Consider the following 58,615-nt stretch of genomic DNA (forward strand, 5'->3'; position numbering starts at 1 on the left):
CAGGTGTCTCTCACCTGTCCCCCCTCACCTGTGCCCAGGTGTCTCTCACCTGTCCCCCCTCACCTGTGCCCACCCATCCCACCTTGTACCAGCTGTACTGGTGTCTCTCACCTGTCCCTCACCTGTCCCCCCTTATCTCACCTTGTACCGGCTGTACCGGTGTCTGTCCCTCACCTGTCCCTCACCTGTCCCAGGTGTCTCTCACCTGTCCCCCCTCACCTGTCCCCCCCCATCTCACCTTGTACCGGCTGTACCGGTGTCCCTCACCTGTCCCTCACCTGTCCCTCACCTGTCTCTCACCTGTCCCCCTCACCTGTCCCAGGTGAGTCTCACCTTGAACCGGCTGTACCGGCCATTCCCAGCCCCCACCTGTCTCAGGTGAGTCTCACCTGTCCCCCCCCATCTCACCTTGTACCGGCTGTACAGGTGTCTCTCACCTGTCCCTCACCTGTCCCTCACCTGTCCCCCTTCACCTGTCCCAGGTGAGTCTCACCTTGTACCGGCTGTACCGGTGTCTCTCACCCGTCTCTCACCTGTCCCTCACCTGTCCCCCTTCACCTGTCCCAGGTGAGTCTCACCTTGAACTGGCTGTACCGGCCATTTCCAGCCCCCACCTGTCCCAGGTGAGTCTCACCTGTCCCAGCTGTCTCTCACCTGTCCCCCCTCACCCGTCCCAGGTGAGTCTCACCTGTCCCCTCACCTGTCCCAGCTGTCTCTCACCTGTCCCTCACCTGTCCCAGGTGTCTCTCACCTGTCCCCCCTCACCTGTCCCCCCTTATCTCACCTTGTACTGGCTGTACCGGTGTCTCTCACCTGTCCCCAGGTGTCCCCAGGTGAGCCTCACCTGTCCCTCACCCGTCCCAGGTGTCTCTCACCTGTCCCCCCTCACCTGTCCCACCTGTCTCTCACCTGTCCCAGGTGAGTCTCACCTGTCCCCCCCATCTCACCTTGTACCGGCTGTACCGGTGTCTCTCACCTGTCCCCCCCACCTGTCCCAGGTGTCCCTCACCTGTCCCCCCTCACCTGTCCCCCCTTATCTCACCTTATACCGGCTGTACCGGCCATTCCCACCCCTCACCTGTCCCCCCCCACCTGTCCCCCCCATCTCACCTTGTACCGGCTGTACCGGTGTCTGTCCCTCACCTGTCCCCCCTCACCTGTCCCCCCCCAATCTCACCTTGTACCGGCTGTACTGGTGTCTCTCACCTGTCCCTCACCTGTCCCTCACCTGTCTCTCACCTGTCCCCCCTTATCTCACCTTGTACCGGCTGCACCGGCCATTCCCAGCCCCCACCTGTCCCAGGTGAGTCTCACCTGTCCCCCCAATCTCACCTTGTACCGGCTGTACCGGTGTCTGTCCCTCACCTGTCCCTCACCTGTCCCTCACCTGTCCCAGGTGAGTCTCACCTGTCCCCCCCCATCTCACCTTGTACCGGCTGTACAGATCCTCCAGGTCCTCGGGCTCCGGCACCAGGAAGGAGAGGCCGGGCGGCTGCCGGGGGGCGGCCGAGGCCGGGACATCGTCCTGGGGGGGACAGGTGAGGGACAGGTGAGGGGCAGGTGAGGGGCAGGTGGGGGACAGGTGAGGGACAGGTGAGACCCCAAAAATCCCCCCAAAAATTCCTGTTAAAAATGAGCAAAATCGGCCCCAAAATGCTCCAAATCCGCCCCAAAATCACTGGAAAGTGACACAGCGCCCCCTGCTGGATGCACCTGGGGCTGGGACAGGTGAGACCCCAAAAAACCCCCCCAAAAAACCCCCAAAAAACCCAAAATCCACCCAAAAAATCCCCGTTAAAAATGAACAAAACCGGCCCCAAAATGCTCCAAATTCGCCCCAAAATCACCGGGAAACAGCAGAGCGCCCCCTGCTGGACGAAGCCGGGACAGGTAAGACTCCAAAAAACCCCAAAATCCACCCCAAAAAATCCCCTCAAAAATGAACAAAAACGGCCCCAAAATGCTCCAAATCCACCCCAAAATCACTGAAAAGTGACACAGCGCCCCCTGCTGGATGCACCTGGGGCTGGGACAGGTGAGACCCCAAAAAACCCCCCCAAAAAAAACCCCCAAAAAAACCCAAAATCCACCCAAAAAATTCCCATTAAAAATGAACAAAACCGGCCCCAAAATGCTCCAAATTCGCCCCAAAATCACTGGGAAACAGCAGAGCGCCCCCTGCTGGACGGTGCCGGGACAGGTGGGGAGGGAGCACCCAAAAACGGGGGGAGGGGGGACCCAAAAATGAGAGGGAGGGACGGAACCACCCAAAAAAGGCGGGGGGGGGGAGCACCCAAAAATTGGGGTCCGGACCCAAAACCGAAGTGGGGGAGGGGCACCCGAGCGCGCCCTGGGCGGGGCCACGCCCCCCTTTTTAGGGGGGGGGAGGTGGGCGCCGCTCCCCCCTCCCCCCCCACCCAGTGGTGGCTCCCAAAAGGGGGGCGGAGCCAAAACCCGGAAGTGGGCGGGGCCTGAAGGGGGGAGCTCCCCAAAAGCCCGCGCGGGCCCCTCCCCCCCCCCCCGCCCCCGGGGGGTCCTTTGGGTGCCCCCCCCCATTCCCGACCCCCCCCCGAGGGTTTTGGGGACCCCCGGGGGGGTTTTGGGGACCCCCCGGGGCTTTGGGGACCCCCCGGGCCCCTCCCCCCGCACCTGCGGCTTCTCCCCGAGCAGCCCCAGCTCCTCCATCGTGACGGCGCGCTCCGCCGGTGACGTCACACGCAGCGCCACGGCGCGCCGCGATGACGTCAGGACGTAGCCCCGCCCACGCGGCGGCTGCCGGGGCCTGCGCGGCGCTCCCAGTTCGGCCCAGTTCGGCCCAGTCCGGCCCAGTTCGGCCCAGTGCCCCCAGTGCCCCTCCCAGTCCGGCCCAGTTTGGCCCAGTGCTCCCAGTTCGGCCCAGTTCGGCCCCGTTCGGCCCAGTGCCCCTCCCAGTTCATCCCAGTTCGGCCCCGTTTGGCCCAGTGCCCCTCCCAGTTCGGCCCAGTTTGGCCCAGTCCGGCCCAGTTCGACCCAGTGCCCCTCCCAGTTCGGCCCAGTCCGGCCCAGTCCGGCCCAGTTCGGCCCAGTGCCCCTCCCAGTCCGGCCCAGTTCGGCCCAGTCCGGCCCAGTTCGGCCCAGTGCCCCTCCCAGTCCGGCCCAGTTCGGCCCAGTCCGGCCCAGTTCGGCCCAGTGCCCCCAGTGCCCCTCCCAGTCCGGCCCAGTCCGGCCCAGTTTGGCCCAGTTCGGCCCAGTGCTCCCAGTTCGGCCCAGTTCGGCCCAGTGCCCCCTCCCAGTGCCCCTCCCAGTTCGGCCCAGTCTGGCCCAGTTCGGCCCAGTTTGGCCCAGTGCCCCTCCCAGTGCTCCCAGTTCATCCTAATCCCCCTCCCAGTGCTCCCAGTTTGCCCAGTTCGGCCCAGTGCCCCTCCCAGTGCTCCCAGTTCATCCTAATCCCCCTCCCAGTGCTCCCAGTTCGGCCCAGTTCGGCCCAGTGCCGCTCCCAGTTCATCCCAGTGCCCCCCAATCCCCCTCCCAGTGCTCCCAGTTCGGCCCAGTTCATCCCAGTGCCTCCCAGTTCATCCCAGTGCCCCCCAATCCCCCTCCCAGTGCTCCCAGTTCGGCCCAGTTCATCCCAGTGCCTCCCAGTGCCCCTCCTGGCGCACCCAGTTCAGCCCAGTCTGGCCCAGTTCGGCGCTGTCCTCCCTCCCAGTAGCTCCCAGTTCATCCCAGAGCCCTCCCAGTTCATCCCAGTGTCCCCCAGTCCCCTCCCAGTGCTCCCAGTTCATCCCAGTGCCCTCTCAGTGCTCCCAGTTTGGCCCAGTTTGGCCCAGTTCAGCCCAGTGCCCCCCAGTCCCCCTCCCAGTGCTCCCAGTTCATCCCAGGGCCTTCTCAGAGCCCTCCCAGGGCCCCCCCAGTGCTCCCAGTTCAGCCCAGTTCATCCCAGTGCCCTCCCAGTGCTCGGCAAGTGCTCCCAGTTCATCCCAGTCCCTCCCAGTTTGTCCCAGTCCCTTCCCAGTCCCTCCCAGTCCCTCCCAATGCCCTCCCAATGCCCTCCCAGTCCCTCCCAGTGCCCCCCAGTCCCCTCCCAGTCCCTCCCAGTGCCCCCCAGTCGCCCCCAGTCCCTCCCAGTCCCCCCCAATCCCCTCCCAGTCCATCCCAGTCCCCTCCAGTCCCCTCCCAGTCCCTCCCAGTCCATCCCAGTCCCTCCCAGTCCCTCCCAATCCCCTCCCAATCCCCTCCCAGTCCCTCCCAGTCCCTCCCAATCCCCTCCCAGTCCCTCCCAGTCCCTCCCAGTCCCTCCCAATGCCCTCCCAATCCCCTCCCAGTCCCTCCCAGTCCCTCCCAATCCCCTCCCAGTCCCTCCCAGTCCCTCCCAGTTCCATTTTTAACCAAATTCTTTTTTATTTCCCCTCACGCCGGCCCCGCTTTGGCGCCCCCTGGCGGCGCGCCGTTAATGCTGCCCTGGCCCCGCCCCTCGCGTGGGCGGAGCCTCTGAGGAGCGACGGGGCGGGGCCTCCCCAACGCCGCCTCTGATTGGTCCCTGCTCTGCCGGGGGGCGGGGCCTCGCTGGGCGCCCACCAATGGGAGCGGCCCCTGCGGAAGCCCCGCCCCTTGCGCCCCATTGGCTGCGGACCCGGAAGTGGGCGGGGGTTCCGAGGCGAGGCCTGAAAGGGGCGGGGTCAGGGGAGCCAAAATTGGGGAATTTTTTCCATCCCGGAGCCCCAAAATTGGGGAATTTTCACCTCCTGGGGACCCCCCCAAATTCGAGACCCCCCAAATTTTCCCCAGGACCCCCCAAAACCCTCCCAGGGACCCTCAAAATTGGGGAATTTTCCCTCTCCAGGAACCCAAATTTGGGAATTTCCACCCCGGGACCCCCCAAAATCCCCCCGGAACCCCCCAAAATTCCCGCCAGGACCCCCCAGAATTCCCGCCAGGACCCCCCAAAACCGCCCCAGGAGCCCCAAAATTCGGCAATTTCTCCTCAGGACCCCCCAAAACCCTCCCAGGGACCCTCAAAATTGGGGAATTTCTCTCCACAGGACCCCCAAATTTGGGAATTTTCCCTCCCCAGGACCCCAAATTTGGGAATTTTCCCTCCCCGGGAACCCAAATTTGGGAATTTCCACCCCAGGACCCCCCAAAATCCCCCCGGGACCCCCCAAAATTCCCGCCAGGACCCCCCAAAACCGCCCCAGGAGCCCCAAAATTTGGCAATTTCTCCTCAGGATCCCCCAACCCCCCCCAGGGACCCTCAAAATTGGGGAATTTCCCTCCCCGGGACCCCGAAATTTGGGAATTTTCCCTCCCCAGGACCCCCAAATTTGGGAATTTTCCCTCCCCGGGACCCCAAATTTGGGAATTTCCACCCCAAGACCCCCCACAATCCCCCCGGGACCCCCCAAAATTCCCGCCAGGAGCCCCAAAATTTGGCAATTTCTCCCCAGGACCCCCCAACCCCCCCCAGGGACCCTCAAAATTGGGGGAATTTCCCTCCCCGGGACCCCGAAATTTGGGAATTTTCCCTCCCCGGGACCCCCAAATTTGGGAATTTTCCCTCCCAGGGACACCCAAATTTGGGAATTTTCCCCCCCCGGGACCCCAAATTTGGGAATTTCCACCCCAAGACCCCCCAAAATCCCCCCGGGACCCCCCAAAATCGGGGCCTCACCGTCGGGGGGGTCCCGGGAGGGGCTGGGGGGGTTCTGGGGGGGTCTCGAGGCTTTTCCCCGCAGGATGTCGATCACCTGGGGGGGGGAGGGGCGGCCTCAGAGAGCCCCGAAATCCCCAAAATCCGCCCCAAAAAAAAAATCACCCGAACCCCCAAAAACGTCAACGGAAACCCAAAACCTCCCCAAAGTTCTCCAAAATGCCCCAAAAATTCCCTTCCCAAGACCCAGAATCCCCCCAAAGCCTCCCCAAATCCACTCCAAATCCCCCCAAATCCCCAAATCCCCAAAAAATCCCCCAAATCCCCCCCAAAAAACACCAAAATTCCCCCCAAAACCCCCCAAATTCCCCCAAATCTCTCCAAATCCCCCCAAAACCCCCCAAAAACCCCCAAAAACCCCCAAAATTCCCCCAAATCCCCAAAAATCCCCCCCAAAATTCCCCCAAATCCCCCAAAATTCCCCCAAATCCCCTCAAAATCCTCCCAAACCCCCAAATCCCCCCAAAAACCCCCAAAATCCCCCCAAATCCCCCCCAAATCACCCCAAAATCCCCCCAAACTCACCTGAACCCCCTTAAATTCCCCCCAAATTCACCTGAATTCCTCCCGGACCCCCCCAAATGCCCCAAAATCCCCCCAAATCCCTCCAAATCCCCCCAAACCCCCAAAATTCCCCAAAATTCCCCGAAAATCCCCACAAAACTCACCTGAATTCCCTCCTCGCCACCCCAAATCCCCCAAAATGCCCCCAAAAACCCCCAAAATCCCCTCAAAACTCACCTGGAACTCCTTCCCGCCACCCCAAATCCCCCAAAACCCCCAAATTCCCCCAAATTCCCCCAAAACCCCCAAAATCCCCCCAAATCCCCCCCAAACCGCTCCAAATCCCCCCCAAATCCCCCCAAATCCCCTTTAAATCCCCCAAATCCCCCCCAAATCCCCTCACCTGCCCCACCTGAGCCCCGCCCTCACCTGGGCGCTGGCGGCCACGCCCGCGGGGGGGTCCTTGTGCAGGTTTGGGACCCCAAATCCCCTTTAAATCCCCTTTAAAAGCCCCAAATTCCCCCCAAACCGCTCCAAATCCCCCCAAATCCCCCCAAATCCCCCCCAAATCCCCTCGCCTGCCCCACCTGAGCCCCGCCCTCACCTGGGCGCTGGCGGCCACGCCCGCGGGGGTGTCGTTGTGCAGGTTGCGGACCCCGCAGTCGGCGCCGCAGCGCAGCAGCAGCCGCAGCAGCCCCAGGAGCCCCCGGCCCGCGGCCGCGTGCAGCGCCGTGCACCCCGCGTACGACTGCGCGTTCACGCTGGCCCCGCGCTGCAAACCCCCCCCAAAATCCGGGGTCAGGGGAGCCCCAAAACGCGCCGGGAGCCCCAAAATCCGAGCCGGGACACCCCAAAACCCCCCGGGACCCGCACATGTCCCAAAAAAACCGCCCAGAATCACCCCAAAATCGCCGCCAGAATGGACCCAAAATCACCCCAAAATCACCCCAAAATCGCCTCCAGAATCGACCCAAAATCCCCCCAAAATCACCCCAAAGTCGCCTCCAGAATCGACCCAAAATCACCCCAAAATCGCCTCCAGAATCGACCCAAAATCCCCCCAAAATCCCCCCAAAATCGCCTCCAGAATCAACCCAAAATCCCCCCCAAATCACCCCAAAATCGCCTCCAAAACCAACCCAAAATCCCCCCCAAATCACCCCAAAATCGCCTCCAGAATCGACCCAAAATCAACCCAGAATCCCCCAAAATCTCCCGGATCTCCCGATCCCGCTAAACCCACGCGGGAAACCCCAAAATCCGGGGTCAGGGGAGCCCCAAAACGCGCCGGGAGCCCCAAAATCCGAGCCGGGACACCCCAAAACCCCCCGGGACCCGCACATGTCCCAAAAAAACCCCAGAATCACCCCAAAATCGCCGCCAGAATCGACCCAAAATCACCCCAAAATCCCCCCAAAATCGCCGCCAGAATCGACCCAAAATCCCCCCAAAATCACCCCAAAGTCGCCTCCAGAATCGACCCAAAATCACCCCAAAATCCCCCCAAAATCGCCTCCAGAATCGACCCAAAATCACCCCAAAATCGCCTCCAAAACCAACCCAAAATCCTCCCAAAATCCCCCCAAAATCGCCTCCAGAATCGACCCAAAATCACCCCAAAGTCGCCTCCAGAATCAACCCAAAATCCCCCCAAAATCCCCCCAAAATCGCCTCCAAAACCAACCCAAAATCCCCCCAAAATCCCCCCAAAATCGCCTCCAAAACCAACCCAAAATCCCCCCCAAATCACCCCAAAATCGCCTCCAAAACCAACGCAAAATCCTCCCAAAATCCCCCCAAAATCGCCTCCAGAATCAACCCAAAATCCCCCCCAAATCACCCCAAAATCGCCTCCAGAATCAACCCAAAATCCCCCCCAAATCACCCCAAAATCGCCTCCAAAACCAACCCAAAATCCCCCCAAAATCGCCTCCAAAACCAACCCAAAATCCCCCCCAAATCACCCCAAAATCGCCTCCAGAATCGACCCAAAATCAACCCAGAACCCCCCAAAATCTCCCGGATCTCCCGATCCCGCTAAACCCACGCGGGAAACCCCAAAATCCGGGGTCAGGGGAGCCCCAAAACGCGCCGGGAGCCCCAAAATCCGAGCCAGGACACCCCAAAACCCCCCGGGACCCGCACATGTCCCCAAAAACCCCCAAAATCCTCCCAAAATCGCCTCCAGAATCGACCCAAAATCCCCCCAAAATCACCCCAAAGTCGCCTCCAGAATCGACCCAAAATCACCCCAAAATCACCCCAAAATCGCCTCCAGAATCCCCCCAAAATCACCCCAAAATCCTCCCAAAATCCCCCCAAAATCGCCTCCAGAATCGACCCAAAATCACCCCAAAATCGCCTCAAGAATCAACCCAAAATCCCCCCAAATCACCCCAAAATCGCCTCCAAAACCAACCCAAAATCCCCCCCAAATCACCCCAAAATCGCCTCCAGAATCGACCCAAAATCACCCCAAATCCCCCCAAAATCGCCTCCCAAACCAATCCAAAATCCCCCCAAAATCACCCCAAAATCGCCTCCAGAATCGACCCAAAATCAACCCAGAATCCCCCAAAATCTCCCGGATCTCCCGATCCCGCTAAACCCACGAGGGAAACCCCAAAATTCGGGGTCAGGGGAGCCCCAAAACGCGCCGGGAGCCCCAAAATCCGAGCCGGGACACCCCAAAACCCCCCGGAACCCCAAAAATTCCCCAAATCCACCCAAAACTCTCCAGCTCCCCCCCAAAATTCCCCAAATCTCCCCCAAAATTCGCCAAATTCACCCCAAAATCGCCCTGAAATCCCCCAAATCCTCCCCAAATGCCCCGAAATTCCCCAAATTCCTCCCAAATCCCCGCAGTTTTCCCGCGATTTTCCCCAAACCCCCTCAAATCCCCAAATCCCCCCAAATTCCCCCAAACCTCCCCCAAATCCACCCCAAATCCACCCCAAATCCCCCCGAAATTCCAAAATTCCCCCCTAAATCCCCCAAATTCGCCCCAAATCCCGCCCAATCCCTCCTAAATCCCCCCAAACCCCTCCCAAAAATTAAAAAAATCCCTCGAAATCCCTTAAAATTTCCCAAACCCCCCCCAAATTCCCCAAATCCCCCCCAAAATTCCCCAAATCCCCCCAAAATTCCCCAAAATTCCCCAAATCCCCCCCAAATCCCTCCCTAAACCTCCCCAAAATCTCCCCCAAATCCCTCCCGAACCCCTCCAAATATTTCCAAAATCCCCCGAAATTCCCCAAAATCCCCCATAATCTCCGAAAATCCCCCCAAATCCCCCAAAATTGCCCAAAATCGCCCAAAATCGCCCCAAATCCGCGCACCTGCAGCAGCAGCTCCGCCATCTCCAGGCTGTTGTTCTCCACCGCGTGCAGCAGCGGCGACCGCCCGCTCTTGATGTCCTGAACCCCAAAACCGGGGTCAGGGACCCCCAAAATCCCCCTCGAGACCCTTCCCAAAATTCCCGGCACCCCCAAAAACCCCCGGGAGCCCCAAAATTCCCCAAAATTCGCCCCAAAATCCCCCGGATCTCCCCCCAAATCCATCCCCGGAGCGACCTCAACGACGACCCGAAAAAATCCCCAAAATCGCCCCAAAATCGGGGTCAGGGGACCCCAAAATCGCCCTCGGGACCTTTCCCAAAATTCCAGGACCCCCCCAAAAATTCCCAAAATCCCCGAAATCGCCCCAAAATCCATCGGGGACTCCCCAAAAATCCCCAAATTCTCCTCAAGTCCCCTAAACTGCCCCAAACCGCCTCAAATCCCCCCCGAATCCTCCCAAATCCCCCCCCAAAAATCCCCAAATTCCCCCCAAAAAATTCCGGGACCCCTCCCAAAATTCCGGGACCCCTCCCAAAATTCCAGCACCCCCCAAAATTTCCCAAAATTCCCCAAAATTCCCCAAATCCCCCCCAAAAATTCCCCTCAAATCCCTTAAACTCTCCAAACCGCCTCAAATCCCCCCAAAAAACCCCCAAATTCCCCCCAAAAATTCCGGGAACCCCTCCCAAAATTCCGGGGACCCCTCCCAGAATTCCAGGACCCCCCCAAAATTCAGGGGACCCCCCAAACCTCCCCAAAATTTCCCAAATCCCCCCAAAAAATTCCCCTTAAATCCCCTTAAACTCCCCCCAAACCGCCTCAAATCCCCCCTGAATCCTCCCAAATCCCCCCCAAAAATCCCCAAATTCCCCCCAGAAAATTCCAGGACCCCTCCCAAAATTCCGGGGACCCCTCCCAAAATTCCGGGGACCCCTCCCAGAATTCCAGGACCCGCCAAAATTCCCCAAACCCCCCCCAAAATTCCCACCACGGCATCCACGTCGGCGCCGTGCTCCAGCAGCACCAGGACGCTCTCCCGGGACCCCGAGCCCACGGCCACGTGCAGGGGGGTCAGCCCTGGGGGGGGAGGGGCGGCGTCAGAGACCCCTCCCCAAATTCCTCACCCCCCCCTCCCCAAAATTCCCGCTCAATTTTCCCCAAATTCCCTCGAAATTCCCCTCGAAATTCCCCCAAATTCCCTCAAAATTCCCTCATTTTGGAGCCCCCAAATGAGGGAGGGGGAGGGGAATTTGGGGAGGGGCCCCCAGGGGGATCGGGGGGGGTGGAGACCCCTCCCCAAATTCCTGACCCCCCTCCCCAATTCCCCCCAAAATTCCCGCTCAATTTTCCCCAAATTCCCTCAAAATTCCCCCAAAATTCCCTCATTTTGGAGCCCTCAAATGAGGGAGGGGAGGGGAATTTGGGGAGGGGTCCCCAGAGGGATCGGAGGGGTGGAGACCCCTCCCCAAATTCCTCACCCTCCCTCCCCAATTCCCCCCAAAATTCCCGCTCAATTTTCCCCAAAATCCCTCGAAATTCCCTCGAAATTCCCCCAAAATTCCCTCGAAATTCTCTCAAAATTCCCCCATTTTGGAGCCCCCAAATGAGGGGGGGGAGGGGAATTTGGGGAGGGGTCCCCAGGGGGATCGGGGGGGGCGGGGACCCCTCCCCAAATTCCCGACGCCCCCCCCACACCAGCGAGCCCCTCCTCAATTTGGGGGGGTCCGGACCCCAAAATTCCTGCCCAGTTTCCCAAAATTCCCCCATTTTTAGGAGGCCCCTCCCCAAATTTCGGGAGGTTTTGCCCCAATTTCGAGGCTTTTCCCCCCAAATTCCAGGACTTGTTTTTCCCAAATTTCAGGACTTTTTTCCCATTTTTTTTCCCCAATTTCCGGGACTTTCCCCCCAATTTTCCCTAAAATCTCAAAACATTTTTCCCCAATTTTCGGGAGTTTTCCCCCAATTTTTTTCCCAATTTTCGCCACTTTTTCCCTAAATTTCAGGGCTTTTCTGCCCAATTTTCCCCCCAAATTTCGAGGCTTTTCCCCCCAATTTTCGTTATTTTTTTCTCATTTTTTTTCTCCAATTTTTGGGACTTTTCCCCCCAATTTTCCCTAAAATTTCAAAACATTTTTCCCCAATTTCAGGGAGTTTTTCCTCCAGTTTTCGCCACTTTGTTCCCTAAATTTCAGGATTTTTCTGCCCAATTTTCCCCCCAAATTTCGGGACTTTCCCCCCAAATTTCGAGGCTTTTGCCCCCAATTTTCGTGATTTTTTTTCTCATTTTTTTACCCCAATTTCCGGGACTTTTCCCCCCAATTTTCCCTAAAATTTTGAAACTTTTTTCTCCAATTTTTGGGAATTTTCCCCCCAATTTTTCCCCCAATTTTCGCCACTTTGTTTCCTAAATTTCAGGACTTTTCTGCCCAATTTTCCCCCCAATTTTCGGCACTTTGTCCCCCAAATTTCGAGGCTTTTCTCCCCATTTTCCCCCCAATTTTCGGCCCCTTTTTCCCTCATTTTTCCCCAATTTTCGTCCCCTTTTCCCCCCATTTTTGGGCCCTTTTTTCCCCCCATTTCCCCCCAATTTTCGGGCCTTTTTCCCCCAAATTTCGGCCCCTTTTTCCCCCATTTCCCCCCAGTTTTGGCCCCTTTTTCCCCCATTTTCCCCCCAATTTTCAGCCCCTTTTTCCCCAATTTTCGGCCCCTTTTTCCCCCATTCCCCCCCAATTTTCGGGCTCTTTTTCCCCCATCCCCCAATTTTCGGCCCCATTTTCCCCCCAGTTTTCGGGCCCTTTTTTCCTCATTTTTCCCCCAATTTTCAGCACATTTTTCCTTCTTTTCCCCCCAAATTTCGCCACTTTCCGCCCCAATTTTCGGGCTCTTTTTCCTCCATTTTCCCCCCAATTTTCGGCCCCTTTTTCCCTCATTTCCCCCCAAATTTCGGCCCCCTTTTTCCCCCATTTCCCCCCAATTTTCAGCCCCTTTTTCCCCCATCTTTGGGCCCTTTTTCCCCCATTTCCCCCCAATTTTCGGCCCCTTTTTCCCCCATTTTTGGGCCCTTTTTTCCCCCATTCTCCCCCAATTTTCGGCCCCTTTTTCCCCCATTTCCCCCCAATTTTCGGGCCTTTTCCCCCCAAATTTCGGCCCCTTTTTCCCCCATTTCCCCCCAATTTTGGCCCCTTTTTCCCCCATTTACCCCCAATTTTCAGCCCCTTTTTCCCCAATTTTCGGCCCCTTTTTCCCCCATTCCCCCCCCAATTTTCGGCCCCTTTTTCCCCCATTCCCCCCCAATTTTCGGGCTCTTTTTCCCCCATTTCCCCCAATTTTCGGCCCCATTTTCCCCCCAATTTTCGGGCCCTTTTTTCCTCATTTTTCCCCCAATTTTCAGCACATTTTTCCTTCTTTTCCCCCCAAATTTCGCCACTTTCCGCCCCAATTTTCGGGCTCTTTTTCCTCCATTTTCCCCCCAATTTTCGGCCCCTTTTTCCCCCATTTCCCCCCAATTTTCGGCCCCTTTTCCCCCCATTCCCCCCCAATTTTCGGCCCCTTTTTCCCCCATTTTCCCCCCAATTTTCGGCCCATTTTTCCTTCATTTTCCCCCCAATTTTCGGCCCCTTTCCCCCAATTTTCAGCCCCTTTTCCCCCAATTTTCGGCCCCTTTTCCCCCCCATTTTCCCCCCCAATTTTCGGCCCCTTTTTCCCTTATTTCCCCCCCAATTTCCGGCCCCTTTTTCCTCATTTTCCCCCCAATTTTCGGCCCCTTTTCCCCCCATTTCCCCCCAATTTTCAGCCCCTTTTTCCTCATTTTCCCCCCAATTTTCGGCCCCTTTTTCCCCAATTTTCGGCCCCTTTTTCCCCAATTTTCGGCCCCTTTTTCCCCCATTTCCCCCCAATTTTCGGCCCCTTTTTCCCCCATTTTCGGCCCCTTTTTCCCCCATTTTCCCCCCAATTTTCGCCCCCTTTTTCCCCATCCCCCCCCCCCTTTCCAAGCCCCCTCCCCGTTTATTTTGGGGGGGGGTCTCACCCACCCTCGTAGTCCCGCGCCTGCAGGTCCGGGGGGGGCCCGGGGGTCCTGAGGAGCTCGCGCAGGACTCGGGGGCGCGGTCCCGCCGTGGCCCCGCCCCCGGCCCCGCCCCCCGGCAGGTGAGAGCCGCAGGCCAGGTGAGCGCAGGTGCGGCCCAGCCGGTCCGGGGCCATCGGCGACGCCCCGTGGGCCACCAGGAGCCGCACCAGGGCCACCTGGCCCGTGATGACCGCCAGGTGCAGCGGGGTCTGAGGGGACAGGTGGGGGACAGGTGAGGGACAGGTGAGGGCCACCTGGGGCCACCTGGGCCACCCCGTGGGCCACCAGGAGCCGCACCAGGGCCACCTGGCCCGTGATGACCGCCAGGTGCCGCGGGGTCTGAGGAGCCACCTGGGGCCACCTGGGGCCACCTGGGGCCACCTGGGGCAGGTGAGGGTGGGGGCGTGGCCAAGGTGTGGGAAAGGGGCGGGGCTAAACGACCCCTCCCCCCCCAATGTCCCCAAACCCCCCCAATTCGCCCCAAAGTCCCCTCAATGTCCCCGATGTCCCCAACCCCCATTTTTCCCCATTTTTCCCCATTTTTCCCATTTTTCCCCATTTTTCCCCATTTTCCTCCATTTCTCCCCATTTTTCCCCATTTTCCCCATTTTCCCCCATTTTTCCCATTTTTCCCCATTTTCCCCCATTTCTCCCCATTTTTCCCCATTTTCCTCCATTTTTCCCCATTTTCCCCCCATTTTTCCCCATTTTCCCCCATTTTTCCCCATTTTCCCCCCATTTTCCCCCATTTCTCCCCATTTTTCCCCATTTTCCTCCATTTTTCCCCATTTCCCCCCCATTTTTCCCCATTTCTCCCCATTTTTCCCCAGTGTCCCCAACCTCCCCGATGTCCTCTCAATGTCCCCAAATTCCCCAATTTTCCCCCATTTTTTCCCACCCCCCCCCCGATGTCCCCAATCCCATTTTACCCCATTTTTCCCATTTTCCACCGTTTCCCCCCTTTTTTCCCCCATTTCCCCCGTTTTTGCCCAATTTCCCCCATTTTCACCCCAATTCCCCCATTTTCCCCAATCCCCCCAATGTCCCCAATTCAATTTTCCCCAATTTCCCCCATTTTTCCCAATTTCCCCCGTTTTTGCCCGATTTCCCATTTTCGCCCCATTTTTGCCCGATTTCCCCCACTTCCCCCCATTTTTTGCCCCATTTTCCCCCGTTTTTGCCCGATTTCCCCCATTTTCCCCCATTTTTGCCCGATTTCCCCCGGTTTTGCCCCATTTTTGTCCCAATTTCCCGATTCCCCCGTTTTCCCCCATTTTTGCCCCCGTTTTCCCCCATTTTTCCCCCGTTTTTCCCCTATTTCCCCCGTTTTTGATCCCTTTTTGCCCCAATTTCCCCCGTTTTTCCCCATCCCCCCATTTTTGCCCGATTTCCCCCGTTTTCGCCCCATTTCCCCTGTTTTTCCCCGTTTTCCCCCCATTTTTTTCCCCATTTTTTCCCCATTCCCCCCATTTTTCCTGGTTTTTCCCCCATTTTTTGCCTGTTTTCCCCCATTTTCCCCCCCATTTTTGCCCGATTTTGCCCCATTTTCCCCCATTTTTGCCCGTTTTTTCCCCCGTTTTGCCCGATTTCACCCCCTTTTATTGCCTGTTTTTCCCGTTTTCGCCCCATTTTTGCCCGATTTCCCCCGATTTTGCCCCAATTTCCCCCGTTTCCCCCCCCCGTTTTTGCCCGATTTCCCCCAATTTCGCCCCAATTTCCCCCAATTTCCCCCCCATTTTTGCCCGATTTCGCCCCCAATTTCCCCCAATTTCCCCCCCATTTTTGCCCGATTTCTCCCCAATTTCCCCCGTTCCCCCGTTTCCCCCCGTTTTTGCCCGATTTCGCCCCAATTTCCCCCAATTTCCCCCGGTTTTGCCCCGTTTTTGCCCGATTTCCCCCAATTTCCCCCGTTTCCCCCCCGTTTTTGCCCGATTTCCGCTGATTTCACCCCAATTTCCCCCAGTTTTTTCCCCATTTTCCCGGTTTTTCCCCCAATTTCCCCCAATTCCGCCCCCGTTTTTGCCCGATTTCCCCCAATTTCCCCCATTTTTGCCCGATTTCCCCGATTTCGCCCCAATTTCCCCCAATTTCCCCCAATTTCGCCCCCGTTTTTGCCCGATTTCTCCCCAATTTCCCCCAATTTCCCCCGTTTCCCCCATTTTTTCCCCATTTCCCCCCGATTTCGCCCCAATTTCCCCCAGTTTTCCCCGTTTCCCCCCCGTTTTTTTTCCCGTTTTTGCCCGATTTCGCCCCAATTTCCCCCGGTTTTGCCCCCTTTTTTGCCCGATTTCCGCCGATTTCTCCCATTTTCCCCCGTTTCCCCCCCCCGTTTTCTCCCCATTTTCCCCGTTTTTCCCCCAATTTCCCCCGTTTCCCCCCCGTTTTTGCCCGATTTCCCCCGATTTCGCCCGATTTCCCCCGTTCCCCCCCCGTTTTTGCCCGATTTCCGCCGATTTCTCCCCAATTTCTCCCATTTCCTCCCTTTTTTGCCCCGATTTCCCCCATCCCCCCCCCCCGTTTTTGCCCGATTTCCGCCGATTTCGCCCCAATTTCCCCCGTTTTTTTCCCCCATTTTCCTTGTTTTCCCCCAATTTCCCCCAATTTCGCCCCCGTTTTTGCCCGATTTCCCCCAATTTCCCCCATTTTTGCCCGATTTCCCCCGATTTCGCCCCAATTTCCCCCGTTTCCCCCCCTTCCCCCGGTTTTCCCCCGTTCCCCCCCCCCGTTTTTGCCCGATTTCGCCCCAATTTCCCCTGTTTCTCCCCCGTTTCCCCCCCGTTTTTGCCCGATTTCCCCCGTTTCCGCCCCGTTTTTGCCCGATTTCCGCCGATTTCGCCCCAATTCCGCACCTGCCGCAGGTGGTTGTACACGTCCAGCTCGCGCCCCCCCCGCAGGAACAGCGCCACCAAGCGGCGGGCGACCGGCAGCGCGCCCTGGGCCACCGCGATGTGCAGCGGCCTGCGCGGCGTTTTGGGGAGAATTGGGGCGAAATCGGGAAAAAAGGGGGAAAAAGGGGGGGAAATGGGATTGGGGGAACCGGGGGGGGTGGGGAAATTGGGGGGAAATTGGGGAAAAATGGGGAAATTGGGGAAAATGGGGAAATTGGGGAAAATGGGGAAAATTGGGGAAAAATGGGGAAATTGGGGAAATTGGGGAAAATGGGGGAAATTGGGAAAAATGGGGGAAAAATAGGGGAAAATGGGAAAAATGGGAAAAATGGGGAAAATGGGGAAATTGGGGAAATTGGGGAAATTGGGGGAAATGGGGAAATTGGGGAAATTGGGGGGAAAATGGGGGAAAATGGGGGGAAATGGGGAAAAAAATGGGAAAAAATGGGGGAAATCGGGGAAATTGGGGAAAAATGGGATTGTGGACATTGGGGGGTGGGAAAATGGGGGGAAAATGGGGGAAAATGGGGGAAATTGGGAAAAAAAATGGGGAAAATGGGGAAAAAATGGGATCGGGGGCATCAGGGGGATTGGGGAAAAACGGGGGAAATCGGGAAAAAATGGGGGAAAATGGGGAAAAATGGGATTGGGGGAATTGGGGGGGTGGGGAAAATGAGGGGAAAATGGGGGAAATTGGGAAAAAAATGGGAAAAATGGGATTGGGGACATAGGGGGTGGGGGGAAATTGGGGAAAAATGAAGGAAATTGGGGAAAAATGGGAAAAAATGGGGGAAATTGGGGAAAATGGGATTGGGGACATTGAGGGGAATTGGGGAAAAATGGGGGAGATTGGGAAAAAAATGGGGAAATTGGGAAAAAAAAGTGGGAAATTGGGGAAATAGGGAAAAATGGGATTGGGGGACATTGAGGGGGATTGGGGAAAAATGGGGGAAATTGGGGGAAAATTGGGGAAATTGGGCAAAAAATGGGATTGGGGAGATTGGGGGGGTGGGGGGAAATTGGGGGGGAAATGGGGGAGATGGGGAAAATGGGGGAAAATTGGGAAAAATGGGGGAAAATTGGGAAAAAATGGGGAAAATGGGGAAAATGGGGAAAAATGGGGGGAAATGGGGAAAATGGGGAAAAAATGGGATTGGGGACATCGGGGGGGTTGGGGAAATTGGGGAAAAAATGGGAAAAAATGGGGGGAATTGGGGAAATTGGAAAAAATGGGAAAATGGGATTGGGGACATGGGGGGTGGGGGAAATGGGGGAAAATGGGGGAAATTGGGGAAAAATGGGATTGGGGACATCGGGGCGTCAGGGAAAATTGGGGGAAATTGGGGAAAAAGGGGGGAAAAATGGGATTGGGGACATTTGGGGACTTTTGGGGGACATTTAGGGGTTGGAGACAGTGGGGGAAATTGGGAAAAAATGGGGAAAATGGGGGGAAATTGGGGGAAATGGGGGGAAATTGGAGGGAAGTGGGGGAAAATTGGGGGCAAATGGGGGGAAAATGGGGGAAAAATTGGGGGAAAACTGGGGGATTTGGGGACATTTGGGGACATTTGGGGACACCCGGGGGGTCGCGGGGGGAGGGGGGGTCACAGAGGGGACATTTGGGGGGGGGGTCCCAAAGGTCACTGCGGGGTCAGAGGGTCCCGGGGGGGGTCCCGGGGGGTCCCCGAATGTCCCCAAAAGTCCCACAAAAGTCCCCAAAAGTCCCCAAACCCCCGCGGGGGGGGGGGGGGGAGGGGAAGAGCCGTTCCCGCCCCTCCCCCCCCGGAGCTGTTCCCGTAAAGGGGCGTGGCCGGGGCGGTGGGCGGGGCCTCTCCGGTGACGTCACCGGCGGCCCGGGGATTCCCCGCGGTGGGGGAGGGGCAGCCCGGGGGTTCCCACGGCCCTGGGGGGGTCCCAGGGGGGTCCCCGAGGGTGGGGGGGGGTCCTTAAAGGGGGGGAGGGGGAAAAGGGGGGGGGTCCCCAGAGGGGGGGAGGGGACTTGGGGGGGTTCCAAGAGATTTTTGGGGGGGGGGTCAGGAGGGGTTTGGGGGGGTTCCGGGTGATTTTGGGGGGGTCCCGAGTGGTTTTTGGGGGGTCAGGAGGGGTTTGGGGGGGGTCCCGGGTGATTTTGGGGGGGGTCAGGAGGGGTTTGGGGGGGTCCCGGGTGATTTTGGGGGGGGGGTCAGGAGGGGTTTGGGGGGGTCCCGGGTGATTTTGGGGGGGGTCTCACGGAGTTTTGGGGAGGTTTTGGGGGGGTCCCGGCAGATTTTGGGATGGTCCCGGGTGGTTTGGGGGGTTTGGGGGGGTCCCGGGTGATTTTGGGGGGGTCCCGGGTGGTCTTGGGGGGTCTGGAGTGGTTTTGGGGGGGTCCCACGGAGTTTTAGGGGGGGGTTTTAGGGGGGTCCCGGGTGATTTTTGGGGGGGGTCCCAGGTGGTCATGCGGGGTCAGGAGTGGTTTTGGGGGGGGTCCCACGGAGGTTTGGGGGAGTTTGGGGGGGTCCCGGGTGATTTGGGGGGGTCTGGAGGGGGTTTTGGGGGGGGGTTTGGGATGGTCCTGGGTGGTTTTGGGGGGTCAGGAGTGGTTTTGGGGGGGTCCCCACGGAGTTTTGGAGGAGTTTGGGGGGGGGGTCCCCGGGTGATTTGGGGGGGTCGCACGGAGTTTTGGGGGGGTTTTGGGGGGGTCCCGGGTGGTTTGGGGGGGGGTCAGGAGGGGTTTTGGAGAGGCCCCGGGTGGTTTTTGGGGGGTCCCAGGAGGTTTTGGGGGGGGGGTCCCTCGGATTTAAGGGGGGGGTCCCAGGAGGTTTTGGGGGGGGTCCCTCGGATTTAAGGGGGGGTCCCAGGAGGTTTTGGGGGGGGGGTCCCTCGGATTTAAGGGGGGGGGTCCCACGAGGTTTGGGGGGTCCCACGGAGTTTTGGGGGGGGGTCCCAGGAGGTTTGGGGGGTCCCACGGAGTTTTGGGGGGGGTTCCCGGAGGGTTTTTTTTTTTTTGGGGGGGGGGTCCCTCACTCACGTGTCCCCATCCTCGTCCTGCCGGGTGGCGGCGGCGATGGCGGCGGCCAAGGGGGGCTCGGGGGGGGGGGGGGCCCCCCCCCCCAAATTTGAAGCTCGGGGTCCCAAAATCGGGGGGGGGAGGGGCAACCCCCAAAACTGCCCCCAAAGCCGCCCCTCCCCCCAAAAGCGGCAGCGGCAGCCCTGGAACTGCGGGGGGGGGGATGAATTTTAGGGGGGGGGTCACCCCCCAAAAAAAGGGAGGGGGGGGAAATTGGGGAGGGGGGGGAGATGGGGGGGAAATGGGGGAGGGGTCTCACCTGTGCAAAAGGCGGGGGGGGCCGCCGAGTTTGGGGGTTTTCCCCGGGGGGGGGCCCAGGAATTTGGGGGTTTCGGGGGGGGGTCCCCGCTGCCCCCCGCCCCCCCAAAGCCCCTCATGGCCGAGCGGCGCTTCCGCAGCGGCAGCGAAGCCTCGGGGGGGGGTCTGGGGGGCGATTTTGGGGCTGGGGGGGGGTCTGGGGGGGTTCGGGGCCCCCCCCCCGGCGCGTGCGGAGGTCCACGGGCAGCTCCTCGGCCATCGGCGGGGGAGGGGTCCAGGGTGCTGCTCACCCCCCCACCCGCCCCCCCTCCCCCCAAAATTCGGGATCCCCCCCCCCCCCCCGCCCCCCCCCCGGGCTCCGTCGGAGCCGCCGCGGGAGCGGAAGCGAGCGGGGAATCCCCGTCGGGGGGGGGGGAGGGGAGGGGAGGGGGCGGCCCCTCCCCCTCCTCCCACCCTCTTCGGGGCCACCCCCGAAGTGAGCCCCGCCCCCCCCCAAAAAAAAACCAAAAAAAAACCCAAAAAAAGCCCCCCTCAACCCCACAAAACCAAAAACAATGGAGATTTCACCCCAAAATCGCCCCCTAAAAGATCCCCAAAGCTCCCCCGCCAGCCCCTCCCCCCAAAATATTCTTGGCCCAGACCCCAAGCCCCCCCAAAAAATCGACCCTCCCCCCTCCCCCCTCCTCCCACCCTCTTCGGGGCCCCCCCCCCGAAGTGAGCCCCGCCCCCCCCCTCCAAAAAACCAAAAAAAACCCCAAAAAAAAACCCAAAAAAAAACCCCTCAACCCCACAAAACCAAAACAACGGAGATTTCACCCCAAAATCGCCCCCTAAAAGATCCCCAAAACTCCCCCGACAGCCCCTCCCCCCAAAATATTCTTGCCCAGACCCCCCAAAAAATCGACCCAAACCTCCCTAAAATCGGACCTTAAAAAAGCTCCCCCCCGTCACCCCCCAAAAAAAGGGGGAGTCCCCCCCCCTCGAAATCGCCCCCCCCTCAGATCCCCCCCAAAATCGCCCGCCAAAACCTCCCAAAAATCACCCAAAACCTCCCAAAATGCCCCCAAATCCCCCCCCCCCCCAAAAACCCCTGGACCCCCCCAAATCACCCCAAAATCCATGCTCCCCCCCCAAAAAATCCCCCCCTAAAAACCCCGGGACATCCCCCCCCCAAAAAAACCCCAAATCTGCCCCAAAATCGCCCCTCAAAGCCCCCCTTGAAACCCCCCCCCCCAAAATCCACCCCCCCTCAAATTTTGGGGGTTCCCCGGGGGGGGTTCTCCACCCTTTCCCCCACCTCCCAAATTTTGGGGGTTGGGGGGGGGGGGGGGTCCCCGATGTCTCACGACTCCCCCCACCCCCCAAAATCAATTCCAGGAATTTCCATCATTTCCTTTATTCCAAATTTTAGGGGAAAACCCCAAAATTTTGGGACCGGGATTAGGGTGGGGATAAATTTGGGGTGGGGGGTCCCTAAATTGGGAGGGGACACAGAGGTCGGGAGTCCCCCCCAGCCCCCCCCCACCCCTCCAATGTCACCATCGCTGTCCCCACGTCCCCAAATTGTCCCCAAGTCTGTCCCTCCAGGGTCCCCGTGTCCGTCCCAGTGTCCCCATGTCCGTCCCAGTATCCCCCACATTGTCCCCATGTCCATCCCAGTGTCCCCATGTCCGTCCCAGTGTCCCCCACATTGTCCCCATGTCCATCCCAGTGTCCCCATGTCCGTCCCAGTGTCCCCCACATTGTCCCCATGTCCATCCCAGTGTCCCCATGTCCGTCCCAGTGTCCCCCACATTGTCCCCATGTCCATCCCAGTGTCCCCATGTCCGTCCCAGTATCCCCCACATTGTCCCCGTGTCCATCCCAGGGTCCCCATGTCTGTCCCAGTGTCCCCATCCCTGTCCCCATGTCCATCCCAGTGTCCCCATGTCCGTCCCAGTGTCCCTCACATTGTCCCCATGTCCAGCCCAGTGTCCCCGTGTCCATCCCAGTGTCCCTCACAATGTCCCCATGTCCATCCCAATGTCCCCCACAGGGTCCCCATGTCTGTCCCAGTGTCCCCATCCCTGTCTCCATGTCCATCCCCCTGTCCCCATATCCATCCCAGTATCCCCCACACTGTCCCTGTGTCCATCCCAGTGTCCCCATGTCCATCCCAGTGTCCCCGTGTCCGTCCCAGTGTCCCCCAAATTGTCCCCGTGTCCCTCCAGGGTCCCCGTGTCCGTCCCAGTGTCCCCATCCCTGTTCCCATGTCCGTCCCAGTGTCCCCATGTCCGTCCCAGTGTCCCCCACATTGTCCCCGTGTCCATCCCAGTGTCCCCATGTCCGTCCCAGTGTCCCCCACATTGTCCCCGTGTCCATCCCAGTGTCCCCATGTCCGTCCCAGTGTCCCCCACATTGTCCCCATGTCCATCCCAGTGTCCCCATGTCCGTCCCAGTGTCCCCATCCCTGTCCCCGTGTCCATCCCAGTGTCCCCCAAATTGTCCCCATGCCCATCCCAGTGTCCCCGTGTCCATCCCAATGTCCCCATGTCTGTCCCAGTGTCCCCATGTCCATCCCAGTGTCCCCATGTCCATCCCCATGTCCCCATGTCCATCCCAGTGTCCCTCCCAGTGTCCATCCCAGTGTCCCCATGTCCATCCCAGTGTCCCCATCCCAGTCCCCGTGTCCATCCCAATGTCCCCATGTCCGTCCCAGTGTCCATCCCAATGTCCCCACACCCATCCCCATGTCCCCATCCCTGTCCCCATGTCCTCACGCTGTCCCCGTGTCCATCCCAATGTCCCCATGTCCATCCCCATGTCCTCACATTGTCCCCGTGTCCATCCCAATGTCCCCATGTCCATCCCCATGTCCTCACATTGTCCCCGTGTCCATCCCAATGTCCCCATGTCCATCCCCATGTCCTCACATTGTCCCCGTGTCCATCCCAGTGTCCCCATGTCCGTCCCAGTGCTCCCATCCCTGTCCCCATGTCCATCCCAGTGTCCCCATGTCCGTCCCAGTGTCCCCATCCCTGTCCCCATGTCCATCCCAGTGTCCCCATCCCCGTCCCCATGTCCATCCCCCTGTCCCTGTGTCCATCCCCATGTCCCCATCCCTGTCCCCATGTCCTCACACTGTCCCCAGGTCCATCCCAGTGTCCCCATGTCCATCCCAGTGTCCCCCACATTGTCCCCGTGTCCATCCCAGTGTCCCCTGTGCTGTCCCTGTGTCCCCTGTGCTGTCCCTGTGTCCATCCCCCTGTCCTCACACCGTCCCCATGTCTGTCCCAGTGTCCCCCACACTGTCCTTGTGTCCATCCCAGTGTCCCCGTGTCCATCCCCGTGTCCCCATCCCTGTCCCCATGGGGGACAACGGGGTTAATGTGGGGATATGGGGATGGACACGGGGACAGCACAGGGAACACTGGGATGGACATGGGGACAGTGGGGGGGACACTGGGATGGACAGGGGGACAGTGGGGGGGACTCGGGGATGGGTGTGGGGACATTGGGACGGACACGGGGACATTGGGAGGGACATGGGGACAATGTGAGGACGTGGGGACAGGGATGGGGACACTGGGATGGGTGTGGGGACATTGGGACGGACATGGGGACAGGGATGGGGAGAACTGGGATGGACACAGGGACAGGATAGGGACACGGGGACAGGGATGGGGACAGGGTGAGGACACGGGGATGGACACAGGGACAGCACAGGGGACACGGGGACAGTGTGGGGGACACTGGGATGGGTGTGGGGACATTGGGATGGACACGGGGACAGCACAGGGGACACTGGGATGGACACGGGGACGGACACGGGGACAGTGTGAGGACATGGGGACAAAGATGGGGACATGGGGACGGATACGGGGACAGTGTGAGGGACACTGGGATGGACACGGGGGCAGTGTGGGGACACTGGGATGGGTGTGGGGACATTGTGATGGACATGGGGACAGGGATGGGGACAGGGGGATGGGTGTGGGGACATCGGGATGGACACGGGGACATTGGGATGGACATGGGGACAACACAGGGGACACTGGGATGGACACGGGGACAACGTGGGGACACTGGGATGGACATGGGGACGATGTGAGGGACACGGGGACAGTGTGAGGACACGGGGACAGGGATGGGGACACGGGGATGGACATGGGGACGTGGGATGGGGGCACTGGGATGGACATGGGGACATTGGGATGGACATGGGGACAGGGATGGGGACAAGGGGATGGGTGTGGGGACATCGGGATGGACATGGGGACACTGGGATGGACATGGGGACATTGTGGGGACACTGGGATGGAGATGGGGACAACACAGGGGACACTGGGATGGACACGGGGACAACGTGGTGACACTGGGATGGACACGGGGACAGTGTGGGGACAGGGGGATGGGTGTGGGGACATTGGGATGGACATGGGGACACTGGGATGGACATGGGGACAACACAGGGGACACTGGGATGGACACGAGGACATTGGGATGGACACGGGGACAGGGATGGGGACACTGGGATGGACACGGGGACAATGTGAGGGACATGGGGACAGTGAGGGGACACCGGGATGGACACTGGGATGGGTGTGGGGACATTGGGATGGGCACGGGGACAGCACAGGGGACACTGGGACGGACACGGGGATGGACACGGGGACAGCGTGGGGACACGGGGATGGACACGGGGACAGTGGGATGGACACGGGGACAGCACAGGGGACACCGGGACCTTTTTGGGGACACTTTTTGGAAGGAGGGGGCGCGGCCTCTGCAAACCACGCCCATTTCTGACATCATTCCGTCGGTCCCGCCCCCGCCTCGGGCGCCGCAGTGCGCCGGGACCGAGCGAAGCCGAAAAGAGTCGGAAAGAACCGAACCGGACCCGAAAACTACCGGAAAGATCCGAACCGGGAGCCGAAGCTCAGACGAGTGCAGCCGAACGGGGAGACGGAAACACCCGAACGCCGCGGCCGGACCGGGAGCCGAAAAGAGCCGAAGCGGAACCGAAGCGGAACCGAAGCGGAGCCCCCCGGACCCCCGTGAGGGTCCGGCCATGCCTTGAAGCGGCTCCTCCGACCCGTCCCGGGCTCTTCCTCCTCGTCCTCCTCCTCCTCGTCCTCCTCCTGCGGCGGGGGAGGGGCCCATGGGCCGGGCAGGGGGCTGAGGGGGGGTCGGAGACGCCGGACTGGGCCCAAACTGGGCTGAACTGGGCTGAACTGGGAGGGAGAAACGAGAATTGAGCCAAAGAGGGCACGGAATAGCCGAAGGAGGACGGAGCTGTCCGGAAAGAACCGAACTGGGCCGGAAAGAACCGAACCGGGCCGGAAAGAACCGAACCGGGCCGGAAAGAACCGAACAGGGCCCGAAATAAGAGGAGCGGACCGGAAATAGGCGAACGGAGCCCGGAGAGGGTCGGAAAGAGCCGAACCGGGCCCGAACCGTGTCGGAAAGATCCGAAGGTATCCGGAAATAGCCGAAGTGCCGCCATGTTGCTGTCGCTGCTCCTCGGGCTCCTCGAGGGTGAGTTCGGGACCCCCCCCCCCCGAAATTCACCTGGGACCCCCAAAATGTCCCAAAATGTCCCCAAAAATTCACCTGGGACCCCCAAAAATCACCTGGGAGCCCCAAAATGTCCCCAAAAATTCACCTGGGACCCCCAAAATTCACCTGGGACCCCCAAAGTGTCCCCGAATGTCACCTGGGACCCCCAAAATGTCCCAAAAATTCACCTGGGACCCCCAAAATGTTCCAAAAATTCACCTGGGACCCCCCAAAATGTCCCAAAATGTCACCTGGGACCCCCCAAAATGTCCCCAAAATTTGCCTGGGACCCCCAAATTGTCCCCAAATGTCCCCAAATGTCACCTGAGACCCCCAAATGTCACCTGGGACCCCCAAAATGTCCCCAAAATTCGCTTGGGACCCCCAAAATGTCCCCAAATATCACCTGGGACCACCAAAATGTTCCAAAAATTCACCTGGGAACCCCAAAATTCACCTGGGACCCCCAAAATGTCCCCAAATATCACCTGGGACCACCAAAAATCACCTGGGACCCCCAAAGTGTCCCCGAATGTCACCTGGGACCCCCAAAATGTCCCAAAAATTCACCTGGGACCCCCAAAATTCACCTGAGACCTCCAAAATGTCCCCAAAATGTCACCTGGGACCCCCCAAAATGTCCCCAAAATTTGCTTGGGACCCCCAAATTGTCCCAAAATGTCCCCAAATGTCACCTGAGACCCCCAAAATTCACCTGGGACCCCCAAAATGTCCCCAAAAATCACCCGGGACCCCCCAAAATGTCCCCAAATATCACCTGGGACCACCAAAAATCACCTGGGACCCCCAAAATTCACCGGGGACCCCCCAAATGGTCCCAAAATTCGCCTGGGACCCCCAAAATGTCCCCGAATTTCACCTGGGACCCCCAAAATTTACCTGGGATCCCCAAAATTCACCTGGGACCCCCCAAAATGTCCCCAAAATTCACCTGGGACCCCCAAAATGTCCCCAAAAATTCGCCTGGGATCCCCAAAATTCACCTGAGACCCCCAAAATGTCCCCAAAATTCGCTTGGGACCCCCAAATTGTCCCCAAATGTCCCCAAATGTCACCTGAGACCCCCAAATGTCACCTGGGACCCTCAAAATGTCCCCAAAATTCGCTTGGGACCCCCAAAATGTCCCCAAATATCACCTGGGACCACCAAAATGTTCCAAAAATTCACCTGGGAACCCCAAAATGTCCCAAAATGTCCCCAAAATGTCACCTGGGACCCCCAAAAATCACCTGGGACCCCCAAAATGTCCCAAAAATTCACCTGGGACCCCCAAAATTCACCTGGGACCCCCAAAATGTCCCCAAAAATCACCTGGGACCCCCAAAGTGTCCCCGAATGTCACCTGGGACACCCAAAATTCACCTGAGACCCCCAAAATGTCCCCAAAATGTCACCTGGAACCCCCCAAAATGTCCCCAAAATTTGCCTGGGACCCCCAAATTGTCCCCAAATGTCCCCAAATGTCACCTGAGACCCCCAAATGTCACCTGGGACCCCCAAAATGTCCCCAAAATTCACCTGGGACCCCCCAAAATGTCCCAAAATTCACCTGGGACCCCCAAAATTCACCTGAGACCCCCAAAATGTCCCCAAAAATTCGCCTGGGATCCCCAAAATTCACCTGGGACCCCCCAAAATGTCCCAAAATGTCCCCAAAAATAACCTGGGACCCCCCAAAATGTCTCCAAAATTCACCTGAGACCCCCAAATTTCACCTGGGACCCCCAAATTTCACCTGGGACCCCCAAAATGTCCCCAAAAATCACCTGGGACCCCCAAAATGTCCCCAAATGTCCCCAAAATGTCACCTGGGACCCCTAAAATTTGCCTGGGAGCCCCAAAATGTCACCTGGGACCCCCAAAATGTCCCCAAATTTCACCTGGGACCCCCAAAATTTACCTGGGACCCCCAAAATGTCCCCAAAATTCACCTGGGACCCCCAAAATTCACCTGGGACCCCCAAAATGTCACCTGGGACCCCCAAAATGTCCCCAAAAATCACCTGGGACCCCCAAAATGTCCCCAGATGTCCCCAAAATGTCACCTGGGACCCCCAAAATGTTCCAAAAATTCACCTGGGAACCCCAAAATTCACCTGGAACCCCCCCAAATATCCCCAAAATTCACCTGGGACCCCCAAATTCACCTGGGACCCCCCAAAATGTCCCCAAAATGTCACCTGGGACCCCCCAAAATGTCCCCAAATTTTACCTGGGACCCCAAAATGTCCCCAAATGTCACCTGGGACCCCCAAAATTCGCCTGGGAGCCCCAAAATGTCACCTGGGACCCCCAAAATGTCCCAAATTTTCACCTGGGACCCCCAAAATTCACCTGGAATCCCAAAAATGTCTCCAAATGTCACCTGAGACCCCCAAAATGTCCCCAAAAATCACCTGGGACCCCCCAAAATGTCCCCAAAATTCAACTGAGACCCCCAAAAATCACCTGGGCCCCCCAAAATGTCCCCAAATGTCACCTGGGACCCCCAAAATGTTCCAAAAATTCACCTGGGAACCCCAAAATTCACCTGGGACCCCCAAAATGTCCCCAAATTTCACCTGGGACCCCCAAAATTCACCTGGGACCCCCATAATGTCCCCAAAATGTCACCTGGGACCCCCCAAAATGTCCCCAAATTTTACCTGGGACCCCAAAATGTCCCCAAATGTCACCTGGGACCCCCAAAATTCGCCTGGGAGCCCCAAAATGTCCCAAATTTTCACCTGGGACCCCCAAAATTCACCTGGAATCCCAAAAATGTCTCCAAATGTCACCTGAGACCCCCAAAATGTCCCCAAAAATCACCTGGGACCCCCCAAAATGTCCCCAAAATTCAACTGAGACCCCCAAAATGTCCCCAAAAATTCACCTGGGGCCCCCAAAATGTCCCCAAATTTTACCTGGGACCCCCAAAATGTCCCCAAAAATCACCTGGGACCCCCAAAATTCACCTGGGACCCCCAAAATGTCCCCAAATTTCACCTGGGGGAGGATTTTGGGCTCTTTTGGGGCCATTTTGGGCTGGATTTTGATGGATTTGGGGCAATTTCGGGGCAAATTTTTGGTGGGAATTTAAGGATTTTTTGGGAATTCCGGGATCCCTGAACCCCCTGAACCCCCTCCCCATTTTTGGGATCCTGAGGATGAATTTTGGGTCAGTTTTGGGTCCATTTTGGGAAACTTTGGGCTGGATTTCGATGAATTTCAGACAAATTTTGACCGAATTTTGCTGAAATTCCAGGATTTTTCCCGGGAATCCCGGGATTTTTTGGGAATTCCGAGATCCCTGAACCCCTGAACCCCCTCCCCATATTTGGGATCCTGAAGGTGAATTTTGGCTCCGTTTTGGGTCCTTTTTGGGCAACTTTGGGCTGGATTTGGATGGATTTTGGGTGTTTTGGGGTCGATTTTGGCTGGGATTTTGAGTTTTTTTTGCGGGGAATTCCAGGATTTTTTGGGAATTCCGGGATCCCTGAATCCCCTGAACCCCCTCCCCATATTTGGGATCCTGAGGGTGAATTTTGGCTCCGTTTTGGGTCAATTTTGAGCAACTTTGGGCTGGATTTGGTGCAAATCTCGGTCCATTTTTGCTGGATTTTTTTTGGGGAATTCCGGGTTTTTTTGCTGGGAATTCCGGGATTTTTTGGGAATTCCGGGATCCCTGAATCCCTTTCTCCCCCTCCCCATATTTGGGGTCCTGAAGGTGAATTTTGGCTCCGTTTTCGATCCATTTTGGGCTGAATTTGGTCAAATTTGGTGCAAATCTCGGTCCATTTTTGCTGGATTTTTTTGGGGGGGGGGAATTCCTCATTTTTTTTTTCTGGGAATCCCGGGATTTTTTTGGGAATTCCGGGATCCCTGAACCCCTGAACCCCCTCCCCATATTTGGGGTCCTGAAGGTGAATTTTGGCTCCGTTTTAGGTCCTTTTTGGGCAACCTTGGCCTGGATTTGGATGGATTTTGGGTGTTTTGGGGTCGATTTTGGCTGGGATTTTGGTTTTTTTTTGCTGGGAATTCCGGGATTTTTTGGGAATTCCGGGATCCCTGAACCCCTGAACCCCCTCCCCATATTTGGGATCCTGAGGGTGAATTTTGACTCCGTTTTCGATCCATTTTGGGCTGGATTTGGTGCAAATCTCGGTTCATTTTTGCCGGATTTTTTTGGGGGGGAATTCCAGGATTTTTCCCGGGAATCCCGGGATTTTTTGGGAATTCCGGGATCCCTGAACCCCCTTTCTCCCCCTCCCCATATTTGGGATCCTGAAGGTGAATTTTGGCTCCGTTTTAGGTCCATTTTGGGCAACCTTGGCCTGGATTTGGATGGATTTTGGGTGTTTTGGGGTCGATTTTGGCTGGGATTTTGGTTTTTTTTTGCTGGGAATTCCGGGATTTTTTGGGAATTCCGGGATCCCTGAACCCCCTGAACCCCCTCCCCATATTTGGGATCCTGAGGGTGAATTTTGGCTCCGTTTTGGGTCCATTTTGGGCAACTTTGGGCTGGATTTGGGACAAATCTCGGTCCATTTTTGCCGGATTTTTTTTGGGAAATTCCTCATTTTTTGGTGATAATCCCGGGATTTTTTGGGAATTCCGGGATCCCTGAACCTCCCCCTCCCCCTCCCCGCAGTCTCGGGGGTCCTGGGGGGCTGCGTGGAGGTGGCTTCGGGCACCGAGGCCGTGCTGGGCTCGCCCTTCCGGCTGCTCTGCATCGCCTGCAAGCGGCGCAGCGAGACCCCGGCCGAGGCCGAGAGCGAGTGGTTCTTCCAGGCCGAGGGGGCCCCCCAGTTCCAGAAGGTCACTGGGAGCACTGGGAGGGGACTGGGAGGGGGATTGGGAGGGGTTTGGGAGGGGTTTGGGGGGAGTGGGAGGGGATTGGGGGGAGTGGGAGGGGATTGGGAGGGGATTGGGAGGGGATTGGGAGGGACTGGGAGGGGATTGGGAGGGATTGGGATGGACTGGGAGGGGATTGGGAGGGACTGGGAGGGACTGGGAGGGGATTGGGAGGGACTGGGAGAGACTGGGAGGGGATTGGGAGGGAGTGAAATGCACTGGGAGGGACTGGGAGGGAACTGGGAGGGGATTGGGAGGGGATTGGGAGGGACTGGGAGGAACTGGGAGGGGATTGGGAGGGATTGTGATGGACTGGGAGGGGATTGGGAGGGACTGGGAGAGACTGGGAGGGGATTGGGAGGGGACTGGGAGGGACTGGGAGCCACTGGGAGGGGATTGGGAGGGACTGGGAGAGACCCCGGCCGAGGCCGAGAGCGAGTGGTTCTTCCAGGCCGAGGGGGCCCCCCAGTTCCAGAAGGTCACTGGGAGCACTGGGAGGGGACTGGGAGGGGCTTTGGGAGGGGATTGGAGGGAGTGGGAGGGGTTTGGGGGGAGTGGGAGGGGATTGGAGGGGATTGGGAGGGGACTGGGAGGGGATTGGGAGGGGATTGGGATGGACTGGGAGGGACTGGGAGGGGATTGGGAGGGATTGGGATGGACTGGGAGGGGATTGGGAGGGACTGGGAGAGACTGGGAGGGGATTGCGAGGGAGTGAAATGCACTGGGAGGGACTGGGAGGGAACTGGGAGGGGATTGGGAGGGGATTGGGAGGGACTGGGAGGAACTGGGAGGGGATTGGGAGGGATTGGGATGGACTGGGAGGGGATTGGGAGGGACTGGGAGAGACTGGGAGGGGATTGGGAGGGGACTGGGAGGGACTGGGAGCCACTGGGAGGGGATTGGGAGGGACTGGGAGAGACCCCGGCCGAGGCCGAGAGCGAGTGGTTCTTCCAGGCCGAGGGGGCCCCCCAGTTCCAGAAGGTCACTGGGAGCACTGGGAGGGGACTGGGAGGGGGTTTGGGAGGGGTTTGGGAGGGGTTTGGGGGGAGTGGGAGGGGATTGGGGGGGATTGGGAGGGACTGGGAGGGACTGGGAAGCGATTTGGAGGGGATTGGGAGGGAGTGAAATGCACTGGGAGGGAACTGGGAGGGGATTGGGAGGGGATTGGGAGGGACTGGGAGGAACTGGGAGGGGATTGGGGGGAGTGGGAGGGGATTGGGAGGGGATTGGAGGGAGTGGGAGGGGATTGGGAGGAACTGGGAGGGGATTGGGAGGGACTGGGAGGGACTGGGAGGGGATTGGGAGGGATTGGGAGGGACTGGGAAGCGATTTGGAGGGGATTGGGAGGGAGTGAAATGCACTGGGAGGGGACTGGGAGAGAGTGGGAGGGATTGGGAGGGGATTGGAGGGACTGGGAGAGACTGGGATGAACTGGGAGGAACTGGGAGGGGATTTGGAGGGGATTGGGAGGGAGTGAAATGCACTGGGAGGGGACTGGGAGGGGATTGGGAGGGGATTGGGAGGGACTGGGAGGAACTGGGAGGGGATTGGGGGAGTGGGAGGGGATTGGGAGGGGATTGGAGGGAGTGGGAGGGGATTGGGAGGGACTGGGAGGGACTGGGAGGGGATTGGGAGGGACTGGGAGAGACTGGGAGGGGATTGGGAGGGACTGGGAGGAACTGGGAGGGGATTTGAAGAGAATGGCAGGGACTGGGATGAACTGGGAGGGGACTGGGAGGGGACTGGGAGGGGACTGGGAGGGGACTGGGAGGGACTGGGAAGCGATTTGGAGGGGATTGGGAGGGAGTGAAATGCACTGGGAGGGGACTGGGAGGGACTGGGAGAGACTGGGAGGGGACTGGGAGGGACTGGGAGAGACTGGGAGGGGATTGGGAGGGACTGGGAGGGGATTGGGAGGGACTGGGATGGGATTGGGAGGGACTGGGAGAGACTGGGATGAACTGGGAGGAACTGGGAGGGGATTTGGAGGGGATTGGGAGGGAGTGAAATGCACTGGGAGGGGACTGGGAGGGACTGGGAGAGACTGGGAGGGGATTGGGAGGGACTGGGAGGGGGTTGGGAGGGACTGGGAGAGACTGGGATGAACTGGGAGGAACTGGGAGGGGATTTGGAGGGGATTGGGACGGAGTGAAATGCACTGGGAGGGAACTGGGAGGGACTGGGAGGGACTGGGATGAACTAGGAGTCACTGGGATGAACTGGGAGCTACTGTGATGAACTGGGAGCTACTGGGAGTTACTGGGAGTGAACTGGGAGCGACTGGGGAGACATCAGGGAGACGCAGGTGGGAAGGGAGTGGGGGCTACTGGTTGGAACTGGGAGTTACTGGGAGTCACTGGAATGAACTGGGAGCTACTGGGAGCTACTGGGATGAACTGGGAGTTACTGGGATGAACTGGGAGCGCAATCAGGGACAACCGACGGGCGCTGCAATCCCAAGCGCCGCCACCAGAGGGCGCCGCTGAGACAGCGCCGTTTCCAACTGGTTTCAACCCATTTTCACTGGTTCCTACTGGTTCCTACTGGTTGTTACTGGTTGCTACTGGTTTCTACCGGTTGTTACTGGTTGTTACTGGTTGTTACTGGTTGTTACTGGTGCAGATCCTGCACTACAGCCCCGACGAGGGCCAGTGGGTGGCCCCGGGCCCGTTCCAGGGGGTGCTGGCCTGGAAGGGCTGGCGGGGCACGCGGGACCTGCAGGGGCCTGAGAGGGGGCACTGGGGGGGATACTGGGAGGCACTGGGACGTACTGGGGAGACGCTGGAGTGCTCCTGGGGGATACTGGGAGTCACTGGGAGTTACTGGGATGAACTGGAAGCGACTGGGACTTACTGGGAGTGAACTGGGAGCGACTGGGGAGACATCAGGGAGAGGCAGGTGGGAAAGGAGTGGGGGCTGCTGGTTGGAACTGGGAGCTACTGGGATGGACTGGGAGTCACTGGTTGGAACTGGGATGAACTGGGAGATACTGGGATGAACCGGGAGTTACTGGGATGAACCGGGAGTTACTGGGATGAACTGGGAGCCACTGGGAGCACAATCAGGGACAACTGACGGGCGCCGCAATCCCAAGCGCCGCCACCAGAGGGCGCCGCTGAGACAGCGCCGTTTCCAACTGGTTTCAACCCATTTTCACTGGTTCCTACTGGTTGTTACTGGTTGTTACTGGTTGTTACTGGTTCCTACTGGTTCCTACTGGTTCCTACTGGTGCAGATCCTGCACTACAGCCCCGACGAGGGCCAGTGGGTGGCCCCGGGCCCATTCCAGGGGGTGCTGGCCTGGAAGGGCTGGCGGGGCACGCGGGACCTGCAGGGGCCTGAGAGGGGGCACTGGGGGATACTGGGAGGCACTGGGACGTACTGGGGAGACACTGGAGTGCTCCTGGGGGCTACTGGGATGAACTGGGAGTTACTGGGATGAACTGGGAGCTACTGGGAGTTACTGGGAGTGAACTGGGAGCGACTGGGGAGACATCAGGGAGACGCAGGTGGGAAAGGAGTGGGGGCTGCTGGTTGGAACTGGGAGCTACTGGGAGTCACTGGAATGAACTGGGAGCTACTGGGATGAACTGGGAGTCACTGGGATGAACTGGGAGCGACTGGGAGTTACTGGGATGAACTGGGAGTTACTGGGAGTGAACTGGGAGGGACTGGGGAGACATCAGGGAGACGCAGGTGGGAAAGGAGTGGGGGCTACTGGTTGGAACTGGGAGTCACTGGAATGAACTGGGAGCTACTGGGAGCTACTGGGAGTTACTGGGAGTTACTGGGAGCTACTGGGATGAACTGGGAGCCACTGGGATGAACTGGGAGCACAATCAGGGACAACCGACGGGCGCCGCAATCCCAAGCGCCGCCAGCAGAGGGCGCCGCTGAGACAGCGCCGTTTCCAACTGGTTTCAACCCATTTTCACTGGTTGCTACTGGTTGCTACTGGTTGCTACTGGTTTCTACCGGTTGTTACTGGTTGTTACTGGTTGTTACTGGTTGTTACTGGTGCAGATCCTGCACTACAGCCCCGACGAGGGCCAGTGGGTGGCCCCGGGCCCGTTCCAGGGGGTGCTGGCCTGGAAGGGCTGGCGGGGCACGCGGGACCTGCAGGGGCCTGAGAGGGGGCACTGGGGGATACTGGGAGGGACTGGGACGTACTGGGGAGACGCTGGAGTGCTCCTGGGGGCTACTGGGATGAACTGGGAGTTACTGGGATGAACTGGGAGCTACTGGGAGTTACTGGGAGTGAACTGGGAGCGACTGGGGAGACATCAGGGAGAGGCAGGTGGGAAAGGAGTGGGGGCTGCTGGTTGGAACTGGGAGCTACTGGGAGTCACTGGAATGAACTGGGAGCTACTGGGATGAACTGGGAGTCACTGGGATGAACTGGGAGCGACTGGGAGTTACTGGGATGAACTGGGAGTTACTGGGAGTGAACTGGGAGGGACTGGGGAGACATCAGGGAGACGCAGGTGGGAAAGGAGTGGGGGCTACTGGTTGGAACTGGGAGTCACTGGAATGAACTGGGAGCTACTGGGAGTTACCGGGATGAACTGGGAGTTACTGGGAGCTACTGGGAGTTACTGGGATGAACCGGGAGTTACTGGGATGAACTGGGAGCCACTGGGATGAACTGGGAGCACAATCAGGGACAACCGACGGGCGCCGCAATCCCAAGCGCCGCCACCAGAGGGCGCCGCTGAGACAGCGCCGTTTCCAACTGGTTTCAACCCCTTTTCACTGGTTCCTACTGGTTCCTACTGGTGCAGATCCTGCACTACAGCCCCGACGAGGGCCAGTGGGTGGCCCCGGGCCCGTTCCAGGGGGTGCTGGCCTGGAAGGGCTGGCGGGGCAGGCGGGACCTGCAGGGGCCTGAGAGGGGGCACTGGGGGATACTGGGAGGGACTGGGACGTACTGGGGAGACACTGGAGTGCTCCTGGGGGCTACAGGGATGAACTGGGAGTTACTGGGAGGTACTGGGAGCGACTGGGAGTTACTGGGAGTGAACTGGGAGGGACTGGGGAGACATCAGGGAGACGCAGGTGGGAAAGGAGTGGGGGCTGCTGGTTGGAACTGGGAGCTACTGGGAGTCACTGGAATGAACTGGGAGCTACTGGGATGAACTGGGAGTCACTGGGATGAACTGGGCGCTACTGGGGGATACTGGGAGCTACTGGGATGAACTGGGAGTGAACTGGGAGCGACTGGGGAGACATCAGGGAGACGCAGGTGGGAAGGGAGTGGGGGCTACTGGTTGGAACTGGGAGTTACTGGGAGTCACTGGAATGAACAAAGAGCTACTGGGAGCTACTGGGATGAACTGGGAGTTACTGGGAGCTACTGGGATGAACTGGGAGCCACTGGGATGAACTGGGAGCGCAATCAGGGACAACCGACGGGCGCTGCAATCCCAAGCACCGCCACCAGAGGGCGCCGCTGAGACAGCGCCGTTTCCAACTGGTTTCAACCCATTTTCACTGGTTCCTACTGGTTTCTACTGGTTGTTAGTGGTTGTTACTGGTTGTTACTGGTTGTTACTGGTTCCTACTGGTTCCTACTGGTGCAGATCCTGCACTACAGCCCCGACGAGGGCCAGTGGGTGGCCCCGGGCCCGTTCCAGGGGGTGCTGGCCTGGAAGGGCTGGCGGGGCAGGCGGGACCTGCAGGGGCCTGAGAGGGGGCACTGGGGGATACTGGGAGGCACTGGGACGTACTGGGGAGACGCTGGAGTGCTCCTGGGGGCTACTGGGATGAACTGGGAGTTACTGGGATGAACTGGGAGCTACTGGGAGTTACTAGGAGTGAACTGGGAGCGACTGGGGAGACATCAGGGAGACGCAGGTGGGAAAGGAGTGGGGGCTGCTGGTTGGAACTGGGAGGTACTGTGAGTCACTGGAATGAACTGGGATCTACTGGGAGTTTCTGGGAGTTACTGGGATGAACTGGGAGTCACTGGGATGAACTGGGAGCGACTGGGAGTTACTGGGAGTGAACTGGGAGGGACTGGGGAGACATCATGGAGACGCAGGTGTCAAAGGAGTGGGGGCTACTGGTTGGAACTGGGAGGTACTGGGAGTCACTGGTTGGAACTGGGATGAACTGGGAGATACTGGGATGAACTGGGAGCCACTGGGATGAACTGGGAGCCACTGGGATGAACTGGGAGCACAATCAGGAACAACCGACGGGCGCTGCAATCCCAAGCGCCGCCACCAGAGGGCGCCGCTGAGACAGCGCCGTTTCCAACTGGTTTCAACCCATTTTCACTGGTTCCTACTGGTTCCTACTGGTTGTTAGTGGTTGTTACTGGTTGTTACTGGTTCCTACTGGTTCCTACTGGTGCAGATCCTGCACTACAGCCCCGACGAGGGCCAGTGGGTGGCCCCGGGCCCGTTCCAGGGGGTGCTGGCCTGGAAGGGCTGGCGGGGCAGGCGGGACCTGCAGGGGCCTGAGAGGGGGCACTGGGGGATACTGGGAGGGACTGGGACGTACTGGGGAGACACTGGAGTGCTCCTGGGGGCTACTGGGATGAACTGGGAGTTACTGGGATGAACTGGGAGCTACTGGGAGTTACTAGGAGTGAACTGGGAGCGACTGGGGAGACATCAGGGAGACGCAGGTGGGAAAGGAGTGGGGGCTGCTGGTTGGAACTGGGAGGTACTGTGAGTCACTGGAATGAACTGGGATCTACTGGGAGTTTCTGGGAGTTACTGGGATGAACTGGGAGTCACTGGGATGAACTGGGAGCGACTGGGAGTTACTGGGAGTGAACTGGGAGGGACTGGGGAGACATCAGGGAGACGCAGGTGGGAAAGGAGTGGGGGCTACTGGTTGGAACTGGGAGGTACTGGGAGTCACTGGTTGGAACTGGGATGAACTGGGAGATACTGGGATGAACTGGGAGCCACTGGGATGAACTGGGAGCCACTGGGATGAACTGGGAGCACAATCAGGGACAACCGACGGGCGCTGCAATCCCAAGCGCCGCCACCAGAGGGCGCCGCTGAGACAGCGCCGTTTCCAACTGGTTTCAACCCATTTTCACTGGTTCCTACTGGTTGTTACTGGTTGTTACTGGTTGTTACTGGTTGTTACTGGTTCCTACTGGTTTCTACTGGTGCAGATCCTGCACTACAGCCCCGACGAGGGCCAGTGGGTGGCCCCGGGCCCGTTCCAGGGGGTGCTGGCCTGGAAGGGCTGGCGGGGCACGCGGGACCTGCAGGGGCCTGAGAGGGGGCACTGGGGGATACTGGGAGGCACTGGGACGTACTGGGGAGACACTGGAGTGCTCCTGGGGGCTACTGGGATGAACTGGGAGTTACTGGGATGAACTGGGAGCTACTGGGAGTTACTGGGAGTGAACTGGGAGGGACTGGGGAGACATCAGGGAGAGGCAGGTGGGAAAGGAGTGGGGGCTGCTGGTTGGAACTGGGAGCTACTGGGAGTCACTGGAATGAACTGGGAGCTACTGGGATGAACTGGGAGTCACTGGGATGAACTGGGAGCGACTGGGAGTTACTGGGATGAACTGGGAGTTACTGGGAGTGAACTGGGAGCGACTGGGGAGACATCAGGGAGACGCAGGTGGGAAAGGAGTGGGGGCTACTGGTTGGAACTGGGAGTCACTGGAATGAACTGGGAGCTACTGGGAGTTACTGGGATGAACTGGGAGTTACTGGGAGCTACTGGGATGAACTGGGAGCGACTGGGACTTACTGGGAGTGAACTGGGAGCGACTGGGGAGACATCAGGGAGAGGCAGGTGGGAAAGGAGTGGGGGCTACTGGTTGGAACTGGGAGTCACTGGAATGAACTGGGAGCTACTGGGAGCTACTGGGAGTTACTGGTTCCTACTGGGATGAACTGGGAGCCACTGGGATGAACTGGGAGCACAATCAGGGACACAACTGACTGGCGCTGCAATCCCAAGCGCCGCCACCAGAGGGCGCCGCTGAGACAGCGCCGTTTCCAACTGGTTTCAACCCATTTTCACTGGTTCCTACTGGTTCCTACTGGTTGCTACTGGTTGTTACTGGTTGTTACTGGTTGTTACTGGTTGTTACTGGTTCCTACTGGTTTCTACTGGTGCAGATCCTGCACTACAGCCCCGACGAGGGCCAGTGGGTGGCCCCGGGCCCGTTCCAGGGGGTGCTGGCCTGGAAGGGCTGGCGGGGCACGCGGGACCTGCAGGGGCCTGAGAGGGGGCACTGGGGGATACTGGGGGGCACTGGGACGTACTGGGGAGACACTGGAGTGCTCCTGGGGGATACTGGGATGAACTGGGAGCGACTGGGAGTTACTGGGATGAACTGGGAGTTACTGGGAGTGAACTGGGAGAGACTGGGGAGACATCAGGGAGACGCACGTGGGAAAGGAGTGGGGGCTACTGGTTGGAACTGGGAGTTACAGGGATGTACTGGGATGAACTGGGAGCAGTGGGATGAACTGGGAGTTACTGGGATGAACTGGGAGCTACTGGGATGAACTGGGAGCGACTGGGAGTTACTGGGAGTGAGCTGGGAGTGACTGGGGAGACATCAGGGAGACGCAGGTGGGAAAGGAGTGGGGGCTGCTGGTTGGAACTGGGAGCTACTGGGAGTCACTGGAATGAACTGGGAGCTACTGGGATGAACTGGGAGTCACTGGGATGAACTGGGAGCGACTGGGATGAACTGGGAGCGACTGGGAGTTACTGGGAGTGAACTGGGAGGGACTGGGGAGACATCAGGGAGACGCAGGTGGGAAAGGATTGGGGGCTACTGGTTGGAACTGGGAGTCACTGGAATGAACTGGGAGCTACTGGGAGTTACTGGGATGAACTGGGAGTTACTGGGAGCTACTGGGAGTTACTGGGATGAACCGGGAGTTACTGGGATGAACTGGGAGCCACTGGGATGAACTGGGAGCGCAATCAGGAACAACCGACGGGCGCTGCAATCCCAAGCGCCGCCACCAGAGGGCGCCGCTGAGACAGCGCCGTTTCCAACTGGTTTCAACCCATTTTCACTGGTTCCTACTGGTTCCTACTGGTTGTTACTGGTTGTTACTGGTTGTTACTGGTTCCTACTGGTTCCTACTGGTGCAGATCCTGCACTACAGCCCCGACGAGGGCCAGTGGGTGGCCCCGGGCCCGTTCCAGGGGGTGCTGGCCTGGAAGGGCTGGCGGGGCACGCGGGACCTGCAGGGGCCTGAGAGGGGGCACTGGGGGATACTGGGAGGGACTGGGACGTACTGGGGAGACGCTGGAGTGCTCCTGGGGGCTACTGGGATGAACTGGGAGTTACTGGGATGAACTGGGAGTCACTGGGATGAACTGGCAGCTACTGGGGGATACTGGGAGCTACTGGGATGAACTGGGAGTGAACTGGGAGGGACTGGGGAGACATCAGGGAGACGCAGGTGGGAAAGGAGTGGGGGCTACTGGTTGGAACTGGGAGCTACTGGGAGTCACTGGAATGAACTGGGAGCTACTGGGATCTACTGGGATGAACTGGGAGTTACTGGGATCTACTGGGATGAACTGGGAGTTACTGGGAGCTACTGGGATGAACTGGGAGCCACTGGGATGAACTGGGAGCACAATCAGGGACAACCGATGGGCGCCGCAATCCCAAGCGCCGCCACCAGAGGGCGCCGCTGAGACAGCGCCGTTTCCAACTGGTTTCAACCCATTTTCACTGGTTCCTACTGGTTGTTACTGGTTGTTACTGGTTGTTACTGGTTGTTACTGGTTGTTACTGGTGCAGATCCTGCACTACAGCCCCGACGAGGGCCAGTGGGTGGCCCTGGGCCCGTTCCAGGGGGTGCTGGCCTGGAAGGGCTGGCGGGGCACGCGGGACCTGCAGGGGCCTGAGAGGGGGCACTGGGGGATACTGGGGGGCACTGGGACGTACTGGGGAGACACTGGAGTGCTCCTGGGGGATACTGGGATGAACTGGGAGCGACTGGGAGTTACTGGGATGAACTGGGAGTTACTGGGAGTGAACTGGGAGAGACTGGGGAGACATCAGGGAGACGCAGGTGGGAAAGGAGTGGGGGCTACTGGTTGGAACTGGGAGTTACAGGGATGTACTGGGATGAACTGGGAGCAGTGGGATGAACTGGGAGTTACTGGGATGAACTGGGAGCTACTGGGATGAACTGGGAGCGACTGGGAGTTACTGGGAGTGAGCTGGGAGTGACTGGGGAGACATCAGGGAGACGCAGGTGGGAAAGGAGTGGGGGCTGCTGGTTGGAACTGGGAGCTACTTGGAGTCACTGGAATGAACTGGGAGCTACTGGGATGAACTGGGAGTCACTGGGATGAACTGGCAGCTACTGGGGGATACTGGGAGCGACTGGGAGTTACTGGGAGTGAACTGGGAGGGACTGGGGAGACATCAGGGAGACGCAGGTGGGAAAGGAGTGGGGGCTACTGGTTGGAACTGGGAGTCACTGGAATGAACTGGGAGCTACTGGGAGTTACTGGGATGAACTGGGAGTTACTGGGATCTACTGGGAGTTACTGGGATGAACCGGGAGTTACTGGGATGAACTGGGAGCCACTGGGATGAACTGGGAGCGCAATCAGGAACAACCGACGGGCGCTGCAATCCCAAGCGCCGCCAGCAGAGGGCGCCGCTGAGACAGCGCCGTTTCCAACTGGTTTCAACCCATTTTCACTGGTTCCTACTGGTTCCTACTGGTTGTTAGTGGTTGTTACTGGTTGTTACTGGTTCCTACTGGTTCCTACTGGTGCAGATCCTGCACTACAGCCCCGACGAGGGCCAGTGGGTGGCCCCGGGCCCGTTCCAGGGGGTGCTGGCCTGGAAGGGCTGGCGGGGCACGCGGGACCTGCAGGGGCCTGAGAGGGGGCACTGGGGGATACTGGGAGGCACTGGGACGTACTGGGGAGACACTGGAGTGCTCCTGGGGGATACTGGGATGAACTGGGAGTTACTGGGATGAACTGGGAGCTGCTGGGAGTTACTGGGAGTGAACTGGGAGAGACTGGGGAGACATCAGGGAGACGCAGGTGGGAAAGGAGTGGGGGCTGCTGGTTGGAACTGGGAGGTACTGGGATGGACTGGGAGTCACTGGTTGGAACTGGGATGAACTGGGAGATAATGGGATGAACCGGGAGTTACTGGGATGAACCAGGAGTTACTGGGATGAACTGGGAGCCACTGGGAGCGCAATCAGGGACAACCGACGGGCGCTGCAATCCCAAGCGCCGCCACCAGAGGGCGCCGCTGAGACAGCGCCGTTTCCAACTGGTTTCAACCCCTTTTCACTGGTTCCTACTGGTTCCTACTGGTGCAGATCCTGCACTACAGCCCCGACGAGGGCCAGTGGGTGGCCCCGGGCCCGTTCCAGGGGGTGCTGGCCTGGAAGGGCTGGCGGGGCACGCGGGACCTGCAGGGGCCTGAGAGGGGGCACTGGGGGATACTGGGAGGCACTGGGACGTACTGGGGAGACACTGGAGTGCTCCTGGGGGATACTGGGAGTCACTGGGAGTTACTGGGAGGTACTGGGAGCGACTGGGAGTTACTGGGAGTGAACTGGGAGGGACTGGGGAGACATCAGGGAGACGCAGGTGGGAAAGGAGTGGGGGCTACTGGTTGGAACTGGGAGTCACTGGAATGAACTGGGAGCTACTGGGAGTTACTGGGATGAACTGGGAGTTACTGGGAGCTACTGGGAGTTACTGGGATGAACCGGGAGTTACTGGGATGAACTGGGAGCCACTGGGATGAACTGGGCGCGCAATCAGGGACAACCGACGGGCGCCGCAATCCCAAGCGCCGCCACCAGAGGGCGCCGCTGAGACAGCGCCGTTTCCAACTGGTTTCAACCCATTTTCACTGGTTCCTACTGGTTGTTAGTGGTTGTTACTGGTTGTTACTGGTTGTTACTGGTTCCTACTGTTTCCTACTGGTGCAGATCCTGCACTACAGCCCCGACGAGGGCCAGTGGGTGGCCCCGGGCCCGTTCCAGGGGGTGCTGGCCTGGAAGGGCTGGCGGGGCAGGCGGGACCTGCAGGGGCCTGAGAGGGGGCACTGGGGGATACTGGGAGGCACTGGGACGTACTGGGGAGACGCTGGAGTGCTCCTGGGGGCTACTGGGATGAACTGGGAGTTACTGGGATGAACTGGGAGCTACTGGGAGTTACTGGGAGTGAACTGGGAGAGACTGGGGAGACATCAGGGAGACGCAGGTGGGAAAGGAGTGGGGGCTGCTGGTTGGAACTGGGAGCTACTGGGATGGACTGGGAGTCACTGGTTGGAACTGGGATGAACTGGGAGATACTGGGATGAACCGGGAGTTACTGGGATGAACTGGGAGCCACTGGGAGCGCAATCAGGGACAACCGACGGGCGCTGCAATCCCAAGCGCCGCCACCAGAGGGCGCCGCTGAGACAGCGCCGTTTCCAACTGGTTTCAACCCCTTTTCACTGGTTCCTACTGGTTCCTACTGGTGCAGATCCTGCACTACAGCCCCGACGAGGGCCAGTGGGTGGCCCCGGGCCCGTTCCAGGGGGTGCTGGCCTGGAAGGGCTGGCGGGGCACGCGGGACCTGCAGGGGCCTGAGAGGGGGCACTGGGGGATACTGGGAGGCACTGGGACGTACTGGGGAGACACTGGAGTGCTCCTGGGGGATACTGGGATGAACTGGGAGTTACTGGGATGAACTGGGAGTTACTGGGAGTGAACTGGGAGCGACTGGGGAGACATCAGGGAGACGCAGGTGGGAAAGGAGTGGGGGCTGCTGGTTGGAACTGGGAGCTACTGGGAGTCACTGGAATGAACTGGGAGCTACTGGGATGAACTGGGAGTCACTGGGATGAACTGGGAGCGACTGGGATGAACTGGGAGCGACTGGGAGTTACTGGGAGTGAACTGGGAGGGACTGGGGAGACATCAGGGAGACGCAGGTGGGAAAGGAGTGGGGGCTACTGGTTGGAACTGGGAGTCACTGGAATGAACTGGGAGCTACTGGGAGTTACTGGGATGAACTGGGAGTTACTGGGAGCTACTGGGAGTTACTGGGATGAACCGGGAGTTACTGGGATGAACTGGGAGCCACTGGGATGAACTGGGAGCGCAATCAGGGACAACCGACGGGCGCCGCAATCCCAAGCGCTGCCACCAGAGGGCGCCGCTGAGACAGCGCCGTTTCCAACTGGTTTCAACCCCTTTTCACTGGTTCCTACTGGTTCCTACTGGTGCAGATCCTGCACTACAGCCCCGACGAGGGCCAGTGGGTGGCCCCGGGCCCGTTCCAGGGGGTGCTGGCCTGGAACGGCTCGCGGGGCACGCGGGACCTGCAGGGGCCTGAGAGGGGGCACTGGGGGATACTGGGAGGGACTGGGACGTACTGGGGAGACACTGGAGTGCTCCTGGGGGATACTGGGATGAACTGGGAGCTACTGGGATGAACTGGGAGCTACTGGGAGTGAACTGGGAGAGACTGGGGAGACATCAGGGAGACGCAGGTGGGAAAGGAGTGGGGGCTGCTGGTTGGAACTGGGAGCTACTGGGAGTCACTGGAATGAACTGGGAGCTACTGGGATGAACTGGGAGTCACTGGGATGAACTGGGCGCTACTGGGGGATACTGGGAGCTACTGGGATGAACTGGGAGTGAACTGGGAGCGACTGGGGAGACATCAGGGAGACGCAGGTGGGAAGGGAGTGGGGGCTACTGGTTGGAACTGGGAGTTACTGGGATGGACTGGGAGTCACTGGTTGGAACTGGGATCTACTGGGAGTTACTGGGAGTTACTGGGAGCTACTGGAATGAACTGGGAGTTACTGGGAGCTACTGGGATGAACTGGGAGCCACTGGGATGAACTGGGAGCGCAATCAGGGACAACTGACGGGCGCCGCAATCCCAAGCGCCGCCACCAGAGGGCGCCGCTGAGACAGCGCCGTTTCCAACTGGTTTCAACCCCTTTTCACTGGTTCCTACTGGTTCCTACTGGTGCAGATCCTGCACTACAGCCCCGACGAGGGCCAGTGGGTGGCCCCGGGCCCGTTCCAGGGGGTGCTGGCCTGGAACGGCTCGCGGGGCACGCGGGACCTGCAGGACCTGTCGGTGCGGCTGGAGGCCGTGGGCCGCGCCCACGCCGGGCTCTACGTTTGCCGCCTGCGGCGCAACCTCACCTTCGAGGGCTACACGTACAGCCTGGCCAGGAACCAGACCCTGCGGCTCGCCGTGGTGGAGAAAGGTGCGAGGGGACTGGGAGGGGACTGGGAGGGAGTGGGAGGGGACTGGGAGGGAGTGGGAGGGGGTTGGGAGGGAGTGGGAGGGAGTGGGAGGGGACTGGGAGGGAGTGGGAGGGGGTTGGGAGGGAGTGGGAGGGAGTTGGAGGGGACTGGGAGGGATTGGAGGGGACTGGGAGGGAGTGGGAGGGAGTGGGAGGGAAATGGGAGGGACTGGGAGGGGATTGGAAGGGAGTTGGAGGGGACTGGGAAGGGACTGGGAGGGACTGGGAGGGGGTTGGGAGGGAGTGGGAGGGACTGGGAGGGGATTGGAAGGGAGTTGGAGGGGACTGGGAAGGGACTGGGAGGGACTGGGGGGGATTGGGAGGGGGTTGGGAGGGAGTGGGAGGGGACTGGGAGGGAGTGGGAGGGAGTTGGAGGGGAGTGGGAGGGAAATGGGAGGGATTGGGGGGGATTGGGAGGGACTGGGAGGGAGTGGGAGGGGAGTTGGAGGGGATTGGGAAGGGACTGGGATGGTCTGGGAGGGGACTGGGAGGGATTGGGGGGGATTGGGAGGGAGTGGGAGGGAGTGGGAGGGGATTGGAAGGGAAATGGGAGGGATTGGGGGGGATTGGAGGGGATTGGGAGGGACTGGGAGGGGATTGGGAGGGACTGGGATGGTCTGGGAGGGGACTGGGAGGGAGTTGGAGGGGATTGGGAGGGATTGGGGGGGATTGGGAGGGGGTTGGGAGGGACTGGGAGGGGACTGGGAGGGAGTGGGAGGGAAATGGGAGGGATTGGGAGGGAGTTGGGGGGAGTTGGAGGGGAGTGGGAGGGAGTTGGAGGGGATTGGGAGGGACTGGGAGGGATTGGGGGGGACTGGGAGGGAGTGGGAGGGAGTGGGAGGGAAATGGGAGGGACTGGGAGGGGATTGGGACGACTGGGAGGGAGTGGGAGGGAGTGGGAGAGGAGTTGGGGCAAGTTGGGAGGGACTGGGATGTACTGGGAGGGATTGGGAGGGGACTGGGAGGGAACTGGGAGGGAGTGGGAGGGACTGGGAGGGACTGGGAGGGGATTGGGAGGGAGTTGGAGGGGATTGGGAGGGTCTGGGAGGGGCTGGGAGGGGATTGGGACGACTGGGAGGGGTTGGGAAGGGATTGGGAGGGATTGGGGGGGATTGGAGGGAAATGGGAGGGAGTTGGAGGGACTGGGAGTGGATTGGGGGGGACTGGGAGGGAGTGGGAGGGAGTGGGAGGGGACTGGGAGGGACTGGGAGGGAGTTGGAGGGGATTGGGGGGGAGTGGGAGGGGACTGGGAGGGGAGTGGGAGGGATTGGGGGGGAGTTGGGGGGAGTTGGGAGGGAGTGGGAGGGGACTGGGAGGGACTGGGAGGGAGTTGGAGGGACTGGGAAGGGATTGGGAGGGACTGGGAGGGGATTGGGAGGGAAATGGGAGGGATTGGGGGGATTGGAGGGAAATGGGAGGGAGCTGGAGGGACTGGGAGTGGATTGGGGGGGACTGGGAGGGACTGGGAGGGGAGTGGGAGGGACTGGGAGGGGATTGGGAGGGACTGGGAGGGATTGGGGGGGATTCGGGGGGATTGGAGGGGATTGGGAGGGACTGGGAGGGAGTGGGAGGGAACTGGGAGGGACTGGGAGGGAACTGGGAGGGACTGGGAGGGAGTTGGGGGGAGTTGGAGGGGACTGGGGGGGATTGGGAGGGACTGGGAGGGGCTGGGAGGGGATTGGGAGGGAAATGGGAGGGATTGGGGGGGATTGGAGGGGATTGGGAGGGACTGGGAGGGACTGGGAGGGAGTTGGAGGGGATTGGGAGGGGACTGGGAGAGGAGTTGGGACAAGTTGGGAGGGACTGGGATGTACTGGGAGGGATTGGGTCGGGACTGGGAGGGAGTTGGAGGGGACTGGGAGGGACTGGGAGGGGACTGGGAGGGACTGGGAGGGGATTGGGGGGGATTGGGGGGGACTGGGAGGGGACTGGGAGGGACTGGGAGGGACTGGGAGGGAGTTGGAGGGATGAAATTTTGGGGCTTTTTTTGGGGTTTTTTATGGGGTTTTTGGGATTTTTGGGGGGAGGGGCGTGTCCGGCTGACCCCTGGCTGTGTCCAGCCCCCTCCCCCTCCCCCACCACCTTAATTAGGCGCGGCTTAGGCAAACCCGGGCTTAATTTGACCTAAAATGGGCCTAACTCGGCCCTAAAACGCTGAAATTTTGGGGCTTTTTTTTGGGGTTTTTTTCGGGGTTTTTGGGATTTTTGGGGGGAGGGGCGTGTCCAGCTGACCCCTGGCTGTGTCCAAGCCCCCTCCCCCTCCCCCACCCCCCTTAATTAGGCGTGGCTTAGCCCAAAACGGGCGCGGCTTACCCCAAACCGGCCGTAACTCGGCCCTAAAACGCTGAAATTTTGGGGCTTTTTTTGGGGGTTTTTTTGGGGGTTTTTGGGATTTTGGGGGGGAGGGGCGTGTCCAGCTGACCCCTGGCTGTGCCCCTGTCCCTCCCCCTCCCCCACCACCTTAATTAGGCGTGGTTTAAGCTAAACCCGGGCTTAATTTGACCTAAAATGGGCCTAACTCGGCCCTAAAAGGCTGAAATTTTGGGGCTTTTTTTTTGTTTTTTTTGGGGTTTTTGGTTTTTTTGGGGGGAGGGGCGTGTCCAGCTGACCCCTGGCTGTGCCCCTGTCCCTCCCCCTCCCCCACCACCCTTAATTAGGCGCGGCTTAGGCAAACCCGGGCTTAATTTGACCCTAAATTGGGCCTAACTCGGCCCTAAAACGCTGAAATTTCGGGGCTTTTTTTGGGGGTTTTTTTTGGGGTTTTTGGGATTTTTGGGGGGAGGGGCGTGTCCGGCTGACCCCTGGCTGTGTCCAGCCCCTCCCCCTCCCCCACCACCCTTAATTAGGCGCGGCTTAGGCAAACCCGGGCTTAATTTGACCTAAAATGGGCCTAACTCGGCCCTAAAACGCTGAAATTTTGGGGCTTTTTTTTGGGTTTTTTTGGGGGGTTTTTTGGATTTTTGGGGGGAGGGGCGTGTCCAGCTGACCCCTGGCTGTGCCCCTGTCCCTCCCCCTCCCCCACCACCCTTAATTAGGCGCGGCTTAGGCAAACCCGGGCTTAATTTGACCCTAAATTGGGCCTAACTCGGCCCTAAAACGCTGAAATTTCGGGGCTTTTTTTTGGGGGTTTTTTTGGGGTTTTTGGGATTTTTGGGGGGAGGGGCGTGTCCGGCTGACCCCTGGCTGTGTCCAGCCCCTCCCCCTCCCCCACCACCCTTAATTAGGCGCGGCTTAGGCAAACCCGGGCTTAATTTGACCTAAAATGGGCCTAACTCGGCCCTAAAACGCTGAAATTTTGGGGCTTTTTTTTGGGTTTTTTTGGGGGGTTTTTTGGATTTTTGGGGGGAGGGGCGTGTCCAGCTGACCCCTGGCTGTGTGCAGCCCCTCCCCCTCCCCCACCACCCTTAATTAGGCGTGGTTTAGGCTAAAACCGGGCTTAATTTGACCTAAAATGGGCCTAACTCAGCCCTAAAACGCTGAAATTTTGGGGCTTTTTTTTGGGGTTTTTTGGGGGGTTTTTGGGGTTTTTTGGGGGGAGGGGCGTGTCCGGCTGACCCCTGGCTGTGTCCCTGTCCCTCCCCCTCCCCCACCACCCTTAATTAGGCGCGGTTTAAGCTAAACCCGGGCTTAATTTGACCCTAAATTGGGCCTAACTCGGCCCTAAAACGCTGAAATTTTGGGGCTTTTTTTTGGGTTTTTTTTCGGGGTTTTTGGGATTTTGGGGGGGAGGGGCGTGTTCGGCTGACCCCTGGCTGTGTCCAAGCCCCTCCTCCTCCCCCACCACCTTAATTAGGCGTGGTTTAAGCTAAACCCGGGCTTAATTTGACCCTAAATTGGGCCTAACTCGGCCCTAAAACGCTGAAATTTTGGGGCTTTTTTTTGGGGTTTTTTATGGGGTTTTTGGGATTTTGGGGGGGAGGGGCGTGTCCAGCTGACCCCTGGCTGTGTCCAAGCCCCTCCCCCTCCCCCACCCCCCTTAATTAGGCGCGGCTTAGCCCAAAACGGGCGCGGCTTACCCCAAACCGGCCGTAACTCGGCCCTAAAACGCTGAAATTTTGGGGCTTTTTTTTGGGGTTTTTTTCGGGGTTTTTGGGATTTTGGGGGGGAGGGGCGTGTCCGGCTGACCCCTGGCTGTGTCCAGCCCCCTCCCCCTCCCCCACCACCCTTAATTAGGCGCGGCTTAGGCAAACCCGGGCTTAATTTGACCTAAAATGGGCCTAACTCGTCCCTAAAAGGCTGAAATTTTGGGGCTTTTTTTTGGGGTTTTTTTGGGGGTTTTTGGGGTTTTTTGGGGGGAGGGGCGTGTCCAGCTGACCCCTGGCTGTGTCCAAGCCCCCTCCCCCTCCCCCACCACCCTTAATTAGGCGTGGTGTAAGCTAAACCCGGGCTTAATTTGACCCTAAATTGGGCCTAACTCGGCCCTAAAACGCTGAAATTTTGGGGCTTTTTTTGGGGGTTTTTTTGGGGGTTTTTGGGATTTTGGGGGGGAGGGGCGTGTCCGGCTGACCCCTGGCTGTGTCCCCTCCCCCACCCCGGGCCAGCTCGGCGGGATTTGGCCTCCATCGTGTCCGAAATCCTGATGTACGTGCTGATCGTGGTGCTGACGCTGTGGTTGGCGGCCGAGATGCTCTACTGCTACCGCAAGGTGGCGGCGGCGGCCCCGCCCCCCGACAGCGCGTGAGTGGGCGTGGCCTGGGTGGGCGTGGCCGGGAAGGGGCGTGGCTTCGTTTGGGGGTGGAGTTTTTGGGGGAAATTTGGCGAAATTTGGGCAAAAATCGCGAATTTTTGGAGAATTTTGAGGTAGAAAGGGGGAATTTTGCTGGTGAAGGGGGCGTGGTTTGGGGTTTGTGGGCGTGGCTTGGAGTGGGCGTGGTCGGAAGGGGCGTGGCTTCATTTGGGGGTGGGGTTTTGGGAGAAATTTGGGCGAAATTTGGGCAAAAATCGCGAATTTTGGGGGAATTTGGGGGAGAAATGGGGGATTTGGGAGGTGAAGGGGGCGTGGTTTGGGGGTTGTGGGCGTGGCTTGGAGTGGGCGTGGTCGGAAGGGGCGTGGCTTCATTTGGGGGTGGGGTTTTGGGAGAAATTTGGGCGAAATTTGGGCAAAAATCGCGAATTTTGGGGGAATTTGGGGGAGAAATGGGGGATTTGGGAGGTGAAGGGGGCGTGGTTTGGGGGTTGTGGGCGTGGCTTGGAGTGGGCGTGGTCGGGAAGGGGCGTGGCTTCGTTTGGGGGTGGGGTTTTGGGGGAAATTTGGGAGAAATTTGGTGTAAAAATCGTGAATTTTGGGGGAATTTGGGGTAAAAATGGGGAATTTGGGGGGAAATTTGGGGTAAAAATGGGGGGATTTGGGAGGTGAAGGGGGCGTGGTTTGGGGTTTGTGGGCGTGGCCTGGGTGAGCGTGGTCGGGAAGGGGCGTGGCTTCGTTTGGGGGTGGGGTTTGGGGGGAAATTTGGGCGAAATTTGGGTAAAAATCGCGAATTTGGGGGAGAAATCGGGGATTTGGGAGGTGAAGGGGGCGTGGTTTGGGGTGGTGGGCGTGGCTTGGAGTGGGCGTGGTCGGGAAGGGGCGTGGCTTCGTTTGGGGGTGGGGTTTGGGGGGAAATTTGGGCGAAATTTGGGTAAAAATCGCGAATTTGGGGGAGAAATCAGGGATTTGGGAGGTGAAGGGGGCGTGGTTTGGGGTTGTGGGCGTGGCTTGGAGTGGGCGTGGTCGGGAAGGGGCGTGGCTTCGTTTGGGGGTGGGGTTTGGGGGGGAATTTGGGGAAATTCGGGCGAAATTTGGGTAAAAATCGCGAATTTGGGGGAGAAATGGGGGATTTGGGAGGTGAAGGGGGCGTGGTTTGGGTTTGTGGGCGTGGCTTGGAGTGGGCGTGGCCTGGGTGGGCGTGGCTTCGTTTGGGGGTGGGGTTTGGGGGAAATTTTGGGGAAATTTGGGTAAAAATCGCAAATTTTGGGGGAATTTGGGGGAGAAATCGGGGATTTTTGCTGGTGAAGGGGGCGTGGTTTGGGGGGTTGTGGGCGTGGCCTGGGTGGGCGTGGTCGGTAAGGGGCGTGGCTTCATTTGGGGGTGGGGTTTGGGGGAAATTTGGGCGAAATTTGGGTAAAAATCGCAAATTTTGGGGGAATTTGGGGGAGAAATGGGGGATTTGGGAGGTGAAGGGGGCGTGGTTTGGGGGTTGTGGGCGTGGCTTGGAGTGGGCGTGGTCGGGAGGGGGCGTGGCTTCATGTGGGGGTGGGGTTTGGGAGAAAATTGGGGAAATTTGGGTAAAAATGGGGAATTTTGGGGGAATTTGGGGTAAAAATGGGGAATTTGGGGGGAAATTTGGGGTAAAACTGGGGAATTTTGGAGGTCAAGGGGGCGTGGTTTGGGGCTTGTGGGCGGGGCCTGGGTGGGTGTGGTCGGGAAGGGGCGTGGCTTCGTTTGGGGGTGGGGTTTTGGGGAAATTTGGGCAAAAATCGCGAATTTTTGGGAAAATTTGAGGTAGAAGGGGAATTTTGGTGGTGAAGGGGGCGTGGTTTGTGGTTTGTGGGCGTGGCTTGGAGTGGGCGTGGTCGGGAAGGGGCGTGGCTTCATTTGGGGGTGGGGTTTGGGGGGAAATTTGGGTAAAAATGGGGAATTTTGGGGGAATTTGGGGATTTTGGGGCATTTGGGGGCGGAATTTTGGGCCATTTTGGGGATTTTGGGTGGAATTTTGGGATTTTTGGGGGGGAATTTTTGGGATTTTTGGTGAATTTGGGGATTTTTGGGGGAATTTTGGGGCATTTTAGGGTGGAATTTTGGGATTTTCGAGGGGATTTTTGGGATTTTGGGGCATTTTTGGGGTGGAATTTTGGGCATTTTGGGGTGGAATTTTGGGGCATTTTTGGGTGGATTTTCGGTGGAATTTCGGGATTTTGGGCCATTTTCAGGGTGGAATTTTGGCATTTTGGGTGGAATTTTGGGGATTTTGGGGATTTTGGGTGGAATTTTTGGGATTTTGGGGCTGTAATTTGGGAATTTTGGACCATTTTGGGGGTGGAATTTTGGGGATTTTTGGGCCATTTTGGGGGTGGAATTTTGGGGATTTTTGGGCCATTTTAGGGGTGGAATTTTGGGGATTTTTGGGCCATTTTAGGGGTGGAATTTTGGGGATTTTGGGCCATTTTGGGGGTGGAATTTTGGGGCATTTTAGGGGTGGAATTTTGGGGCATTTTGGGGCATTTTAGGGGTGGAATTTTGGGGCATTTTGGGCCATTTTGAGGGCGGAATTTTGGGGATTTTGGGCATTTTGGGGTGGAATTTTGGGGTATTTTGGGCCATTTTAGGGGTGGAATTTTGGGGATTTTGGGCCATTTTAGGGGTGGAATTTTGGGGATTTTGGGCCATTTTGGGGGTGGAATTTTGGGGCATTTTGGGCCATTTTGGGGGTGGAATTTTGGGGCATTTTGGGCCATTTTAGGGGTGGAATTTTGGGTATTTTGGGCCATTTTAGGGGTGGAATTTTGGGGATTTTGGGCCATTTTAGGGGTGGAATTTTGGGGATTTTGGGGCCATTTTAGGGGTGGAATTTTGGGGCATTTTTGGGCCATTTTGGGGTGGAATTTTGGGGCATTTTGGGCCATTTTAGGGGTGGAATTTTGGGGCATTTTGGGTCATTTTAGGGGTGGAATTTTGGGGCATTTTGGGCCATTTTAGGGGTGGAATTTTGGGGATTTTTGGGGCCATTTTAGGGGTGGAATTTTGGGGATTTTGGGGCCATTTTGGGGATGAAATTTTGGGGCATTTTGGGCCATTTTGGGGTGGAATTTTGGGGATTTTTGGGGCATTTTAGGGGTGGAATTTTGGGACATTTTGGGGCATTTTAGGGGTGGAATTTTGGGGCATTTTGGGCCATTTAGTGGTGGAATTTTGGGGCATTTTGGGCCATTTTAGGGGTGGAATTTTGGGTATTTTGGGCCATTTTGGGGGTGGAATTTTGGGGGTGGAATTTTGGGGATTTTTGGGCCATTTTAGGGGTGGAATTTTGGGGATTTTGGGCCATTTTAGGGGTGGAATTTTGGGGATTTTGGGGCCATTTTAGGGGTGGAATTTTGGGGCATTTTTGGGCCATTTTGGGGTGGAATTTTGGGGCATTTTGGGCCATTTTAGGGGTGGAATTTTGGGGATTTTGGGCCATTTTAGGGGTGGAATTTTGGGTATTTTGGGGCATTTTAGGGGTGGAATTTTGGGGCATTTTGGGCCATTTTCGGGGTGGAATTTTGTGGATTTTTGGGCCATTTTAGGGGTGGAATTTTGGGGATTTTTGGGCCATTTTAGGGGTGGAATTTTGGGGATTTTTGGGCCATTTTAGGAGTGAAATTTTGGGGCAATTTGGGCCATTTTAGGGGTGGAATTTTGGGGCATTTTGGGCCATTTTAGGGGTGGAATTTTGGGGATTTTTGGGCCATTTTGAGGGCGGAATTTTGGGGATTTTTGGGCCATTTTAGGGGTGGAATTTTGGGGATTTTTGGGCCATTTTAGGGGTGGAATTTTGGGTATTTTGGGCCATTTTGGGGGTGGAATTTTGGGGTATTTTGGGGCATTTTAGGGGTGGAATTTTGGGGATTTTGGGCCATTTTAGGGGTGGAATTTTGGGGCATTTTGGGCCATTTTAGGGGTGGAATTTTGGGGATTTTTGGGCCATTTTAGGGGTGGAATTTTGGGCATTTTGGGGTGGAATTTTGGGATTTTTTTTTCAGTTTTTGGGGGCTCTCCAAGGGCAATTTGGGGCTCCCTCCCTCCCCCCCCCCCCCCCCCAAAATTTTGGGCCCCCTCCCCCCGCCTGACCTTTGCCCCTCCCCCCCCCCAGCTCGGAGTATTTGGCCATCACCTCGGAGAGCAAAGAGAACTGCGGGGGCGTCCAGGTGGCCGAGTGACCACTGCGAGTGGCCACTGACCCTCCTGAGTGGCTACTGAGCCCTCCTGAGTGGCCACTGACCCCTGGAGTGGCCACTGACCCCCTGGAGTGGCCACTGAGCCCTGGAGTGGCCGCTGACCCTCCCCTGAGTGACCGCTGACCCTCCCCGGAGTGACCCTCAGCTTGCCCTGAGTGACCACTGACCCCCCCCGAGTGGCTACTGACCCCTCCTGAGTGGCTACTGACCCCTCCTGAGTGACCACTGACCCTCCCTGAGTGGCCACTGAGCCCTGGAGTGACCGCTGACCCTCCCCTGAGTGGCCACTGACCCTCCCGGAGTGGCCACTGAGCCCTGGAGTGGCCACTGACCCCTCCTGAGTGGCCACTGACCCTCCTGAGTGACCACTGACCCTCCTGAGTGGCCACTGACCCTCCCTGAGTGACCACTGACCCCTCCAGAGTGGCCACTGACCCCTCCTGAGTGACCACTGACCCCCCCCGAGTGGCTACTGACCCCTCCTGAGTGACCACTGACCCTCCCTGAGTGGCCACTGACCCTCCTGAGTGACCACTGACCCTCCCTGAGTGGCCACTGACCCCTCCTGAGTGGCCACTGACCCCTCCTGAGTGGCCACTGACCCTCCTGAGTGGCCACTGACCCCTCCTGAGTGGCCACTGACCCTCCTGAGTGGCCACTGACCCCTCCTGAGTGGCCACTGACCCTCCTGAGTGACCACTGACCCTCCCTGAGTGGCCACTGACCCCTCCCGAGTGGCCACTGACCGCTCCCAGGGCCCCCCCCCTGCAATAACCCCCCCGGGGGGGACCCCCCTGACCCCTCCCCCACCCCGGAACCCCCGCATGACCCCTCCCCCACCCCCCCCAAAATTTGGGATAAAAATCCCCCAAAATTTGGGGGAAATCTGGCAAAATTTCGGGGAAAAAAATCCCAAAATTTGGAGGAAAATCTGCTAAAATTTAGGGGAAAAATCCCAAAATTTAGAGGAAAATTTGACAAAATTTAGGGGAAAAAATCCCAGAATTTGGAGGAAAATCTGCCAAAATTTAGGGAAAAAAAATCCCAAAATTTGAGGTGAAATCTGTCAAAATTTAGGGAAAAAATCCCAAAATTTAGAGGAAAATTTGAGAAAATTTGGGGAAAAAAAGCCCCAAAATTTAGAGGAAAATTTGCCAAAATTTAGGAGACAAATTCCCAACATTTGGAGGAAAATCTGACAAAATTTAGGGGAAAAAATCCCAAAATTTGAGGGAAATTTGCCAAAATTTAGGGACAAATAATCCCAAATTTGGAGGAAAATCTGCCAAAATTTTGGGAAAAAATTCCCAAAATTTGGAATAAAATTTGACAAAATTTAGGGGAAAAAAAATCTCAAAATTTGGAGGAAAATCTGCCAAAATTCAGGGAAAAACATCCCAAAATTTGAGGTGAAATCTGTCAAAATTTAGGGAAAAATTCCCAAAATTTAGAGGAAAATCTGTCAAAATTTAGGGAAAAAATCCCAAAATTTGGAGGAAAATCTGCCAAAATTTAGGGAAAAAAATCCCAAAATTTGAGGTGAAATCTGTCAAAATTTAGGGAAAAAATCCCAAAATTTAGAGGAAAATTTGAGAAAATTTAGGGAAAAAAATCCCAAAATTTGAGGTGAAATCTGTCAAAATTTAGGGAAAAATTCCCAAAATTTAGAGGAAAATCTGTCAAAATTTAGGGAAAAAATCCCAAAATTTGGAGGAAAATCTGTCAAAATTTAGGGAAAAAAATTCCCAAATTTGAAGGAAAATCTGCCAAAAGTTAAGGAAAAAATTCCCAAAATTTGGAATAAAATCCTCCAGAATTTGGGGAGAAAAGCCCCAAAATTTAGGACAAAATCTGTCAAAATTTGGGAAAAGAAATCCCAAAAATTGTGGGAAAATTCTCCAAAATTTGGGGGGGAAATCCCCCGAAATTGGCGATGAAATCTCCTGAAATTTTGGGATGAAATCCTCCAAATTTGGGACAAAATCCTCCAAAATTCGGGGTAAAATCCTTTAAAATTTGGGGTAAAATCCCCCCAAAAATTTGGGGTCAAAACCCCCAAAATTTGGGACAAAATCCTCCCCAAAATTTTGGATCAAATCCCCCAAAATTTGTGGGAAAAATCCCCGAAATTTGGTAGAAAATCCCAAAATTTGGGGTCACCCCTCCCCTCCCCCCCCAGTGTGAGAGCGTGTGCGCATGCAAATGAGCTGTATGCAAATGAGCGATATTTAAATGAGCAATATGTAAAGAGAGAGGAGGCTACGAGCGCCCCCAGGCACCTTATGCAAATGAGGGGGCGTCGGTATGCAAATGAGGGCGCCATGCAAATGGAGTGTGTAAATAGGTCATGTAAATGAGGCGATATGCAAATGATGTATTTAAAGCGGCAACGATATGCAAATGAGAGCGAAACGAGCGGCGAGAACTGTAGCGGACGGTCAATTAATATGTAAATGAGCTGTACATAAACATGCGGTATGCAAATCAGCACCGACACAGCAGCACAAATGCACATACCACTTAATTGCGATATGCAAATGAACATGCAAATGCGGCGGAGCAGCCAGCGGGGCATGCAAATGAGCACGCAGCACCGTATGCAAATGAGCACCGCCCTGCGAACACATTGCTGTATGCAAATGAGTGCCCGTATGCAAATGAGTGCCATAATTAACGGATTAATTGTGCCAAGCCCCGGCGCGCGCCGATATGTAAATGAACATGCAAATGAACATGCAAATGAACATGCAAATTAGCCGGACTGGTGAGCTGCGAGTCCTTGTGGAGGGAGGGGCGCCGATATGCAAATGAGGTTCATGCTAACGAGGGCCATGCAAAAGATTTATGCAAATGAGGAGGGTGACGTCATTGGGGGGGTTTCCTGGGTCGATGACGTCATCGGGGGGTCAGTGACGTCATTGGGGGGATTTTGGGGGCTCCATCCCAGAATTTCGGGGCTCGGGATCCAATTTGGGGCCGAATTCGGGGATTTCGGGGGCCGATGACGTCACTGGGGGGGCGGGGCTGGAATTTTGGGGCTGAATTCCCGGATTTTGGGGTTCCTGGGCTGATTTCGGGGCCGAATTCCCAAATTTTGGGGCTCCATTCCCAGATTTTGGGGCTCCAATCCCGAATTTTTGGCTCCATTCTGGGATTTTTTGGCTCCATTCCCAGATTTTGGGGCCGAATTCCCAGATTTTGGGGCTCCATTCCCAATTTTTGGGGCTCCATTCCCGAATTTTTGGCTCCATTCCCAGATTTTGCGGCTCCATTCCCGGATTTTGGGGCCGAATTCCCAAATTTTGGGGTTCCTGGGCTGATTTTGGGGCTCCATTCCCAAATTTTGGGGCTCCATTCCCAGATTTTGGGTCCGAATTCCCAAATTTTGGGGTTCCCGGGCTCATTTTGGGGCCGAATTCCTGGATTTTGGGGCTCCATTCCCAATTTTTGGGGCTCCATTCCGGGATTTTTTGGCTCCATTCCCAATTTTGGGGCCAAATTCCCAGATTTTGGGGTTCCTGGGCTGATTTTGGGGCCGAATTCCCAAATTTTTTGGCTCCATTCCCAGATTTTTTGGCTCCATTCCCAAATTTTGGGGCTCCATTCCCAGATTTTTTGGCTCCATTCCCGAATTTTGCGGTGCCATTCCTGGATTTTGGGGCCAAATTCCCGGATTTTGGGGCTCCATTCCCAATTTTGGGGCTCCATTCCCAGATTTTTGGGCCGAATTCCCGAATTTTGGGGCTGAATTCCCAGATTTTGGGGTTCCTGGGCTGATTTTGGGGCTCCGTTCCCCGATTTTGGGGCTCCATTCCCAGATTTTGGGGCCGAATTCCCGAATTTCGGAGCTCCATTCCCAATTTTTGGGGCTCCATTCCCAGATTTTGGGTCTGAATTCCCGGATTTTGGGGTTCCTGGGCTGATTTCGGAGCCAAATTCCCAAATTTTGGGGCTCCATTCCCGAATTTTGGGGCCGAATTCCTGGATTTTGGGGCTCCATTCCCAGATTTTGGGGCTGAATTCCCAATTTTTGGGCTCCATTCCCAAATTTTGGGGCTCCATTCCCAAATTTTCGGGTTCCTGGGCTGATTTTGGGGACGAATTCCCGAATTTTGGGGCTCCATTCCCAGATTTTGGGGCCGAATTCCCGAATTTCAGAGCTCCATTCCCAATTTTTGGGGCTCCATTCCCAGATTTTGGGTCTGAATTCCCGGATTTTGGGGTTCCTGGGCTGATTTTGGGGCTCCATTCCCGAATTTTTTGGCTCCATTCCCAGATTTTTGGGCCGAATTCCCGGATTTTGGGGCTGAATTCCCAAATTTTGGGGCTCCTGGGCTGATTTTGGGGCCGAATTCCCGAATTTTGGGGCTCCATTCCCAGATTTTTGGGCCGAATTCCCGGATTTTGGGGCTGAATTCCCAAATTTTGGGGCCGAATTCCCGGATTTTGGGGCTCCATTCCCGAATTTTGGGGCCGAATTCCCGGATTTGGGGTTCCTGGGCTGATTTTGGGGCTCCATTCCCAAATTTTGGGGCTCCATTCCCGATTTTTTGGCTCCATTCCCAATTTTGGGGCCGAATTCCCCAATTTTGGGGCTTCATTCCCAATTTTTGGGGCTCTATTCCGGGATTTTGGGGCTCCATTCCCAATTTTTTGGCTCCATTCCCAATTTTGGGGCCGAATTCCCAGATTTTGGGACTCCTGGGCTGATTTTGGGTCTGAATTCCCAAATTTTGGGGTTCCTGGGCTCATTTTGGGGCCAAATTCCCGGATTTTGGGGCTCCATTCCCAAATTTTGGGGCTCCATTCCCAATTTTTGGGGCTCCATTCCCAATTTTGGGGCCGAATTCCCGGATTTTGGGGTTCCTGGGCTGATTTTGGGGCCGAATTCCCGAATTTTTTGGCTCCATTCCCAATTTTTTGGCTCCATTCCCAGATTTTGGGGCCGAATTCCCCAATTTTTGGGGCTCCATTCCCGATTTTTTGGCTCCATTCCCAATTTTGGGGCCGAATTCCCGGATTTTGGGACTCCTGGGCTGATTTTGGGTCTGAATTCCCAAATTTTGGGGTTCCTGGGCTGATTTTGGGGCTCCATTCCCAATTTTTAGGGCTCCATTCCCAATTTTTGGGCTCCATTCCCAATTTTGGGGCTCCATTCCCAATTTTTGGGGCTCCATTCCCAATTTTGGGGCCGAATTCCCAAATTTTGGGGTTCCTGGGCTCATTTTGGGCTCCAATTCCCGGATTTTGGGGCTCCATT

General features: G+C 57.7%; 3 protein-coding genes across 4 annotated transcripts in view; 1 reads left to right on the top strand and 2 right to left on the bottom strand.

The window, feature by feature from the left end:
- Nucleotides 1–2,755, bottom strand: part of LOC138100873 (26S proteasome regulatory subunit 6B) — a 24,564-nt gene extending 21,809 nt beyond the window's left edge. For both annotated transcript variants that reach the window (XM_068998701.1, XM_068998702.1), the window contains exons 1-2: nt 2,650–2,755; nt 1,427–1,525 (exon numbers count right to left, since the gene is read on the bottom strand). In XM_068998701.1, coding sequence (XP_068854802.1) covers nt 1,427–1,525; nt 2,650–2,685 — 135 coding nt within the window. In that variant the 5' untranslated portion in view covers nt 2,686–2,755. The remainder of the gene's footprint in view (nt 1–1,426; nt 1,526–2,649) is intronic.
- Nucleotides 2,756–4,370: 1,615 nt separating this feature from the next.
- Nucleotides 4,371–20,078, bottom strand: LOC138100877 (B-cell lymphoma 3 protein-like). The gene is given in 11 exon segments (XM_068998705.1): nt 4,371–4,640; nt 5,648–5,723; nt 6,795–6,962; nt 9,529–9,606; nt 10,517–10,605; nt 13,560–13,803; nt 16,444–16,552; nt 19,493–19,578; nt 19,580–19,680; nt 19,791–20,001; nt 20,004–20,078. Coding segments are annotated over 11 exon segments (1,461 nt in total). The 5' UTR covers nt 20,049–20,078; the 3' UTR covers nt 4,371–4,386.
- A 4,552-nt stretch (nt 20,079–24,630) lies between these two features.
- SCN1B (sodium voltage-gated channel beta subunit 1) lies at nt 24,631–53,357 on the top strand. Its single transcript, XM_068998719.1, has 5 exons — nt 24,631–25,306; nt 29,980–30,146; nt 44,163–44,403; nt 48,984–49,119; nt 53,271–53,357. Exons 1-5 carry the CDS (start codon nt 25,273–25,275, stop codon nt 53,335–53,337), a joined length of 645 nt encoding a protein of 214 aa, XP_068854820.1. The 5' UTR covers nt 24,631–25,272; the 3' UTR covers nt 53,338–53,357.
- The last annotated feature ends 5,258 nt before the right edge of the window (nt 53,358–58,615 follow it).

Source organism: Aphelocoma coerulescens, unplaced genomic scaffold (assembly GCF_041296385.1).
Source record: "Aphelocoma coerulescens isolate FSJ_1873_10779 unplaced genomic scaffold, UR_Acoe_1.0 HiC_scaffold_150, whole genome shotgun sequence".
NCBI lineage: Eukaryota > Metazoa > Chordata > Aves > Passeriformes > Corvidae > Aphelocoma > Aphelocoma coerulescens.

What these genes read in the sequence shown, in the direction of transcription:
- SCN1B (XM_068998719.1), top strand. Translation starts at nt 25,273, where the DNA reads ATGTTGCTGTCGCTGCTCCTCGGGCTCCTCGAGG. An exon ending in GGGCCCCCCAGTTCCAGAAG is followed by an intron (nt 30,147 to 44,162) that starts GTCACTGGGAGC and finishes CTACTGGTGCAG; the next exon opens with ATCCTGCACTACAGCCCCGA. An exon ending in GCCCCGCCCCCCGACAGCGC is followed by an intron (nt 49,120 to 53,270) that starts GTGAGTGGGCGT and finishes CCCCCCCCCCAG; the next exon opens with CTCGGAGTATTTGGCCATCA.